The sequence below is a fragment of the Canis aureus genome, chromosome 22 (assembly GCF_053574225.1).
Source record: "Canis aureus isolate CA01 chromosome 22, VMU_Caureus_v.1.0, whole genome shotgun sequence".
NCBI lineage: Eukaryota > Metazoa > Chordata > Mammalia > Carnivora > Canidae > Canis > Canis aureus.
In genome coordinates this window covers 46,485,155-46,557,243 of record NC_135632.1, presented here as the reverse complement: position 1 = coordinate 46,557,243, position 72,089 = coordinate 46,485,155, and the positions used below count along the sequence as shown (strand labels likewise).

The window sequence follows — 72,089 nt, the reverse complement described above, 5'->3', positions numbered from 1 at the left end:
TTTTATGCTCTCCAATTTTTATGTCTTTAATACATCTTTTCACTGTTAACTGGAAAACATTTAGTCTTTAGATAAGGAGGAAGTATATTTATATAATATATAATCATAAGTGTATGATTATGTTAATACGGTATTCATTATTCCTATTTTGTGTGAGTGTGCTTGACATAAATGAATGTGGAATTTTTGTAAATAACGACGCATTTTGGGGGTTGATTATATAATTTTTTTCCTTGTACCATTAGTATGGCTATTAAAACAATTCTTCATTTCTATAATAAATTCCACTTAGCCCTATACATTGTTTTCAATGTGTTGTTAAATTAAGTTTATATAAGAAGTCTGCCTTGAGAGTACCTCTTTCTCTACTTTTTTTTTTTTTTTTTAGTTTCAGAGGTAGTTTAGTGATTCATCAATTGCATATAACACCCAATGCTCATTACATCAAGTGCCCTTCTTAACACCCATCACCCAGTTACCCCCTCCTACCACCCACTTCAAAAGGATACAAACCAATGATTCTAAGGGGCATCTAATCCCCAATGTTTATAGCAGCCATGTCCATAGTAGCCAAGATCTCTGCATTGAAATTCAATAATTATATTGGATTGTAGTTAAATATTTTGGTGCATAATTTAATTAAATTTATGTTCACTTTATAAAATAAGTTTGCAAGAATTCTTTCTATTACTGTATTTTGGAATATTTTGAGAAACAATATGATTATTTGATTTTTAAGGAACTTTTAGAATTTCACTATGAATCTATTTAGATTTGAAATAGAATTGAAAGTCCAAGACAGAAACCCATGCATCTATGGTCAATTGTTTTTGACAAAGGTGTCAGGAAAATGCGATGAAGGTAAGAATAGTGTTTTCAACAAATGGGTGCTGGTATGCCTAGATGTCACACACAAATTAATGATCCTTAACTTACATAATATACAAAAATTAACTAGAAATGAAGCAAATACCAAAATATAATAGCCCAGGTATAAAACTCTGAGAGAACAGAATGGAAGAAAATATCTTAAAATTATGTCTGATAAGGGTCTTTTATTTAGCAAAAATAAAAGACTTTTACAGCTCAATAAAAGACAACCCAGTTACACAATGAGCATAGGATCTAAGTAGATATTTTTCTGAAGAAAATACACAAATGGTGAACAAGCTCATGAAACAATATTCAAAATCATTTGTCATCAGAAAAACAAAACCACAATAAGACAATACCCAATAGGATGGCTAAAATAAAAAAGTCAGATAATTATAAGTGTTGATGAAGATGCACAGGAACTGGAACTCTCATAGTCTGAAATAACGAATTTCTTTGTAAGTGTTGTTAGGATAACTGAATAGCAATATTGAAAAGCAAGGTAGAACTGATTCCTCACATCATACATCAGGACAAATTCTAATCCTCATTCCAGTAGGAATGTAAAATGATACAGACACTGGAAAATAATCTGTAAATTCTTCAAAAAGTTAAATAGCACTATCATTTGACCCAGTAATTACACATCTAGAATTTAAAACATATGCCTATATAAAAACCTGTACATAACTGTTCATAGCATCATTATTTATAATAGCCAAAAGGTAGAAACAACTCAAACGTCTATCAAATGAAGATGGATAAACAAATGTGGTATATCCATACAATGGAATGATTCATCCACAAAAAGGAATGAAGTACTGATATATGATACAACATGGAGGAATCATGAAAACATTATGCTAGGTTAAAGAAACAAGTCACAAAAAGACAATGTATTATATGATTCCATTCATATAAAAATGTCCAGAATGAAGAAAAGTATAGAGATAAAAAAGTAGATTAGTGCTTTTTTTAGGGTGAAGGCAGAAGAGAATGTGAGAGCTGGAACATGATAGCTAAAGTGGAATTTCTTTTTGAAGTGATAAAACTGTACTACAATTGACTGCAGTGATAATTATACATCTTTAAATACACTAAAAACCATTGAATTGTATACTTTAGATGTTTGAATGGTATGGTATATGAATTATATTTCAATAAAGCTGTTATCCCCAAAATTTGCATTTTCATCATATTTATAGTTCAGACATTTTAAATTATATAATTTTCCCAAATGCTGCCATGTTATTTTAATTAAATTTAACAGATTTTTTTCTACATATTCAGAAAACTGTTACCATGTCTTATTTCATCATGCTATATGCTTAAAATGGCATGGGCCATTCCAATTCATAGGAATTTTGTTTGCATTTCTTGACCAATACAATATTCTGTGTCTGTGATCCTTATTAGCAACAGGCAGATATTCAGCTTCTGGCCTTTGTTTCATTTTCTCAAGCCCCTTTTGCTTCATTTTCTCAAGCTCTTTGTAATGACAGAATCTTCAACTTCCCTACCATACTCTCTCTCTCTCTCTCTGTCTCTCAGGGGTTATTGTGTTCAGGCTTTGTAGGTGTAAGTGATATGATAAACTCCGCGCATTCCTCTTTTTTTTTTAAGATTTTATTTATTTATTCATGAGAGACACAGGGAGAGAGAGAAGCAGAGGGAGAAGTACGCTCCGTGCAAGGAGCCCTATGTGGGATCCGATCCTGGGAGTCCAGGATCATGCCCTGGGCCAAAGGCACGCACTTAACCGCTGAGCCACCCAGGGATCCCATAGATTCCTCTTTTTAAACTTCCATGTAACTATAGAAAATGTTCCCTTAGATAAGCCTGCAGCCTGAAAAGATGAAAACATGTGTGGTCTCAGTTGGCACTGTGAATTTAACATCATTTCTTTTATTGAGGGCCACATGAAGTTCAATCACAAAAGATGGATCAAGTTTAAGGTGCCATATACACATTCCTGCAGGTTCTCCTCTATTATGAGAATAGAAATTCCTGAGAAAGTCAGAGTCTCCTTGCGTCTTTCTTTAGTCCTGCTGCAGCTGCTTGAGAATGTACGTCCTGCTGTTTGTAAGCATGAGTAGAAATAGGCAGGCTGGTAGTAAGCAGGGGAGAAACAACCAGAGAACCTATCACTATAGGATCCTAACTCATTTCTTCAACTTTATCTCTAACTTAACATTTCTACTATCCTTGCTAGAAGGTACCTGCCCCATAACCAAAAACAGCCATGATATTCAAGAAAAGTATTCTTCTCCAAATATCTCCAATACTTCTACCTCTCCCTTGATTCTCTTTGTAATATACTGATATGCTCAGAATGGTTGTAGACAGAAATGAATAGCTAGAGGAACACATGATTGTTGATATTCCAGAGAAAGTGTTAGAGGCATGGACATTATTATAAAGTGGATAAGAGGACTCTTCCATCTTATGCTTCTGTAGCCATTATCATAATTTCCAGCACAGAGAAGTGTGGTGTTTTTTTGTTTGTTTGTTTTTGTTTTTGTTTTTGTTTTTTTTTGTTTTTTTTTGTTTTTTTTGTTTTTTTTTTTTTGGTAAAATATAGCATGCTCTAGGTATATGCCAACTGTTTATGCCACAAATTGTGGCCAGGTATATAAACCATCCTTCCATAAGACAAGGTAAGAATGTAAAATCCCAAAGGTCATATTAGGCCAAATACTCACTTCCATTAAGGCAATATAGTACTTAAACTGGTGTTCTTGTATCAGGAGCATTTCAAAAACCTAACATTTATGGGTAGACTAAGGTATTCCTATCTATTACCTCTAAAAACAAAATAATGTCAGATACTATTAACTGAGAATAAAAATTTTATTATGAAATAATTTGAATTTCAAGTCTGGTGGCAACCTTGGGAATAGATAGGTAAGCAATCAGGTAATAGAGAAGTGTCTGGTTTTTTTTTTCTTGATTTACAAATTTCATACACTACTCCCCAGAGAGATATTATGGAAAACCATGAAAGCCACCTACTTGAAATTTAACACTTGCAAACAGTGTCTTATCCAGAAGGTCACCATCTGTAATTAAACATCATTTTAAAAGCCCAGAGGAAATGAAATGCTAAGTGTGACATTCTTTGGATTATGCCTCCAATTTATTAACTTGAGGGAAATAAACATTCTCATTTTCCACTCATTTTTAGTTATTTTCTTTTTAAAACTGTAAGAATAATATATTAGTGGTATTTTGTATTTTTTAGACAAATTTTTTCTTTTCTTAGTGTCTGTATTTGGAAAGTCTGAATCTGTCTCCTTCTGGCCTAGATGTACAGTGACTATGAAAGGGATTGACAAAAATGGATAAAAGAAGGATACTGAATTCATGGTATAGAAATAACTGTTCATATTGTAAAATATGAAATTATATCTCAGCTTACACCATACATAAATGTAAATATCTGAGCGGTAATAGTAAAATCTATAGCATCTTTAAATTAAAATATAAGACATTAGATTAGGATTAAATTCATTTAAAAAGGTTTCTTTAAAAAGTAGATATTAGGCCCCTGGGTGGCTCAGAGGTTGAGCATCCGCCTTTGGCTCAGGTCATGATCCTGGGGTCCTAGGGTTGAGTCCTGCATCTGGCTCCCCTCTGCTTATGTCTCTGTCTCTCTTTCTGTCTCTCATGAATAAATAAATAAAATCTTTCTAAAAATGTAGATATCAACTTGTTTTTTCTGGTTCTGGTCATGGTAAATTATCAGCCTTACAGTTTCCCCCCTTAGACTGTAAACTATTATAAAGTTTACAGTACAGAATGTATGATGCAACGGTTTGAGTGTATATTTCCTATATTGCTAATATAGGAAACAGAGATCTGACTTAGCTGTAGTGGTGGCTAGAATTTCTGGGACAGGATACAAGACAATAAAGAAGTACATAGAAAAAGCCTCATAAATCTGATGGGGACATCCTTGAGCTGTTGAGCAAATATTTGTATATGTGCAAAACAGGAGTCTGTGAAGCCTAGCAAAGAAAGTCTTCTGCAGGAGAAGTAAGTAAAAATTCCCAAAGAACACAGAGCCATATACTTTGGAGTTATAATCCAAGTATAGTAAAGATATCTAAATGAGCATTTAGTTAAGATCTCAGAAAGTCCACTCTTTAAGAGAAGAGCTCCTCTGGCCCAAAAATAGGGATAAAGAATACTCTAGACTTACTCTTATATAGCCTGAAAACAAACCTTGATAAGATCAAAGTAAAACACTAGTAAAACAATTGTCTTCCAGTCTGGAATTCAATATTCTTTAAAGGAGATAAATAATATGAAACTCTGAACAATATAGCATTGACAATGTCAAGTATACAATCATTAACTACCACACATATGAAGAGTTGGAAAATATGACCCATAACCAAAAGGAGAAAAAGTATTAAATAAAACCTAAGAATGACAGAGAAATCATAATTAGCATAGCAGGACTTTCAAATGCTGTCAAAATACTACCAAAGACTTAAGGAAAATGAAGGGGAAATGATTGAACTGAACAACAAAGAAGAAACAAATATTTTAAAAGGTTAAATATGGGCAGCCCAGGTGGCTCAGTGGTTTAGTGCTGCCTTCAGCCCAGGGCCTGATCCTGGTGACCTGGGATCGAGACCCATGTCAGGCTCCCTGCATGGAGCCTGTTTCTCCCTCCGCCTGTGTCTCTGCCTCTCTCTCTCTCTCTCTCTCTCTCTGTGTCTCTCATAAATAAATAAATAATAAAATCTTAAAATAAATAAAGGTTAAATATACTGACAAACCAGTGTGTAAAGAAACAAAAGTCAAAAATAGAAATTACCAATGTGTGGAATAAAAGAAGGAATATTATTACTACAGATGCTACAGACATTATAAAGACAACAGGAGATATTATGAAAACCTTATGCCATCAAATTTCACAACTTACAGGAAATGCCAAATTCATCATAAAATTTTATCAAAATTGACATAATGTGATATATAAAATCTATATAGCAAAATCTCTATTAAACAAATTAAATTTGACATTAATGTTTCATTAAAAATAAACTACTATTCTTGCTTTATCTACCACATATAAAGAATTTGGAAGCTGTCATTCCTGCTCTTTAAGCTTGAAAAAAGCTGAGCAAACTGAGTATCAATTACTTTTCTTGGAATTGTTGTAAAATTGAGGTCACAGAATACACCAAACCTCCCTCCCCCAAGTCTGAAGAGATGGATAAAAACAGAGAACCAAACCTAATATCAGCCTACTGGATGCAGAAGCCAGTGGAGTCATAAATTGGTAAGAAAATTTAAAAAGTGTTGACAAATGGCTGAAGATTGAGATAAGACTACTATAAAGTTAGAAACTTCTAGAAACTATGGTCTACATTTTCATTTTCCAAATGTTCAAACCACATGTTCATGGGTTTTGTCTATAGGTTCTCATAATGAAAAGGAAAGAAAAACTCTTGGTTTTTTGACAGGGAGAGGAGAAAAGTAATCATTTTGAAATATGCCCAAAGACTCCTCATAACTTGGACCAGCGCTCCAATGGAAATATTTGACTTTCCAAAAGTCTTATCTGATGTGGAAGAAGGGAAATTACCCAATGTCAGCTCCTATTAGCCTTTCAGTTTCACCTAAGGCAGGGGAGAAGGGAGAACTGAGAAGTAATCACAAAGGCCATAGCCCAGGGATACAGACTAAATAAAATATTTAGATGTAATCATAGGATTACAGAATGATTACCCTCCTCCTATACCTTACCACTTATTCACTTACCCACTTAATATATTTTCATGGGTTTTAGCAAAAATAACCCCATCAGGTACCAATCTAACAAAATAAGTACAAGATCTATATTCATAAAACTAAAAAGTATAATAAAAAATCATATAAATGAAGAAATCATCCCTCATAGATTGGAAGACTCGATAATACTAAGACATCAATTATATCAACTTGATCTATAAAGTCAGTGCAATCTCAACAAAAATTCTGGCAAATTATTTTGTGAATAACAACAAACTGATACGATGTTTATGGGAAAAGACAAAAGTCCCAGAATAGCCAAAATAATATTAAAGAACAACAAGGTTAGAGGAGGAGTGACACCATTTGACTTCAAGACTTAATACAGAGGGAGGGGCAGGATGGTGGAAGAGTAGGGTCCCCAAGTCACCTGTCCCCACCAAATTACCTAGATAACCTTCAAATCATCCTGAAAATCTACGAATTTGGCCTGAGATTTAAAGAGAGACCAGCTGGAATGCTACGGTGAGAAGAGTTCGCGCTTCTATCAAGGTAGGAAGACGGGGAAAAAGAAATAAAGGAACAAAAGGCCTCCAAGGGGGAGGGGCCCCGCGAGGAGTCGGGCTGAGGCCGGGGCGAGTGTCCCCAGGACAGGAGAGCCCCGTCCCGGAGACGCAGGAGCTGCACCGACCTTCCCGGGGGAAAGGGGCTCGCAGGGAGGTGGAGCAGGACCCGGGAGGGCGGGGATGCCCTCGGGCTCCCGGGGACACTCACAGACACCTGCGCCCCGGGAGAGTGCGCCGAGCTCCCTAAGGGCTGCAGCGCGCACTGGGGACCCGGAGCAGCTCGGGGGGCTCGGGGGCGGCTCCGCGGAGGGGGCTGCGGGGCGGGAGCGCAAATCCACTAATGCAGGCCCCGGAGCACAGGGCGCGGGGACACAGCCCAGGATCCGGCCTCCCCCGGGACAGGCAGAGGCCGGAAGGGCCCAGGACAGCAAGGACGCTCCCCAGGCAGGGGCTGAGCAGCTCCCCCAAGTGCTAACACCTGAAAATCAGCACAACAGGCCCCTCCCCCAGAAGACCAGCTAGACCAGTTCCAGGGGAAGCCAAGGGACTTACAGTATACTGAATCAGAGGATACTCCCCTGTTTGTTTGTTTGTTTGCTTTTTGATTTGTTTGATTCCCCCACCCTTTTTTTTCCTTTCTTTCTTTTTCTTTCTCTTTTTCTTCTCTCTTTTTTTTCTTTTTGTCTTCCTTTTTTCTTTTTCCTTCTTCTCTTTTCTTTCCTTATTCTCTCCTCTCTTTTTCTCCTTTTCCCAATACAACTTGTTTTTGGCCACTCTGCACTGAGCAAAATGACTAGAAGGAAAACCTCACCTAAAAAGAAAGAATCAGAAACAGTCCTCACTCCCATAGAGTTACAAAATCTGGATTACAATTCAATGTCAGAAAGCCAATTCAGAAGCACTATTATACAGCTACTGGTGGCTCTAGAAAAAAGCATAAAGGACTCAAGAGACTTCATGACTGCAGAATTTATAGCTAATCAGGCAGAAATTAGAAATCAATTGAATGAGATGCAATCCAAACTAGAAGCCCTAACAACAAGGGTTAACGAGGTGGAAGAACGAGTGAGTGACATAGAAGACAAGTTGATGGCAAAGAGGGAAACTGAGGAAAAAAGAGACAAGCAATTAAAAGACCATGAAGATAGATTAAGGGAAATAAATGACAGCCTGTGGAAGAAAAACCTACGTTTAATTGGGGTTCCCGAGGGTGCCGAAACGGACAGAGGTCCAGAATATGTATTTGAACAAATCATAACTGAGAACTTTCCTAATCTGGGAAAGAAAACAGGCATTCAGATCCAGGAAATACAGAGATCCCCTCCTAAAATCAATAAAAACCGTTCAACACCTCAACACAGCCAGGGTGTGATCCTGGAGACCCGGGATTAAGTCCCACATCAGGCTCCCTGCGTGGTGCCTGCTTCTCCCTCTGCCTATGTCTCTGCCTCTCGCTCTAGCTGAGTCTCTATGAATAAATAAATAAAATCTTAAAAAAAAAATCTTTGGGATGCAGCAAAAGCAGTCCTAAGAGGGAAATACATCGCAATACAAGCATCCATTCAAAAACTGGAAAGAACTCAAATACAAAAGCTAACCTGACACCTAAAGGAGCTAGAGAAAAAACAGCAAATAGATCCTACACCTAGCAGAAGAAGAGAGTTAATAAAGATTCGAGCAGAACTCAACGAAATCGAGACCAGAAGAACTGTGGAACAGATTAATAAAACCAGGAGTTGGTTCTTTGAAAGAATTAATAAGATAGATAAACCATTAGGCAGCCTTATTAAAAAGAAGAGAAAGAAGACTCAAATTAATAAAATCATGAATGAGAAAGGAGAGATCACTACAAACACCAAGGAAATACAAACGATTTTAAAAACATATTATGAACAGCTATACGCCAATATATTAGGCAATCTAGAAGAAATGGGCACATTCCTGGAAAGCCACAAATTACCAAAACTGGATCAGGAAGAAATAAAAAACCTGAACAGGCCAATAACCAGGGAGGAAATTGAAGCAGTCATCAAAAACCTCCCAAGACACAAAAGTCCAGGGCCAGATGGCTTCCCTGGGGAATTCTATCAAACATTCAAAGAAGAAACTATACCTGTTCTACTAAAGCTGTTTTGAAAGATAGAAGGAGATGGAGTACTTCCAAATTCATTCTATGAGGCCAGCATCACCTTAATTCCAAAACCAGACAAAGACCCCACCAAAAAGGAGAATTACAGACCAATATCCCTGATGAACATGGATGCAAAAATTCTCGACAAGATACTAGCCAATAGGATCCAACAATACATTAAGAAAATTATTCACCATGACCAAGTAGGATTTATCCCTGGGACACAAGGCTGGTTCAACCCTCGTAAAACAATCAATGTGATTCATCATATCAGCAAGAGAAAAACCAAGAACCATATGATCCTCTCATTGGATGCAGAGAAAGCATTTGACAAAATACAGCATCCATTCCTGATCAAAACTCTTCAGAGTGTAGGGATAGAGGGACCATTCCTCAACATCTTAAAAGCCATCTACGAAAAACCCACAGAAAATATAATTCTCAGTAGGGAAGCACTGGGAGCCTTTCCCCTAAGATCAGGAACAAGACAGGGATGTCCACTCTCACCACTGTATTCAACATAGTACTAGAAGTCCCAGCTACAGCCATCAGGCAACAAGAAGAAATTTAAGGCATTCAAATTGGCAAAGAAGAATTCAAATTCTCCCTCTTCGCTGATGACATGATACTGTACATAGAAAATCCAAAAGACTCCACCCCAAGATTGCTAGAACTCATACAGCAATTCGGCAGTGTGGCAGGATACAAAATCAATGCCCAGAAGTCAGTGTCATTTCTATACACCAACAATGAGACTGAAGAAAGATAAATTAAGGAGTCAATCCCATTTACAAATCACCCAAAAGCCTAAGATACCTAAGAATAAACCTAACCAAAGAGGTATAGGATCTATACCCTAAAAACTACAGAACACTTCTGAAAGAAATTGAGGAAGACACAGAGATGGAAAAACATTCCATGCTCATGGATTGGAAGAATTAATATTGTGAAAATGTCAATGCTACCCAGGGCAATTTACATGTTTAATGCAATCCCTATCAAAATACCATGGACTTTCTTCAGAGAGTTAGAGCAAATTATTTTAAGATTTGTGTGGAATCAGAAAAGACTCCGAATAGCCATGGGAATTTTAAAAAGAAAATCATAGCTGGTGGCATCACAACGCCCATTTTCAGGTTGTACTACAAAGCTGTGGTCATCAAGACAGTGTGGTACTGGCACAAAAACAGACACATAGATCAATGGAACAGAATAGAGAATCCAGAAGTCGACCCTCAACTCTATGGTCAACTAATATTCGATAAAGCAGGAAAGACTATCCACTGGAAATAGGACAGTCTCTTCAATAAATGCTGCTGGGAAAATTGGACATCCACATGCAGAAGAATGAAACTAGACCACTCTCTTGCACCATACACAAAGATAAACTCAAAATGGATGAAAGATCTAAATGTGAGACAAGATTCCATCAAAATCCTAGAGGAGAACACAGGCAACACCCTCTTTGAACTCAGCCACAGTAAATTCTTGCAAGATACATCCATGAATGCAAGAGAAACAAAAGCAAAAATGAACTATTGGGACTTCGTCAAGATAAGAAGCTTTTGCACAGCAAAGGATACAGTCAACAAAACTAAAAGACAACCTACAGAATGGGAGAAGATATTTGCAAATGACCTATCAGATAAAGGGCTAGTTTCCAAGATCTATAAAGAACTTATTAAACTCAAAACCAAAGAAACAAACAATCCAATCATGAAATGGGCAAAAGACACGAGCAGAAATCTCACAGAGGAAGACATAGACATGGCCAACATGCACATGAGAAAATGCTCTGCATCACTTGCCATCAGGGAAATACAAATCAAAACCACAATGAGATACCACCTCACACCAGTGAGAATGGGGAAAATTAACAAGGCAGGAAACCACAAATGTTGGAGAGGATGCGGAGAAAAGGGAACCCTCTTCCACTGTTGGTGGGGATGTGAACTGGTGCAACCACTCTGGAAAACTGTGTGGAGGTTCCTCAAACAGTTAAAAATAGACCTGCCCTACGACCCAGCAATTGCACTGTTGGCGATTTAACCCAAAGATACAGATGCAATGAAACGCCGGGACACCTGCACCCTGATGTTTATAGCAGCAATGTCCACAATAGCCAAACTGTGGAAGGAGCCTCGGTGTTCATCGAAAGATGAATGGATAAAGGAGATGTGGTCTATGTATACAATGGAATATTACTCAGCCATTAGAAATGACAAATACCCACTATTTGCTTCAACGTGGATGGAACTGGAGGGTATTATGCTGAGTGAAATAAGTCAATCGGAGAAGGACAAACATTATATGGTCTCATTCATTTGGGGAATATAAATAATAGTGAAAGGGAATAGAAGGGAAGGGAGAAGAAATGGGTAGGAAATATCAGAAAGGGAGACAGAACGTGAAGACTCCTAACTCTGGGAAAAGAACTAGGAATGGTGGAAGGGGAGGAGGGCAGGGGGTGGGGGTGACTGGGTGTTGGGCACTGAGGGGAGCACTTGACGGGATGAGCACTGGGTGTTATTCTGTATGTTGGCAAATTGAAAACTAATAAAAAATAAATTTATTATTAAAAAAACGTAATATAAATAAAAATAGCATGGCATTGACAAAAGAATAGACACATCAAAAATGGAAGAAAATAGAGATTCCAGTAATAGACCCACACAGATATAGTCATTTGATCTCTGATAATGAGCAAAGCCAATTTAATGGAGAAAAAAATAGCCTTCTCAATAAATGTTGCTGGAATAGTTGGGACATCCCAATGCAAAAAAATAAAAATAAAAAATCTAGACTGGCACTACAAAAATCAACTCAAAATAGATCTTAGACCTAATTGTTAAATGCAAAATTTAGAACTTATAGAATAAAACTGAGGTGACCTTAGGTTTGCCAGTGAGTTTTTAGATATAATACTAAAAGCATGATCCAAGAAATAAAAATTGATAAGATGGACTTTGTTAAAATACAAACCACTTACCCTGTGAAATACATTTTTAAGATAATGAAAAAATAATCTTTAATCCAGGAAAAATATTTGAAAAACATATATCTAAAAAATAACTTGCATTCAAAATATATAAAAAATCTTAAATTTCAACAAGAAAACACAAAAAATTTTAAACAAAATTTTTAAACAGACAAAATACATCAACAAAAACATCACTGAAGAAGATATACAGATGGCAAATGAGCATATGAAAAGATCATTGGTATTGCAAATGCAAACTGGGCAGTCATTTTGGAACACAATCTGAGAGGTCTTACAAAGCTAAATATAGTTTTGCCATGTGATCCAGCAATTATTCTCCTCAGGATTTATAATCACTTTGAAAATTCATGTCTACACAAAAACTTACACATAAATGTTTATAGCAGCATTATCCGTACTCATAAAAAAAGCTTGAAGGAACAAGATTTCTTTAATAGATTAATGACTAAATAAATGATGACATATGCATGCAACAGATTATTCTGCAATAAAATGAAATGAGCTATCATACCATGAAAAGACATGGATGCATACAGCTAAGTAAAAGAAATAATGGAAAGTGCTGCAAATTATATTACTCCAATTACATGACATTTTGAAAAAAGTAAAACTTATAGTGACAATAAAATGGTAAGTGGCTTCCAGGAATTCAGGAGAAAGCAGAAGTAAATAACTGAACTAGAGGGGATTTTTAGAGCAATAATTTTTTTCTTTTTGATATTGCAATGGTAGGTACAAGATGAAATCCATAGAACTTTACAGCACAAATAACAAACCTTATGCATAAAAATAAAATATAATGATTTTGAAAAAAAAACACAATGATTTTGGAGGTTGAGAGATCCCAGGAAAAAAATGCAGACTATGACAGAAAGAGAATCTACCTATGTTACAAAAGTATGCAACAAACTCACTGAAAAGGAATGGGAAAAAATATGCTGACCTAAGAAACTTTGTAAATAAATGAAGTGTATAATACTAAAGGCAAAGAAACTATACGTAAGTACTATACTCTAGTTGATGCGGTTGTTCCCCAGGGGAGTGCTGATTAGCCATTCTGATTCTGCTTTACATGTATTCTAGTGGAACAATTAAGTAGATGGATGGCAAAAGATAGGTGCCAGATTTCTCATTATTGAAGTGGGACTTATAGGTAAGCAAGGGGAACAGTATAGAATCATCTATTCAGTAATTAGTTAAAGTTTGAGACATCTGTATGAACTCACATTTAGCTAATAAGAATATACACAATTTGGGGTGCCTGGGTAGCTTAGTTAGTTAAGCATCTGCCTTTGGCTCAGGTCATGATCTTGGGGTTCTGAGATGGAGCCCAGTGTTGAACTCCCTGCTCAATGGGGAGTCTGCTTCTCCCTCTCACTCGCCCTCTGTGCCCTCTCTCAAATAAATAAATAAAATATTTAAAAATATATATATACAAGTTAGTATAAACACATTTAGGGTTGTTTTTTCTGCCAATTGAGTTGACTTAAAAAAAAAATCAACACGCCAGCATCAAGTAGCATACTGAGCACTGGATTTCTAACATTATTCCCTAAGGGACTAATGTTCCCTAGAGAAACAGCTGATTCTAGCCCTAGGGTAAAAAATACATAAAGATGAGCCCAGAGATCATTTTCCTATCTTAATCCACATCTTCATTTAGTTTTTTTTATTTTTAAAATATTTTTTTCAAAGTCTTTGTCTATTAAGCCCAACATCTGGACTTCCTCATATATGTTTTCTGTCCATTTGCTCCTTTGAATGGGTCAGAGATTCCTGTTTCTATGTATACCTTGTGATTTTTTTTTTTCATTGAATACTAGGCATTTTAATCTTGTGTTAATTCTGGAAATCAGCTTCTCCCCTTTCACTAGGGTTGCTGTCTTTTTTTTTCTTTTTTTAAAATTTTTATTTATTATTTATGATAGTCACACAGAGAGAGAGAGAGGCAGAGACATAGGCAGAGGGAGAAGCAGGCTCCATGCACCGGGAGCCCGACGTGGGATTCGATCCCGGGTCTCCAGGATCGCGCCCTGGGCCAAAGGCAGGCTCTAAACCGCAGCGCCACCCAGGGATCCCGGGTTGCTGTCTTTTTGATAGTTGAAGGGTACCTCTGTGCTGGGGATTAGTCTGAGGTGAAAGACTAAGGTCTTCCCAGGTCTTTTCTGAGTCTTCTCTCTTTCATGGCCATCCACAAGTAGTTTTCTAAATGCCCTCAGATATGTTGTTGCTTTAAAATGTCCTAATCCTTAAATGTCTGATCCCAAAAGGAGAAAAAAGGACAATTAAGAAAATAAATGCTCTTCTTTTAAATCCCCTGGAGGACACCTCAGCCAGTGAGAGTTGAGACAATGCCAGCCAGCCTGTGTCCTCAAACCTGAGTTGTCTACAGCAGCTCTCAGTCTTCGAAATTCAGAGGATAAGGTAGGTGTTTCTTGCCCATATTGGCTCCAACAAGCCACTCTAGAAACAGCATGGCTGCCTGCCATGAGGCTGGAGGTTGGAGGATAGGTACCACTGCTACCACATAGAAGGCTGAAATTGGTGATAATCAGCTGAAATTTACTAGTCAGGCTTTCTCCTGAAAGTTGCAGGCATACAAATAAACTCCAGATATCCATAATCGTTACTTCAGATAATTTCTTCCAGAACAATTGTTTTCTAGGTGTAGAGACAGATTCCTGGTGCTTCCTATTCTGTCATCTTCCCTGATGTCCCCCCACAAAAGATTTTATGCAGTGTTAGAATGATTTTGAGAGAGAATTATCAAAAATAAAATGAAATAGGACATTGTGATCCATGGGCTATACAGAAGGATTAAGGGGTAGCCCAATATAAAATCTCTTTTCCATCTTCCTCCACATTATTAGTGAGGAACAATTAGAACTCAATATAGTGATATTTTCTCCTACTTAATGATTTTCCTCATAATTTGAGTTGGTGTTAGCATCAAGCCCCATTACCCAGTTGTCCAATATTGAGTCTCAATTTGAAATTAATTGTCCATATACCTTAGCTTGGTATAATGCAGTTCTCTTTTTACTGTTGTGTATACATTCTGGAAAACAGATATGAGGCAGAGAGACACAAGAGATCTATGTAACAGACTGAATCAAAGCATTAAGAGAATCACTTTTATCATGTCCTTGAGCAGATAAGACAATCTGTCATCTCACTGTTTAGTAAGGATCTCATACCCCATTGTCCTCAACTGGTGGACATAAATCACAATGATAATTCTAAAGACTAAATATTATATCCTCAAAGAGTAGCCAAATGTATTCTCCTACCCAGCTGGGGAGATAATGACCATTCACATTTATCATAGAGTTTATTACTGTCTGGTCATTATAACCCAAAGGGAAATCTAAAATCTACTGGAGTGTTAAAAGGAAGCATTTAGTTCACCAACACATTTATAAGTCCAGAGAAGGTATTTTTTGCCAGGCTTGAGTTTTTATATGTGTTGTAGTTTAAAACTATGCTCTCCCTCATCCTTCCAGTTAGTACCACTTAATATGTGTATAGAAGTGAGAACCACACTGGGAAGAGGAAAAGGTCAATGATTTTAAAACTGTAAGTCACAGCTGAAATTGGTGATTTCTCAAAGAAACCTTTGTAAATGAAAGAATGAAGTGGAATGAAATAGGGTGCAGAAGAGAACAGAATAAAACAAGCAGATATCAAATGCATAAAGTACTATTTCCTAAAATTTCCTGAAATTACCTTAGATATCAAAATGTATCCTGTTTACAATGTAAAAATAATATCCTATTGTGAATCATGATCAAAAAATTTGAAATTCACTTTTTGTAAAACACCTAGATTTTGAGATCCTGTTCAGCCATTTGGGGAAGGAAAATTTGAGATGGTTACCAGGCAAATGTCAAAGTATGAGGAAGTCATTTTATAATTAGTAACATTAGAAATGACACAAATAATAATGATATGTAATGGTTTGTGCATGAAGCATACGAAAGGGCCCTGTAAATCATTAAGCACTAATGTGCATATCAACCCCCTCATTTATCTGGGAATGGTCTTCATTATTGTGTGTTGTTTTTAAAAATATTAATAATAATGCTTGGTCCTCATCCTATGGATTTGCCTATGACCATGTGTGTTTGAGAGACTACACAGGTGAATGCACAGCCAGGTTGAGACATTGGCATTATGCAAATGTGACAAATGAAATACAGAGCCAGAATAAATCTCCTTAATGTGAACATGTCCAATGGCAGCTTATATAGTTTTGCCTCCCATGAGTATAAAATGTTTGATTTTAATTTTCAGGGAAGAACTGTCTATTTCAGAGTGTGTGGTTTTAATTTGAGACTTCAGCTGATAGAAGATTTATTCAGAGCATTCAAGCCCTCACTTTGGAATAAAAGCATAGAATTTAACATGCGAAGTTACATCGGAGGACACGAGACATGTTACATGTTCTGCAGTTCCTGATTCTTACTCAGAACTGCTCCTAGCCTGAAAATGAATAGTGTTGCTTTTGTAAAGGCTGTATTTACTTGAGAATGTTTGCCCTGCTCTTTTTGGCACCAGAATATCTGAATCTGGCTTCATGTTCCAATGTCTCAGCATAGAGATATCTTGGACCTTGCCTATTTCAGGATTACACACTGATGACGCTCTCTGTAACCATACCACACTTTTCAGACGCTTCAGGGCTGCCATCTCTCTGGTATAAGATTAGGTAGTGTTCTGAGGCTTATTGACAGAGGAGATGATGTTTTAAAGTGTGTTTGGTTGGAAGAGTCTTTTTCTGCTTGGAGTTTGAAAATAAAACAGATCTTGGTTAAATTAAGTAATATGTGGATCCTATTACCCTTTTTGCTAGTTGAAGTTTTGGATAACCATACTGAAATAACCACCTTTGGGTCACTCCATGCTCAATATTTTATGAGGCCACATGACATATATGGTATTTTATTACTCATTCAAACATTGGAAGAGGTCTGGGGAATACAGAAATCATCATGGAGATGTGGGAAAGGACTAGGCAGGTGGAAGATGGGAGGAAAATGCAAATCACAACAATCCCTGGCTTTGCTTTGAACCACTATCTTAGCAGACCCAAGCTATGTACCTAAGGTACTGCTATGCACTAAAGGTGAGGCAACATAAATGAGATTGATATTTGGGATCTCTATTCAAGGAATATACATTCTACAAGAAAAGATGAGACAGATGCAAAATGCTCTAAAGAGCTAGAATAAAAATGATACACCAGTGAGCAGATCTGCCTGTTGAGTATTGGCTTCTTGCACATCACAGTTCTTACAGCTGCCAGCAATCCCAAAGAGCAAACCATTCAGTGCCCGAGAGTAGAAAATATTTTAACTATTTTAAAGTAAGACTATTTATTTCAGTTAGAAAAGAAGGGACGTGAGAGATTAGATCTATTTACGTATTCCCCATTAAGCCAACCTATTAGGAAATTAATTGAAAGAGGACAAAATGGCATCTTTTTTTTTTAATTTTTAATTATTTATGATAGTCATAGAGAGAGAGAGAGGCAGAGACATAGGCAGAGGGAGAAGCAGGCTCCATGCACCGGGAGCCCAATGTGGGATTTGATCCCGGGTCTCCAGGATCGCACCCTGGGCCAAAGGCAGGCGCCAAACCACTGCGCCACCCAGGGATCCCACAAAATGGCATCTTAAAGCACATTATTTTTGCAGGTGTCAGTTCACTACTAAGAGAGTAGAATTATCAGTCACTGGCTTTTCCTTAGCAGGGACCTTGGTCCACCTTTCAAGCCATAGTTCCTCAGAGAACAAGAACTTCCAGTAAAATAGACCTTTTAAAGCTCCCAGAATAATCAACCAGATGCCATCCTTTCACCATTTTTATGTATCAGAAGGCAGCTGATGTGACCTAAAAGTCAGGGAGTAAATATTGGACGAGAAAACTGGGGTTCTTGGCTAAGATGAGATAGAGTCAGATTCCCTAAAAGGCCCCACTGGGGCAAGCTCAGTGTTGTGAAGAAAAAAAACATGAAATTCAGGTAGTACGCTAAATGTCTACAGCATAAAATGCTGGTGATGGGGTGGTCTAGGGGAAACCACTGAGTTTCCTTTTTGAGCAATACTCAGTGGCATTTAGCTTCCATTTTGAAAGTTTCCAAAGTTATCTCTGAATAATTACACATAACTTCCTTAGACTAGAAAAGATACTCTGTAGTAGAGCAACCAAGAGTATCTCAGCTAGCTGAGAGAAGTAAGGGCCAACCAGTGAATGTATCTAGTAGACAGAGTATATATAAAAGGAAATGATTTAGGATTAAAAGCCTCTCTTCATATATGTTGATCAATAGACTGACAATACATGTGATAAATTAAGAAGAGAAACCCTATAAAACCTCATTCCTTTTTTTGGTAATGAAATGGGGAAGGGAAGAATAGAAATAGTCTAAGGTTTTTCTCCTCTTTGAGACATCTGCATAAATGGGTCCATTATGAGTCATTTCTATTAATTCATTCACAATATGCTTTGGTTTAAGTACAGTTATATTACTCTAAAGGCTATATCATAACATATGAGTTTCTCAAACTAAGTGCTAAACTTCTTCCCAACTTTGGCTGCATGGTTGTTTTTTGTTTTTTGTTTTTTTGGGGGGTTGTTTTGTTCAAAATGTAGAACTTCGGTTTTTTTCAGTTTTTATTTTAATACCAGTTAGTCAATATACAGTGCTATACTACTTTCAAGTGCACAATACAGTGATTCAACACTTCCATACATCATCCAGTGGTCCTCATAGCAAATGCACTCCTTAATTCCCACCACCTATTTTACCCATCCCCTCACCCATCTCCCCTCTGGTAATGATCAGCTTCTTCTCTACAATTAAGAGTATATTTCTTGGTCTCTCTCTCTCTCTCTCTCTCTCTCTCTCTCTCTCTCTCCCCCTTTGCTCATTTGTCTTTTTTCTTAAATTCCACATATGAGTGAAGTCATATGGTATTTGTTTCTCTGACTGACTTATTTCACTAAGCATAATACTCTCTAGCCCTATCTATTTGTTACAAATGGCAAATTTCATTCGTTTTATGACTGAGTAATACTCCATTGTGTGTATATACCACACCTTTTTTATACATTCATCTGTTGATGAACACATGGGTTGTTTCCATGTCTCAGTTATTATAAATAATGCTGCTATAAACATCAGGGTGCATGTATCCCTCTGAATTAGTATTTTTGTATTCTTTGGGTAAATACCCAGTAATGTGATTGCTGGATCATAGAGTAATTTTATTTTTAACTTTTTGAGGAATCTTCATACTGTTTTCCACCCTGGCTGTTTTAGTTTGCATTCCCACCAACAATGCACAAGTGATCCTTTTTCTCCATACCTCACCAACACTTCTAGTTGGCTACATGTTTTTTGAAGTATGATTGGAGGTGATGGTAGATGTGGGATCATATATACACATCTACATAACATTTCAGGCAATTCCAGAAGTTTCCCAGACCCTAAACACCTCTGTGAGCCCTTGAAGTATTCTTAGTGAAATTATAAAACCCTTTTCTACTGGATTCTTTTTAGATTTTTATCCATTTGATTGTTCATTAGTTTTATTTCTATATAACAGCAATTACTGCTATGTAAATTCATTTTTAATTTTAAAAAATTCTCACATTATAAGCAGAAATCCCAGTCCACTGGCATCTACCCTAAAACAGCCTGAGTAGCTGCTGATTTCACACTTAACAAAGGTTACCTTTACCCTCTTTAATATTTCCTTGAGGTAACTTGTTTATAAATTAATTCCCAATCCTAGGTGTTAGGTCCCCTTTGTTGTCCTAGCCAGGGTTATCTCATTGTTTTTGCAAGTTTGGGCAAACATTTTACACTTCATTAAACACTCTATTATTATTTTTATACATATTTTGAAATATATGAGACATATATAGATACCTATAAATATCTCGGCATAACAAAACTGAACTATACTTTCCAAATTTCAAAAGAGATGTAGCTTTATCTCATATTATGGTAGAGATTAAGTTATTTCTAAGAGCTTCTATGAGACATTCCCCCATTCTTCTTTATTTTTTATTTTTATTATTATTTTTTTAAATAAATTTATTTTTTATTGGTGTTCAATTTACCAACATACAGAACAACACCCAGTGCTCATCCCGTCAAGTGTCCCCCTAAGTGCCCATCACCCATTCACCCCCACCCCCCGCCCTCCTCCCCTTCCACCACCCCTAGTTCGTTTCCCAGAGTTAGGAGTCTTTATGTTCTGTCTCCCTTTCTGATATTTCCCACACATTTCTTCTCCCTTCCCTTCTATTCCCTTTCACTATTATTTATATTCCCCAAATGAATGAGACCATATAATGTTTGTCCTTCTCCGATTGACTTACTTCACTCAGCATAATACCCTCCAGTTCCATCCACGTTGAAGCAAATGGCGGGTATTTGTCGTTTCTAATGGTTGAGGAATATTCCATTGTATACATAGACCACATCTTCTTTATCCATTCATCTTCCGATGGACACCGTTTGGCTATTGTGGACATTGCTGCTATAAACATTGGGGTGCAGGTGTCCTGGCGTTTCATTGCATCTGTATCTTTGGGGTAAATCCCCAACAGTGCAATTGCTGGGTCGTAGGGCAGGTCTATGAGGAACTCTATGAGGAACCTCCACACAGTTTTCCAGAGTGGCTGCACCAGTTCACATTCCCACCAACAGTGTATACACTAACAATGAGACTGAAGAAAGAGAAATTAAGGAGTCAATCCCATTTACAATTGCACCCAAAAGCATAAGATACCTAGGAATAAACCTAACCAAAGAGGTAAAGGATGAATACCCTAAAAACTATAGAACACTTCTGAAAGAAATTGAGGAAGACACAAAGAGATGGAAAAATATTCTATGCTCATGGATTGGCAGAATTAATATTGTGAAAATGTCAATGTTACCCAAGGCAATGTACACGTTTAATGCAATCCCTATCAAAATACCATGGACTTTCTTCAAAGAGTTAGAACAAATTATTTTAAGATTTGTGTGGAATCAGAAAAGACCCCCATTCTCTTCATAGCAATTTCTATTTCTCTTTCTTTCTGCCACAACATCTAACAATACCAGATATCTCTAATGGGAGGAGTGTCCTTCCTCCATGCACATATCCTTGACTATATACTACACAAAACTGCATTATCATCAGATATGAAATCTCCATAGTTGCAGAGCAATTCTCCCCTACGAAGGAGCATACAAGAGACCAGGCTCATCCGAACCCCACATAAGCAAAATGGCCAGTGAAATGACTGCAGTGGCAGAGGTAGTTCATTTTGCTTGTCATGGTTATTAAAAGTGCTGCTGCTTTATTACCAGGGACAGAATCTACGGAGCATCCTGAGGTTGTGTTCAATGCTAGACCTGCACATTCACTCTGGATAAGATGGCAAGGAGGAGGGACGTGTATGTTCCACTATAATTCATGACTTAGTTGGCATCTGTTTTTATCGAATAGAACCAGCATCAGAGATGATTTCTCTGAATAAAGTTTTTTCTTTAGAAAACAAGAATTCTGACTGGATTGCTTGTTAAGGTAACAGTGGGCACAAGCCCAGACTACAATGGTAACTAACTCCATAGCTCAGTAGAAATACATCCAGAAAAGTGTGAAATGGCCTCTGCTAAGAAAGCATGAAGCAATGAGTCAGAAACTAACAGCAAACACCTAGAAAGACACAAACACAGATGTCATCTCCCCTTTCTCCTTTTCTTCCCGCTTCTCACACACCCACCAACTGAGGAGGATGGTGAGATTTTTCACAGATGCAATGTGGGTAGGAGAGACTTAGGTTGTTTGCTAGAATTTTTTGCTTTGTTTTGTTTTGCGCATTTGTTTTCTTTAATGTACTCCCGAATTTTCTCCCCAAATGATGTTTATCTACAATCTCCATTTGCTTATTATTCTTCAAAGTAATTTAAAGTGAAGAAATCAGTATGCTTATCTTGATACTGGTCACATTGTTATAATGATTTTATATAATCAAAAGAGACAGAAAAATAAAAAATGAAAGAGAAAAAAGCAAGAAGAGAATTTTTTTTTAATTTTGAGAAATGACAAAAATAAAAGTCAACAGAGGATGACATATCCTTTGGTACCTAAATTATGTTAACATTTTCTTGGCACTGTTGGACTGAGAGTAATCATTTCTATTATTTAATAAATAGCATATTATCTTCCTGTAATCCCAATATAAATCCTGCTTAGAAATCCTGGGATTTGAATTACTTAACGAACTCTTTCTATCCCCATTCCTATACATCTAAGCAAGAAGAAAGTCTATTAGCCCATTCATGCTACTCTATAATTAAGAATGATGCTACTCTATAAATTTGGCTTTGAAACTCTGAACTATATGACTATAATTGAATTGTGTCCCCCTTTCCCAAATTCATATGTTCTAACACCCAGATATATTTTATATGTATGTACATATTTTATATGTATATATGAATATATATATATTTTTTTTTCAATCAAGTTACCATAGGGTTATAGGGTGGGCTTTTATCCAATATGACTGGTGGGTGCCCTTATAAAAAGGGAAAAATTGGAGATGGACATGCGCATAGGGAGAATGAAGATGAAGACAGAGATTGAAGTGATAATTCTACAAGTTAAGAAATGCCAAAGATGGCCATCAAACCACCAGAAGCTAGGCAAGAGATATGGAATGGACTGTCTTTCAAAGCTGCGACAGACTGATCTAAAGCACCTTGACCTTGGTATCACCCAAATCTGCATGATTTTTTGTGGAACTTAGTGTGGCAAAGTAATATATTGGCCTTATTCTTTTTATGCCTACCAGGACCTGCCTATCACCAACAAAGTACTCTATGAAGTCAGAAATAAAGTAGAAATCAGGATAACCAATTTTAAGGAGATATGAAAAGGCCCCCTTTACAATGTCCCAATTTAATATCTTGATATTCCAGAGAGAAAACATTCAACCATTAGAAATGTCATCGTCTGGGAAAAAGAAAAAAAGTACATGACATCAGTTATATGAGTTACAAAATAAAACTCATAGTTTTCTTATTCTAAACCAAGGTAAACATTAAAAATTGTCATCAAGATATAAAACAAAATCAACGAAAGTCTATGAGTGCCACCTCATATAAGACCTCCTAATATAATAAAGTAAATTATGTCACAGTGTCTCCAGACCTATACTCCAACAGTTTTACAGTGATTGGTTTTAAACTATACTTGCCTTGAGACTCGAAATGAATAAATAACCAAATAACCACACGTTTTGCATGGGTAGGTAGGCAAGTAAGTATTCACTTATAAAAGGTGCTCATCTAGCTTCAAGTGGGACAATAAAACTCCTTATTTCAACAACTGTCACACAGTGCATCACAGTGCATTCTGGAAAAGTATGATTTTCATCCTTTTATAATCATAACCATCATGAAATAAACTGTCCTGCCATTAAAGAGACTTGATTGACTCTTATGATATGTTGAATGAGGTTAAAAACAATTTGATCTGATTTTCAGAAAAAAGGCCATCTTAGCATATATGAGAAATTTGATAATTATATAGTTATTCCCAAGGATAAAATAGATACCGTTTATTGAACACTCACTATGAGCAAGTCATTGGGTTTTGTATATATTATTTCATTTAATCCTCATAAAGCTAGGATTTTTTTCTCTGCTACCTAATTTTGATGTGGGAATTATACTTAAATACATGAATGTGTTAATGAGTTTTATTTTCATAATTTAAAAATAATAGTTAAGTGATGTTGTCATCTTTTTGTGCCAACCCACGTATTCATCCATGGATGTTAGGATGTCGGAGCTAGAAAATACATATGACTTTCTGATATCTGTGTGGATTCATAAGCAACCTGATTAATAGACCCAACATATCTGTTAAATATTTACATATTGGATGTTGCCCAATCTAATAATGCCAAACAGTCCAATTAAGTGATTATATCTCAAGTTTGTTTAGTTAGTTTACACAATTTCTGATTCCACCTGAGTCATAGCTACCATTTCTCCACATTCACATTAAATTAATATGGAAGTTCTGAACTATGAATGGAAATAGATTGAAGAAACAAGAACTAGCAGCAAGTATATCCAAGGATCAACCAAGAAGATATTTTAGACCCAAGGATGCACAGAAGCTGAAGTTGCGGATAGGGCAATGAGACAGTGATAGGGAAAGGGGTGGAAAGAAGGAAGAAAAGAAGGGAGGGGCTTTAAAGGAGAAATCACATTGCGGGGGTGATGGAAATGTTGATTCAATTGTGGTGGTGCTTTCATGCGTGTACACATATGTAAAAACTCATAAAATTGTACCCTGAAATATGTTCAGTTTACTGTATATCAACCATACCTCAATAAATCTTTTCTTTTAATGAGAAAAACTTATATAATTTGTTCACATATACGCAGTGGGGAACAGAGGAAAGAAAATATTATTTTTTAATCCAAAAAAGTAGTTTTATTGTTTATTCACCCTCCGAGCTATTACACAGGAGCAAGTTGGGGGAGCTATGTGGACAGCCAACACTGCCAGCAGGGGATTCTGAGGTTGCCACAGGCTACCTGCCAAGCTCACGCTGGCTGTAAGGCTATCTACTAGATTAGAGACATGAGGGAGTTTGAAGAAATTTGTCATTTTATCTGGAACAATCTGTAGGGAGGTCCTGCTGCCACGTCTTGGACTAAGCCTTGTCTTTCACCTCCAATTTGTCTAAGATGCTGTGGGTACCTACTTGGGTGGGCCCAATGGCTCCGTGCCAAAAAGAGAGCTAATGGCTCCCAGATGTCACTAACAGTGAAAGAGCTAAGGGGCAGGCTTCATTGTCTGTAGATGCCAGTAACGTGTCACCAAGGTCCAGATAAACATCTGCGGGGGTCAGATGCCAGAGTCCTCATCCTCAGAGGGAGGGCAGAAAGCAGTTGGATCCACAGCTAAGAGATGCTCTTGGCACAGAACTGTCTAGGCCCAGCTCGGGACAGGCAGTCTGTTCCCTAACTTCCAGTAAGTCAGCTCTCAGGTTTCTCAGCAACTGTTTGGAATCCCTTTTTCAGAACTGAAGAATCAAACATTCCCAGCGAAAGTACTTCATTCATGAGAGCCCATCCGAACTTTTTCAGTTTCCTTCCAGACTCTGAGGATACTGGCAGGAAATCCCCAGCCTCAACTTCCTCAGTGCATCTTGCCCACTCCTGTTTTCATTTTGCCTTTGGTGGAGGCAGGAGTGCAGCCTGCCACAGTCTGGGCTCAGGCTAGAAAGCCTCAGGCCATTGCTAGTATGTCGTCCATTCAGTTGGCAAACTGGGACAAGCCCATAGGACACCACACGGTCAGTCTCGGTCTGAAAGACTCTGCTGGTAGGGGGTAAGGGGACTGATTTCTAAGTAGAGAGGCAGCAGGTACAGGGAAGGTGGGATAAGCAAGCAGGGGGCCTTCTAAGAGTTCCCATAACTGAACTGCTCTTTTAACCATTTCATATGCTGAGGAGTCACTGATGTTTGAAAAACTCCTGCCATAGGGCACAGGTGCCAGGAAGAAATGTGTAGAATTTTAGGGAGAACAGCAACTTGTGCCTGGCGCAATGGCTTCAGTGAAGGAAAGAGAGGAAAGAAAATATTAAAATCAAAATTGAATCTATTATACCTCCTAAGAGAGATGCAAAATGCATATCTCTACTACTACCTTCTCTGTGAGAAGATAAACAGATACTTCAAAGCCTCTGCCACTGATAATCTCTTGACTCACAAAGTACATTAATAAGTATTATATATTCAAAAGTAGGGCTCAAAGTTTAGGAAGGGATGTAAAGATAACTTGCCACATGAAAATGAAATAAGCAAATTTAAGGGGATCCCTGGGTGGCTCAGTGGTTTAGTGCCTGCCTTCAGCCCAGGGCGCGATCCTGGAGACCCGGGATCAAGTCCCACATCAGGCTCCCTGCACGGAGTCTGCTTCTCCCTCTGCCTGTGTCTCTGCCTCTCTCTCTCTCTCTCCCTCTTTCTATTTCTCTCATGAATAAATGAATAAAATCTTTTTTTTTAAAAAAAAGAAATAATCAAATTTAAGTTAAATGAGAGATCCTAAGAGTTGGAAACTCTAATATTTATTAGACCATGGTTATTTGTAATATGTATTCACTCCCCTATCCTTAATTTGCTTCCTTGCCATACTGACTTTGGTCCTGTCCACGCAGATGTGAGGAGACATGGCATATGCCATATACAAGCAGAAAATGTAAATGCTTGGTATGGCTTCACTGGGGACCTCTTATACTTAATTTCTACCATGAGTTTGGCATGTCCCAGAGAGTGGCAAGTTCCTCAGCCTGGATTCCAAAATGAGAAGAGGTGAATAGTAAAGAAAACTTACAAATTACTTCCGAACTCCTCAGTGTCTCAGCTGACCATCAACTGTCAGGTAATGTGAGCAAGAAAGAAAGTTTTAGAAGCCACTAAGATTTGGGGGATGTAGTATGCAGTATAAGGAAATTATAGATGAGTACAAACCATAGAGAAACATCTCTATTCTTATTTCTGATCTTAAGTAGCATAGACTTTAAAGTAAACCAAGGAAAATAACTGTTAATAAATGTTTCTGTTCCACATAGCATCAGAAGAAAATGGGGGCATCGAGACTTTTGCAAAGAAACACTCATGGCAGAAATAGCAAGAAAAAAAAGTAAAGGAGAAATCAAACAAGAATCAATATATATTTACAGAGGACCTTCTTTAAAAAAAAAAAAAAATCAATCATAAAACCTCCTGGGAAGGAAATGGCTTACAGTGCCTATAATGTTTGACCCCTGACCAGACCTTTGGTAAACAGTCTACTAGTCTAATTGGATTTAGTTAACAGGGGAACATATCTTTAAAATGTTTTTTAGTAGTAGGTACTCAAGCATCCAGATTTGTTAAGATAAATAAACTTGGAATTTATAGAGTTGTGGGCTGTGGTTGGATGGAGAATAGGAAGCAATCAGGCAGATTTTTTTCTCTGTGTCTGACTAAGAAAGAATAAATACTGAGAAGCCCCAATCTCAGACAGATTCCCTGAGAACAATGTTTTATACTTAATGCTACTGCAAAGACAAATCTCGACCCAGGGAAAGAAACATTTTATAGACGCTATGTCTGATGGTTTCAGGTCATTCTGGAGAAGAATGTGTTTATGCTGCTTTTTTGCTTTATTCTTTCCATAGCTGGCAACAGTTTTTGTTGGATAAGTATGTAAATCACTTGAGTCCATCTTAACAATTTAACCCTTGTGATGATGTACCAATTGTAAAGAGAAAGCACTAGGTTTTACCTTGTGATGGGCTCTTTGTATAATAGAGGAGACAGGTGTTGTGGGCTGAATGTGCCCCGCCAAAATTCATAAATTGACTCCTAACTCCCAAGGTGATGGTATTAGGAAGTGGGTCTTGTGGAGTTGACTAGGTTCTGAGAGGAAGAGAGCTCCTGAGGGATATTAGGGATCTTACAAAGGAAACTGCAGATAGCTCCCTCCGCTTACCCCTTCTACTACGATGTGGGGACACAGCAAGAAGTAGGCTCATCTGAAACCTGGCACAGGGCCCTGACAGGAACTCAATCATGCTGGCACATTGATCTTGAACTTCCAGTCTCTAAAATTGTGAGATATAAATTTCTGACATTTATAACCACTTAATGTATTCTACTTATGATGCAGCAACCTGAACTAATACAACAGGGCACAGGCCATTTCAATCTTGAGTTATGAGAGAAATCAGCATAGGGTACCAAGGAAAGAAATTACTCACTTATTTCTGAATCTTTTAAATTTTTTTTAGTCATTAGTATGTCTCAGAGTCTTGTGGTTAGTGAATAGTGTAGTTAATTTATTTAACTGCATTATTTTCTTAGTTTGTAAACTCTCAGAAGGAAAGCATTTTGACTACTTACTTCTCTTTGAATACTGGTAAATTTCTAGTATATCTACCCATTTCAATTAGGTGCTAAATAAAATATTTTATAAAGAAAAGAAAAACATGATAAATATAGAAATCATTTAAATATTCAGTATGTAGGGATGTGAAGATATGTTTTTCTTCAAAATCTACTGCCTTTGGCACAAAGCAAATATTTATTTTTATAGATTTTTATGTATGCTACATATTCCTAAAATATTTCTTTCAAAATAATCCTACCTTATTGTCCTTCTGCAAGGTCCACTTTACAACATATAATTATCAAGGATGGGCCCTTTTACTACATGACAGACTACATTTTATAACTTCTAAGGGAAAAATGGTACTTAAATACAGAGTAGAGATCTTATTTTTTTTTCCACTAGAGAAATGCTGCCTATGCAATACTGTAAATATATCTTCCTCAAAAGTCCAGAGGTACAATTTAATACATTAAAAGAGCAGAGGTGATATTATTTATCAGGTTGATTGCTTTATGAGTGTTGAACCAGACTTGCATCCCAGGGATAAATCCCACTTGGTCATGGTGAATAATCTTCTCAAAAAGAGAAAAAACAAGAACCATATGGTCCTCTCAATAGATGCAGAGAAAGCATTTGACAAAATACAACATTCATTCCTGATCAAAACTCTTCAGAGTGTAGGGATAGAGGGAGCATTCCTCAGCATCTTAAAAGCCATCTCAAAAAGCCTGCAGCAAATATCATTCTCAATGGGGAAACACCAGGAGTCTTTCCCCTAAGATCAAGAACACAACAGGGATGTCCACTCTCACCACTGTTATGCACATATTATTAGAAGTCCTAGCCTCAGAAATCAGGCAACAAAAAGAAATAAAAGGCATTCAAATTGGCAAAGAAGAAGTCAAACTCTCCCTCTTCGCAGATGACATGATACTGTACGAAGAAAACCCAAAAGACTCCACCCCAAGATTGCTAGAACTCATACAGCAATTCAGCAGTGTGGCAGGATACAAAATCAATGCACAGAAATCAGTGGCATTTCTATGCACTAACAATGAGACTGAAGAAAGAGAAATTAAGGAGTTAATCTCATTTAACCAAAACCATAAGATACCTAGGAATAAACGTAACAAAAAACTACAAAACACTTCTGAAAGAAATTGAGGATGACACAAAGAGATGGAAAAATAGTCCATGCTCATGGATTGGAAGAATTAATATTGTGGAAATGTCAATGCTACACAGGGCAATTCACACATTTAATGCAATCCTTTTCAAAATACCATGGACTTTCTTCAGAGAGTTGGAACAAATCATCTTAAGATTTGTGTGGAATCCAAAAAAAAAAAAAAAGATTTGTGTGGAATCAGAAAAGACCCCAAATAGCCAGGAGAATATTGAAAACGAAAACCAGAGCTGGGGGCATCACAATGCCGGACTTCAAGTTGTACTACAAATCTGTGGTCATCAAGACAGTGTGGTACTGGCACAAAAACAGACACATAGATCAATGGAACAGAATAGAGAACCCAGAAGTGGACCCTCAACTCTATGGTCAACTAATATTCGACAAAGCAGGAAAGACTATACACTGGAAATAGGACAGTCTCTTCAATAAATGATGCTGGTAAAATTGGACATCCACATGCAGAAGAATGAAATTGGACCATTCTCTTACACCAGACACAAAGATAAACTCAAAATGGAGGAAAGATCTAAATGCGAGAGGAGAATCCATCAAAATCCTAGAGGAGAACACAGGCAACACCCTTTTTGAACTTGGCCACAGCAACTTCTTGCAAGATACATCTATGAAGGCAAGGGAAACCATAGCAAAAATGAATTATTGGACTTAATCAAGTTAAAAAGTTTCTGCACAGCAAAAGAAACAGTCAACAAAACTAAAAGACAACCTACAGAATGGGAGAAGATATTTGCAAATGACATATCAGATAAAGGGCTAGTGTCCAAGATCTATAAAGAACTTATTAAACTCAACAGCAAAGAAACAAACAATCCAATCATGAAATAGGCAAAAGACATGAACAGAAATTTCACCAAAGAAGACATACACATGGCCAACAAGCACATGAGAAAATGCTCTGCATCACTTGCCATCAGGGAAATACAAATCAAAACGACAATGAGATACCACCTCACACCGGTGAGAATGGGGAAAATTAACAAGACAGGAAAGAACAAATGTTGGAGAGGATGTGGAGAAAGGGGAACCCTCACTGCTGGTGGGAATATAAACTGGTACAGCCACTCAGGAAAACCGTGTGGAGGTTCCTCAAAGAGGTAAAAATAGATCTGCCCTATGACCCAGCAATTGCACTGCTGGGGATTTACCAGATGCAGTGAAATGCTGGAACACCTGCACCCCAATGTTTCTAGCAGCAATGTCCACAATAGCCAAACTGGAAGGAGCCTCGGTGTCCATCAAAAGTTGAATGTTTAAAGGAGATGTGGTCTATGTATACAATGGAATATTAGCCATTAGAAACGACAAATACCCACCATTTGCTTCAATGTGGATGGAACTGGACGGTATTATGCTGAGTGAAATAAGTCAATCAGAGAAGGATAAATATATGGTCTCATTCTTTTGGGGACTATAAAAAAATAGTGAAAGGGAATAAAGGGAAAGGATAGAAAATGAGTGGGAAATATCAGTGAGGGTCACAGAACATGAGAGCCACCTAACTCTGGGAAATGAACAAGGGTGGTGGAAAGGGAGGTGGGCAGGGGGTTGGGGTGACTGAGTGATGGGCACTCAGGGGGGCACTTGATGGAATGAGTACTGGGTGTTATGCTATATGTTGGCAAATCGAACTCCAATAAAAAATATACAAAAAATAAAAAATAAATCAAAGAGCAGAGGTGAACACAGACTCATATTAGTAGTAAAAGATTAGTATATTTCTGGTAAGTACTTCTTGGTCTCTAAATGAGTTCCTCTTCTGCAAAATGTTGGTAACCCAGCTGGTTGAGTTCTAGTGAGGTTTCTCTTCCTGGCTTGCAGACTGCTATTTGGGAACCTATTTTCTGTGACCATTAGTCATTTTAAGAGAAAACAAAAATTATTTCAATTTAAATTTTTTGTAAATCTACTAAAGTAGAACTGCTAAAAATGGAAGGGCACTGTGGATCACTGTTGGTATATTTATACATTTCAGGATTTGTAACTGTCTGTAATGGTGATTTAAGATGGGAATTTGTAGGGGAGACAATACAATGTTCTCTTTTAGCAAGCAGATTGTCTATCCTTTACATATTATGTGGATTTTCAACCATAACAGATAACTGAATTCAACAAGGTAAATGAACTTAAAGACTTTTATCTCCATTATTCCAGATGTATATAGAGACCTTACACATTATTTCCTATTTGACAGAGGATAAACAAGATAATAACTAAGCTAACTAACTTTTTCAAATCCTAGGCAAAACTGAATTAGGAAAGAAACAATTTAGAACGTCCAAATTCAGAATCTTAAAATATAAAATTATTCAGTGTATCTCCTCAATGCCTGGTTCTTATCTAGTAATATGTAGACTTCAAGTTCAAATCAACAATAGTAAAGTATGGGAAAATAGGTGGAGGTGCTTTGTAAATCTCTTAGAATTTTCAGGAGAACCTTGAAGTATTTCATAAACCATAAATTCAAGCAGTACGAAAAAACACACTCTTTTAGAGGTGAAATTTTTTATTTTCTACTTTAATCTCTGAATCAGCAAAATGTAGCCATAATAGGTGTGCCTTAGCTTGCTTTCTGGCGCCATTCGAGGGAAATAAACAGCTTCCAAAAAAATGAAGCTTTGTCTTCATCTCTATAGTTATCATTATTAAATTACAGATATTTTTTATCTTTGCTCATTTCCACCTACACCTCCTCTCTCCCCTCCCCTAAATTGAAGAAAAAAACCAAAACCATCTTCACAAGAATAATATTCATTTTGAATAATGGCAAGTCTGATCCAGATATGCCTGGCTGTTTCTTTGGTTTTAATATTCCACTCTACAGTTTAAGTTCTCTGTTTTCACTGATTACATGAAACATGTAAATTTATGTTGATTTTTCCATTCACATTAAATGGAAATTTGCCAATTACTATCCTAGCTCAGGTAAAATTCATATTTCTATTCTTTGTCTCTCTCTCTTTTCCTCTTTTCTCAGCAAAGTCTATATTATTTACAAATCTGCCCTCTTCTCTCTCCTCTCCTCAATAAACTTTCTGCCAGGAGGGTTGACTTGGGGTACATTTTTATTGAATTCAACCAAAAAAAATGTAGTTGTGTTACCTGAACATCATGAAATATGAATTCTTCAGAAACGTAGTTTTATTGATTTCAGTAACTTAGCAAGACAAACCGAAGGTTAGTGGAATATTTCCTGAAAGATATCTTACTGTTTTACCAACATTTAAAAAAATCTCATTTTCTTTTTTATAGTACCTTTTTTTGAAGTACTATGCACCCATTTTAAGAGTATAACTCAAGCTTCAGAAAACCCTATTTCAGGGATGAAAAACAAAATAAGGAAAACCGTATATTAAGAAGAAATGCACCGATATGGTACATATGAACAGATAATGATTTTGCATCCTCTACATGATAACAAAATTTGGAGTAGTGCCCATATAAAGCATGACTACGTCATTGAAAATATTAATTTACAGTCTTATGTATAAGTATGATGTGATATAGACAGGGAGAGAAGTATGCTAGAATAGAAAATTTGTAAGTTTTAAATGCATTTGGATAAATTTTGCTCTTACTTTGTCATTTTTGCTCATAATAGCAAAATAATAGAATTTCCCTTTCACAGAAGATAAACCCATAATAGAAGTAAAAATTGCTAAGACAATTTTCAGCCACCAATCTAATTTGGTTATGTTATTTTTCTCTTTCAGAAGGAAAAATAGTGACTTTCTATCCTGCTTTATTTGATTCTCTTTTAGATGCACACTTTCAGTCAATATACTAAGCACCACTTAAATTGCTGTCAATGCATCTGTTTTTAAAATGTTATTCCTAACAATAGGACCTTAAACTTATATCAAACTGAATAGATTTAAGTACAATATATCTAGTTATCCTCAGCATTGGTCCCATCTCTGTTCAACTCAGGTTCAGCTGAGGACATAAGGCCAGCTATGTAGACAGGACAAAGTGATCAGAAAATGAAGTGATGACTGGTGGATGTGCAGCCAGGCAATCAGTGACACCCACAGGGATCCAGCTGTAACACCAGGATGTTCTCACAACAGACAATCTAGCACAGGATAAGGAAGCCATCTGCAAAGACATAGGCAGGTGGCCCTCATCTACAGTTATTTGAGGACAGTCACACAGATATGAAACCAGGATTTTAGCACCCCAAATTACTCCATCCTGGGGGACCAAGAGAAACATTAGGACACCATTCAAAATAACTAGGTTCCTACAGCTGGGAGGAAAGGTGTCTCAGTGGGTCTGTCTCTAAGCTTCTGTCCTTCAAAACTAAACTCCTTGTGGCAGAAAGAGGGACCAATTTCAAATGCAAATTTGATGATTTGAGATCCTTCAGTGATCCCTCAGGAACATATTATGAACAGACCTTCAGTGGTCCCTCAGGAACATATTATGAACAGACCTTTACGAACTAGATTATGCCTGCCTTTCTCATTTTCCACCATAGCCCTTTATATTATAGCTCTATTTCATGTTTGGGGATCTTTTTGTTACTCACTCCATCTGCCTGGAAAACCCTTTATCTCCTTTACTGCATGGCAAAATATCTTCTGTCCTAAAATCACATGTTTTTTTTTTTTTTATTTACCTAAGAAAGATTTATTGAATACCCACAAAAAAGCACTGTGTTAGAATCTAATATAAAGATAAAGCAAAAAGGCCTTTGAATTCTGGGAATTTATAGCAAGGTGGTAACAGAGGACCTTAGAGACACAAGATGAGCCACTAGAGGAGCCATTTAATGTAATGGCTGGTATAGTTGTTAAAGTATTATTTTAAAAAAATGTATAATCATAACATTCATACAGACAGAACAAGAATATGCACCAAGGATTTAAAAATTATATTTCAAAAAAAAATAAAAAAATAAAAATTATATTTCACTCATTAATTAATGACAGAACCAGCAAGATATTATAGGTGATTCAAAGTAGAATTCAAAGATATATACATTAAATAATAATACATAAAAAATTTAAAGATAGGGATCCCTGGGTGGCGCAGCGGTTTAGCGCCTGCCTTTGGCCCAGGGCGTGATCCTGGAGACCCGGGATCGAATCCCACGTCAGGCTCCCCGTGCATGGAGCCTGCTTCTCCCTCTGCCTGTGTCTCTGCCCCTCTCTCTCTCTCTCTCTCTCTCTGACTATCATAAATAAATAAAAATTAAAAAAAAATTTAAAGATATATATATACATGCATGTGTATGTATATATAAATGCATACACACAAATATATATATATATATGAAATAAGTTTGCAAATAAATAATAGTTATATCCATAAGACAATAATCAAATGCATCCCACCACATACAACTATTTTTCATTTCTATGGACAAGAATCATTTGCATCATTAACAGCTTTCGACATTTTTCAGAGTTGTAAAATAGCTCCAAAATAATGAAAGAGGGAGATAACTGATAGGTGAGCTAGACAGGATACACAGTAATGTTTTCGTGCCCATGTCAGAGTTTTCCACAAATTCTCTGACATAGTTGAGGCATAGGAGAGGGTAGTGGTCATAGAGAGTATGCACTTAAATTTACCTAGAGTTGGAAGAATTCTGAGAAAGGCTTCAGGGGATATTTGATGTTGATTGTTATTGTGAATGGAATTTTCCCGGGTCAATGTGAGAATAAGGCATGTGAACTCTGGCAAAAGAATGAGAAAAAGGTGTTGGCAAAGACTTCAAGGTGGTAACATTCATGGGTCTCAAGATCTCCAGTTTTTTCTGGACTCTAGATACAACACTGATGCAAGAATTCCTCTGGGATGCTTTGAGACAAGAGCAGCTGATGGCCCTTCCATCTCAGCTTGGTTCTCAAAGTGTGGTCCAGGAACAACAGCATTGACAACACTTGGGAACTTGTTAAAAGTGAAAATTCATGGGCCCTAACCTACACCTATTGAATCAGAAATCTAAGGGTGTACCAGGGAATATATTCTAAAGAGCCCTCCATGTGATTCTGTAGAACTACTGTCTTAGAGAAATAGGCAGTTTACCTGAAGACCTATGGAGAGACACGGCCTTGAGGACCTCAGCTGGAGGAAGAAAATCCTTCTACAATTATATGACAAGAATATATATGGAAGAATACATGATTTCTGATTTTGGAAAACAATTTTTGAGAAACTGAGAAAGTTTTATTTTCCCCAATCCTCAAGCTGTTCATATAACCTTGCAGTAATAATCTACTTAACAGGCTCATAAGTATATTGGGATATGGAAATAATATAATGTTTATAAAAAGTGTAAAAACAATGACAATCAAAATAACATAATGACTAGTTCTTAGGAAGCTTTTATTATGTGCCAGTCATGATAAGTGTTTTATAATCTTCAAAACTGTACTGTTAACTAGGTTCTATCAACCCCATTTTACAGATGAGGAAATTGAGGCACATTGAGATTAGGTAAAACAGACACACACATACTCACTCACACACACACACACACACACACACACACACACACACACACACAGCAAATAACCAAGCAGATATTCAAATAAAACTATCAGGCTCCAAAGCAAAGTATTTTGTAGCAATTGCTTAAAATTTGTTTTTAATATAACACTCTATGTGACAAATGATGTATATAAAACAAAGCAGCAGGAGGAGAGTGGTGACTCCCCACTGCAAAGGGATTTACTGCAGGTGTCTTCACATATGATTTTATAAACCGTTGCTTGGAATGACTAGAAAAGGAGATGCTGCGGTGAAAGTGGTTTATCTGAAGGGTCTACAACTTGCAGGGAAGTGCTGTGATTATGGCATATGCGATCTGTCCAGTTATTTAAGACTGTGTCACATAACCAGCAGCCCTCAAAGCCAGCCCCCCACCCCATTCCCATGCAGTTTGCTCTCTCTGTATCTCTGAATTTCAGGAGTTTCCTCTGTACTATTATGTCTAACTTTACTTCTTATCTTCCCGTTTCTGACTTTGCCTTGCTTTTCAAACCAGAATCTTGACATGATTTTTTTTTTTTTTACCTCCTTACTCTTTTCTTACTGTGCTTCAGATTTCCTTGTTTACTTTGGTTAAAAACCGTGTCCATTCTAACACAGCCTCTGGAGCCATCAGTCTCAGCTCAGCTCCTTGGTGGGAAAGAAGGCTGTTTACTAAGTTGGCCCCTTGAATAAGATCCAGATTTGATAGAGAAATAGATTCTGATATCACACATCCTTTCTTGAAATACAGTCTGGTACCTAAGAAAATTTCGATTGAAATGCATGGGCACCAGACTCTTGACCCTCTGATGAACCTCATCCAACTGTTCTCAAAGTTTTTAACAGTGCATCTAAGTATAAGGTTTCTATTTCTCACTCTCAAAAGGTCATTCAAGTGTATAGCTCTGGCTGGAAATGTGGTGAGTGTCATGTCTATTGGTGGCCCTAGAGGACCAGTCAGTGGTGAAGTGGTAATAGGGACTGTCAAATTGATTGCCATGGCATTTCACACCCCCATTATCTCTCTTTAAGAGGAGGAACAGGCTATGAGAGAGATTTGGATATCATTTCCTTCTTGGCTTTCAATAATTTGATCAGAGGCAGCCATGACCAACAGTTGTTGAAGATCTCTCAGACATTAAAGGCATTTTATTACCTTTTCTGTTACCTTCTGTACAGTTAGGCTTGGGCAAATGAATAAATATATTTGGGGCAGTGAGAGCCTAGTTTCTCAGTGGTGGTATAAGGAGTTACAGAAAAGAATAAGGGAAGGACTAGAGTATATTCCATGGTGATACTGATTGGGATTAAAATAATCAACATGAATACAAGTTTTATAATTGATATGGATATTTGCTAGCTCGGTTGCTCAGTGGTTCCAGAAGAAATGTTACACTATTAACAATAAGTGTACCTAGAGCCAGGGCTTTGGGGGTAAAAATATGATTTCAAGGCTGGGGTAGGGAAAGTAAAGATGAGACTGGGATATATGGAATAGTATGTGCTAAAAAAATCATGGAAACATACCAAAAAGTCACAGGAGTTAGAATGAAGGGTTTCCTATAGCTAAATATGGGATAATTTGAGCATCAAAATAAGTAAAGATAGTAATGAATTATAACTCATTGTATAAGATAAGAATCCATGAGTCTGTATTGATTGGATAGATAGAAGATAGATGATAGATGATAGATAGATAGATAGATAGATAGATAGATAGATAGATGACAGATAAATTCTTTTCAGTAGACAGTTAACTAACAAATATGAATGGAATTATGGAGTTAGAAAAGCATAAATGGGTGGTAAATCTAGTAGGTGAACATTTGATGACAAACAAAATATTGATGTTCTGTCAAAGATGGAATTACTCTCCATAAATTGATGCCAAAGGGAAAAAGAGTAACTTTGCAGTGGAGAAACTCAACAAATGTTATCTCAACCCAAGGATCATAGTTAATATGTCCAATATTGGGACAAATCCACATCATGGACCCTTTGATGTGATGTACCAAGAAGTTAGGGTATCATATCTGGAATATTCCTGCCAAAAAGTCCTAGTCTAAACCTATTCATGAGAAGACATCAGCCAAACTCAAAGTAGGGGGCAGGCAAAGACATCAAGGTCAAGGACAAAGAAAGGCTGAGGAATCTCCATATTAAGGAGCATGAAAGAGACTTAAGCTTTAATGAAATTCGTTATCCTAAACTTTATCCTGATCCAGGGGGGAAAAAAAGCCAAGATACTGTTGCTATCAGTGATGAAGTTTGATTATAGACTGTAGATTAGATATTAATATTGTTATCAATGTTAAATTTCCTGATTCTGATCATTGTACTATGTAAGAGAATATACAGGTTATAGAAGGCAAAGCCCTTGTGATTAGAGAAGGCACACTGCAATATTTAGGCATAACAATGGCTATGTTTACAACCCAATTTCAAATGTTTCAGAAAACTGTTGAGAGAGGGAAAGAAAATGTGAACAATTTCTGAAACTGCATAAAGGGTATATGATTTCCTTATACTTTCCTGAAATTTTTCTGTAGCTTTGCAATTGTATCACAAACAAAGAAAACATTTCCACCACTTGAAAGGGGATAGTTCTCTGTGAAAGAAGAAAAAATAAATGTCTTTGAAGTGGGAAGAACTTAGTAATGTGAGAGCAGAAAAAGTATAAAGTGAAGTTTCTTTATTATCAATGTAACATAATATTTGCAAGGAAACTACAACCAAAAGGGTGACTGAAACGCTAGGTAAGGAGCATATCTGAAACTTCAAAACTCAGTCTTCAAATTTGTAACTTCATAAAAAAACTAGAAGCCCTTTAAAAGTAGCTGTTTTGTTCAAACTTGTAAGAGTTCCTGGTGCTAAGTATTTTCATTGAGATAAACACTAGATAAAAGCAAAGTAATCTGTGGCAGTAATAATTGGGGAAACCTTATCTTTGCCTTGCGTTAATGGGTGCACTCATTTAGCATAGCTGATGGGGCTAGTCAGCCCTGAAGTAGGTCAGTGAAGCAGTGTGATGGGGAAGGATGGTCAACAGGTCCCCTCCACAAAAGGAGCCCCAGTGCAGAATTCTTCCCTTCTTTCCTTTAGGGTCTTTAAATGTTTACAATTTGCTTTATTTTTCTTGTTAAGTAAAAAGGGGCTAAGACCACTGATAACTACCTGCTCTAGGCACACAGGAAGACACTGTTTCTTTAAACCATTAACAAGAATGCTGGGAACAAGTTATTATCATCCTATTTTACAGATAAACCAAGGTTCTGAATGGTTGAGCAAGTGTCCAGTAATCATAAATGCAGTAAATGGGGGTATACCTACCTGCAGAATGTCTGCTCCTTCCACCACATTGCCCTCCTCTGCATAAAGATGTGCCCATTCTGGAGAAGGGATTGAGTTAAATCAGCTTCAGGAACATCTTCTATGCTGAGAAGGTGCTAGGTATGTGGGCACTAGCAGGGGGTATAACTGATCATTGGAAAAAATCAAAAGTATAAGTAAAAGTTCTGTTCTGGTTTCTTTTTATCAACCACCTTAGTTTTCTTATCATCCACTTTAAATTTCTTAATCACCCATTGCTCATTGCTTTATTTTCATGCTTTGGAATACTATTATGGATCTGAGAAGCAGGATGAAAATCTTTGTTTTTAGTAAATATACATTTGGAAACTACCCAGTGAGAAGTAATCCATGAAAGTTGCTATTAGGTCAGCCCATGGTAAATGGAGTGGGGAGAGTGAGTTCCAAGTGTGTCCCTGTACACTCCATATCCACAATATCCACACAAACACACACACACACACAGTGAAAATAGCAGAAGCTGACAGAACACATACTCTAGAGTTTGACAGAAATAAATCCAAGGCCTAGTTTCTTCATTTATAACTGTCATGGCTCTCAGGAAATGACACACACTACAAGGAGTTCAGTTGGAGTCAAGAAGTGAGCGACTTGGGACATCACTGTTTCCCAGACAATATTGCCTCATGTTTCCCTTTTGTCAAAAGAGAATGAAGTATCATCCCTGTTATGTCAAGGATTGTTGTAATATCTACATTACATAATAAAGTGCTTGGGATACTATGAAGTCCTAAATAAAGTGTTGCTTTTGAAGCAATATTTTCTCTTGTCAATGAGTCACTCGATGTTGAGCAAGGATCAAACTCTACAAATATAAAATAATTCACATTAGTTCTCAAGAATATAATAATTCTCCATTAGACTAATCTGCACAGGCAAGAACCATGTTGGGCATAACCTAGGAATTCAACAAATAAGAAATATGCCTGGACACATGATGGCAATTGGAGGCCAAAGATTCTATGATATTGTGTTGGTTCCTCAAATTCTTTAAAACACCGGCCCCCAGCACAGTGTCTCTGATGGTTGATTTTATGTGTCATCTTGGCTGGGACGCAGTCCAAAGATATTTGGCCAAATGTTATACTAGATGTTTCTGTGAATGTGTTTTGTGGATGAGATTAACATTTAAGTCAACAGACTCTGAGTACAGCAGATTACCTTCCATAAAATGAGTAGGCCTCATCCAATCACTTGAAGGCTTTAAAGGAACAAATGCTTCCTTTGAGCATGAAGGAATTCTGGAACCAGATAGCCTTTGGAATCAAAATGCAACTCTTCCCTGGGTCTCTGGCCCACTAGCCTACCCTGCAGATTATGGACTAATTGAGCCTCTGCAATCACATGAGCCAGTTCCTTAAAATAAACCTCTCTTGGCAAACCAGGAAATAGACTCTTAACTATAGAGAACAAACTGATCCTAACCAGAGGGGAGGTGAGTGGGGGGATAGGTGAAATAGGTGATGTGAATTAAGGAGTGCGCTTGTGAAGAGAACCTAGTGTTGTGTGTAAGCAATGAATCATTTCATTGTATACCTGAAACTAATATTATACTATATATTAATGAATTAGAATTCAAATATAAATGTTAAAAATAACTGTTTCTCTATATACATACACATCCTATTGATTCTTTCTCTAAGAAGAACCCTGACTAATACCACTGTTTTTTTTTTAATTTTTATTGGAGTTCACTTTGCTAACATATAGCATAACACCCAGTGCTCATCCCAACAACTGCTTGCCTCAGTGCCCATCACCCAGTCACCCCAACCCCCCACTCAACTCCATTTCCACTACCCCTTGTTCCTTTCCCAGAGTTAGGTGGCTCTCATTTTCTGTAACCCTCATTGATATTTTCACTCATTTTCTCTCCTTTCCCCTTTATTCCCTTTCACTATTTTTTATATTCCCCAAATGAATGAGACCATATAATGTTGGTCCTTCTCCGATTGACTTACTTCACTCAGCATAATACCCTCCAGTTCCATCCATGACGAAGCAAATGGTGGGTATTTGTCATTTCTAATGGCTGAGTAATATTCCATTGTATACATAGACCACATCTTCTTTATCCATTCATCTTTCAAAGGACACCGAGGCTCCTTCCACAGTTTGGCTATTGTGGACATTGCTGCTAGAAACATCGGGGTGCAGGTGTTCTGGTGTTTCACTGTATCTGTATCGTTGGGGTAAATCCCCAAAGGTACAATTGCTGGGTCGTAGGGCAGATCTATTTTTAACTCTTTGAGGAACCTCCACACAGTTTTCCAGAGTGGCTGCACCAGTTCACATTCCCACCAACAGTGCAAGAGGGTTCCCTTTCTCTGCAGCCCCTCCGACATTTGTTGTTTCCTGCCTTGTTAATTTTCCCCATTCTCACTGGGGTGAGGTGGTATCTCATTGTGGTTTTGATTTGTATTTCCCTGATGGCAAGTGATGCAGAGCATTTTCTCATGTGCGTGTTGACCATGTGTATGTCTTCTTTGGTGAAATTTCTGTCCATGTCTTTTGCCCATTTCATGATTGGATTGTTTGTTTCTTTGCTGTTGAGTTTAATGAGTTCTTTATAGATCTTGGATACTAGCGCTTCATCTGATAGGTCATTTGCAAATAACTTCTCCCATTCTGTAGGTTATTTTTAGTTTTGTTGACTGTTTCTTTTGCTGTGCAGAAGCATTTTATCTTGATTAGGTCCTAATAATTCATTTTTGCTATGGTTTCCCTTGCCTTCATGGATGTATCTTGCAAGAAGTTGCTGTGGCCAAGTTCAAAAAGGGTGTTGCTTGTGTTCTCCTCTAGGATTTTGATGGATTCTTGTTTCACATTTAGAGCTTTCCTCCATTTTGAGTTTATCTTTGTGTCTGGTGTAAGAGAATGGTCCAATTTCATTCTTCTGCATGTGGCTGTCCAATTTTCCCAGCACCATTTATTGAATAGACTGTCCTATTTCCAGTGGATTGTCTTTCTTGCTTTGTCAAATATTAGTTGACCATAGAGTTGACGGTCCACTTCTTGATTCTCTATTCTGTTCCATTGATCTATGTGTCTTTTTTTTGTGCCAGTACCACACTGTCTTGTAGTACAACCTGAAATCTGGCATTGTGATGCCCCCAGTTCTGGTTTTCTTTTTCAAAATTCCCCTGGCTATATGGGGTCTTTTCTGATTCCACACAAATCTTAAAATAATTTGTTCCAACTCTTTGAAGAAAGTCTGTGGTATTTTGATAGGGATTGCATTAAATGTGTAAATTGCCCAGGGTAGCATTGACATTTTCACAATATTAATTCTTCCAATCTATGAGCATGGACTATTTTTCCATATCTTTGTGTCTTCCTCAATTTCTTTCAGAAGTGTTCTATAGTTTTTAGGGTATAGATCCTTTACCTTTTTGGTTAGGTTTATTCCTAGGGATCTTATGCTTTTGGGTGATTTGTAAATGGGATTGACTCCTTAATTTCTCTTTCTTCAGTCTCATTGTTAGTGTATAGAAATGACACTGATTTCTGGGCATTGATTTTGTATCCTGCCATGCTGCCAAATTGCTGTATGAGTTCTAGCAATCTTTGGGTGGAGTCTTTTGGGCTTTCTACGTACAGTATTATGTCATCTGCAAAGAGGGAGAGATTGACTTCTTCTTTGCCAATTTGAATGCCTTTCATTTCTTCTTGTTGCCTGATGGCCGAGGCTAAGACTTCTAATACTATGTTGAATAGCCTTGGTGAGAGTGGACATCCCTGTCTTGTTCCTAATCTTAGGGGAAAGGCTCCCAGTGTTTCCCCATTGAGAATGATATTTGCTGTGGGCTTTTCATAGATGGCTTTTAAGATGCTGAGGAATGCTCCCTCTATCCCTACATACTGGAGAGTTTTGATCAGGAATGGATGCTGTATTTTGCCAAAGCCTTTCTCTGCATCTATTGAGAGGATATATAGTCCTTGTTTGTTCTCTTGTTGATATGATCTATCATATTGGTTGCTTTACGAGTATTGAACCAGCCTTGCATCCCGGGGATAAATCCCACTTGGTCATGGTGAATAATCTTCTTAATGTGTTGTTATGATACTATGGTTAGTATCCTGGTGAGATTTTTTGCATCTGTGTTCATCAAGGATATTGGTCTATAATTCTCCTTTTTGGTGGGTCTTTGTCCGGTTTTGGAATTAAGGTGATGCTGGCTTCATAAAATGATTTTGGAAGTATTTAATCCCTTTCTATCTTTCAGAACAGCTTTAGTAAAATCTGTATTTTTTCTTCTTTAAATGTTTGATAGAATTCCCCTGGGAAGTCATCTGGCCCAAGGCTTTTGTGTCTTGAGAGGTTTTTGATGACTGCTTCAATTTCCTCCCTAGTTATTGGCCTGTTCAGGTTTTCTATTTCTTCCTGTTCCAGTTTTGGTAATTTGTGGTTTTCCAGAAATGCATCCATTTCTTCTAGATTGCCTAATTTATTGGCTTATAGATGCTCATAGTAAGTTTTAAAATTGTTTGTATTTCCTTGGTATTGGTGGTGATTCTCTCCTTTTTCATTCGTGATTTTATTAATTTGAGTCTTTTCTCTCTTCTTTTTAATAAGGCTGGTAATGGTTTATCTATTTTATTAATTCTTTCAAAGAACCAACTCCTGGTTTTGTTGATCTGTTCCACAGTTCTTCTGGTCTCTAATTCATGAGTTCTGCTCGAATGTTTATTAAGTCTCTTCTGCTGCTGGATGTAGGTTTTATTTGCTGTTCCTTATCCAGCTCTTTTAGGTGAAAGGTTAGCTTGTGTATTTGAGTTCTTTCCAGTTTTTGGATGAATGCTTATATTGCAATGTATTTTCCCCTCAGGACTGCTTTTGCTGTATCCCAAAGATTTTGAACGGTTGTATCTTCATTCTCATTAGTTTCCATGAATCTTTTGAATGCTTCTCTAAATTCCTGGTTGACCCTTTCGTCTTTTAGCAGGATGGTCCTTAACCTTCACGTGTTTGAATTTTTCCAAATTTCTTCTTGTGATTTAGTTCTAGTTTCAAAGCATTATTGTCTGAAAATATGCAGGGGACAATCCCAATCTTTTGGTATCAGTTAAGACTTGATTTGTGACCCAGTATGTGGTCTTTTCTGGAGAAAATTCCATGTGCACTTGAGAAGAATGTGTATTCAATTGCATTTGGATGTAAAGTTCTGTAGATATCTGTGAAATCCATCTGGTCCAGTTTATCATTTAAAGCTCTTGTTTCTTTGGAGATGTTGTGCTTAGAAGATCTGTCAATTACAGAAAGCACCATGTTCAAGTCTCCTAGTATGAGTGTACTATTATCTAAGTGTGTCTTAACTTTGGTTATTAATTGATGGATATACTTGGTAGCTCCCACATGAGGGGCATAAATATCGATGATTGCTAGGTTCTCTTGTGGATAGTTCCTTTAAGTATGATATAGTGTCCCTCTTCATCTCTTACTATAGTTTTTGGGATAAACTTTTAATTTAGCTGATATGAGGATGGCTGCCTCTGCTTTCTTTTGAGGACCATTTGAATGGTAAATGGTACTTCAACCTTTTATTTTCATGCTGCAGGTGTCCTTAGGTCTAAAATGAATCTCTTGTAGAGCAAATAAATGGGTCTTGTTTTTTTATTCAGTCTGCAACCCTGTGTTTTTTGATGGGATCAGTAAGCCCATTCTCATTCAGAGTTACTATTGAAAGATATGAATTTAGTGTCATCATGTTACCTATTCAGTCCCTGTTTTTGTGGATTGTTTCCTTGTACTTCCTCTTTCTTTTAGAGTCCCCCTTAATATTTCTTGCAGAGCTTGTTTGGTGGTCACATATTCTTTCAGTTTCTGCCTACCTTGGAAGCTCTTTATCTCTCCTTCTGTTCTGAATGAGAGCTTTGCTGGATAAAGTATTCTTGGCTCATGTTCTTATTTAGGACCCTGAATATATCCTGCCAGTCCTTTCTGGCCTGCCAGGTCTCTGTGGAGAGGTCTGCTGTTAACCTAATAGTTCTCCCCCATAAAGGTTAGGGATTTCTTGTCTCTTGCTGCTTTAAGGATCTTCTCTTTATCTTTGGAATTTGCAAGTTTCACTATTAAACGTTTAGGTGTTGAACGACTTGTATTGATTTTAGGTGGGTGGTGGTGCATCTCTATCTCCTGGATCTGAATGCCTGTTGCCCTCCCCAAGTCAGGGGAAGCTCTCAGCTATGATTTGTTCAAATACACTTTCTGGTCCTCTGTCCCTTTTGGTGCCCTCTGGAACCCCAATTAAATGTAGATTTTTCCTTCTGAGGCTTTCATTTATTTCCCTTAACCTTTCCTCATGATCTTTTCATTGTTTTTCTCTTTTTTTCCTCAGCTTCCTTCCTTGCATCAACTTGTCTTCTATGTCACTCACTCGTTCTTCTACCTCATTAACCCTGTTGTTAGGACCTCTAGTTTGGATTGCATCTCATTTAATTGATTTTTAATTTCGGCCTGATTAGATCTAAATTCTGCAGTCATGAAGTCTCTTGAATCCTTTATGCTTTTTTCCAAAATCACCAGTAGCTTTATAATTGTGCTTCTGTATTGGCTTTCTGACATTGAGCTGTTGAGTATTTTATTGAAACACGATGCCCTGCTGTCCCATCAGCATCCAGCCATCTCCCCCACGTGCCAAGTGTGGCTGGGTCCCGATCCAGCGATGTGGTTGAGTTCAGACCCAATGGTGTCAGGCAGGACTCCAGACTGAGAAACTGGTTATCAAAGCAGGAAACCAGATGAGAGTCCTTAGTTGACAAATATTTAAGTGGTAAAAGGCTCTTAAAGAATGTAGGATGAGAAGTTCTGAATGGAAGTGCTGGTGGCCCTCCTCGGAGTTGAGTGCTGGGATGGGCTGTGCCAAGGAGCCGGGAAGGGCCCATGTGGCCAGCTGTGGGAGTGACTGAAGTCACCCGTGTGGACTGACCGTGTGGAACGCATCGGTGAGGCTGTCCTGGTAGACAGGGCAGGAAACCCCAAGAGGGAAGTCAGGCTGCTCTGCTCAGAACAATTCCCTTTTCTATCCTGGGCTGCCAAGTACAGACCCAAATGCCACATTTTAGATACTTGAGATATTTGTACTTTCTCACTCTCCAGGAAGAGTGCAACGAAACCACAATGCAGCCTGTGGAGGGAAGATGCGGGAGGAACCACGCCCTGGGTGACACCCATGGGAGCCACAGGGACTAGAGGAGAGCAGGTCCTCCAAGCAGCTCTCAGGAGCGCGATATCTTGTCTGGAGGCATGAACCCTGTGTCCCCGAGGGTCCTGAGCGCCACTCGGCCATCTGGCCGTGCCACCAGGTGGGTTATGCTGCCATTGTTGAGAGACAGGCGGAGCCGGCCTTCAGGAGGGAACTGCAGTGCCCGGCACACGATGTAGCGGATGACATTGGCATGGCAGATGAAGATCTCCTAACTGTCCTCCTGCTGCTTGACATCTGCAGGATGGACGTAGTTCCAGAAGGCGGCCTCGATCCGGGCTCCGTCTTCATAATACACAGCCTCTGGCTTCCAGTGGGACACAGGAGGGTCGGGCTCAATGGGGGCGCCCTCCCTCGGCAGGTCTGTGCTGACCTTGCAGACACCTGGCAGGTGCTTGTTGATGATGTCAGTGGTTTCTATGGCTCGGGTCATGGACGAATGGACAATTTCATTAAACTTCAACCCCAAGCTTGCAAGTCGGGGCCCAGTTAGTTCAGCCTGTTCACGACCCAGGGGTGTTAGCGGTGCTTTTCCAGGGAGGCATCCACGTGGTACGGGGAGTGCCTGATGAGGAAGATGTGTCGTGTGGCCTTTGCTTTGCAGTGGTCCAGCCTGGACGCCAGTTCTTCTTCTCCAGAGTCTAGGTTCCTCTTCCACAGGTTGACCAAGGATAGTGGTTCTCGCCTGTCCCAGGTGGGGTTCCAGAAGCTGGCCCGGGATGCGCGGTCCCCGCCCACGCCCGCGCCAGACCACCCGCGGCTCCGTGTCCCCGCCCACGCGGGGCTTCCCCAGAGCCACCGGGGAGAAGAGCGCGGAGGTCGAGCCCGGCCAGGCCGCAGGCCACCAACTGCAGCGCCTGTCGGAGTGCCCTGCCCCCCGGCCCCTGCAATCCAAACTGCTACTCTGCGGGAGAGAGGACTGTTTCTGAATCTTTTTTTTTTTTTTTTTTTTTATTTTTGTTTCTGAATCTTTTGTGCTGAGTTCATCCTTCTAGTCATTTTGCTCAGTGCAGAGTGGCTAAAAACAAGTGGTACTGGGAAAAGGAAGGAAAAAGAGAGGGAAAAAGGGAAACAAACAAAAAACAAGGAGGGGTACCCTCTGGTTCTATATACTGTAAATCCCTCGACTTCCCCTTTCCAGCTGGTCGGTCAAGAACTTGCTCTTCCCCTGTCCTTGCAGCTGGTCTTCTGGGGGAGGGGCCTGCTGTGCTGACTCGCAGGTGTGTGCACCTGGGGGAGCTGCCCCGCCCCCTGCCAGGTGCCGGGCTCAGCGGGAGCTGTTTACCCCGTGAGGCCCCTGTTCCCTGGTGGCCCCGCTCCGTCCCAGGCACAGGGTGACACGCGGAGGAACCACCACAGTGGCGGCGGCAGCTCCCCAGCCCTGGAGTCAGCTCCCCCAGTAACTCCCGCAGCTCCCAGTCCGCACGGGCCTGGATGCTCCCCGGGGTGGGGGCGCCGACCTGCACAGCTTGGGGGCGCCCCAGGGCAGGAGCGTCCTCGCTGTCCTGTGTCCTCCCCGCCTCCGCCTGTCCCGGGGGGATCGCAGGATCCCGGGCTGTGTCCGTCGACCTCCTGGGATCCAGGGCCTGCGCCACTGGGATCGCGCTCCGGGACCCGGGAGCCGCGCAGCCCCCTCCGCGCGGAGCCGCCGCCCGAGCCGCCTGCCGAGCTGCTCCCGGTGGCGCCGGGCACGCGCTCCAGCCCTTTAGGGAGCTTGTTCCGAGGTGTGTGGCGCTCTCCCCTGGGGCGCAGGTCCTCTGTTAGTGACCCGGGAACCTGGGGGCTCCCCTGCCCTTCCTGGGATCCTGCCTGAGTCCCTGCGAGCGCCTTTCCGCCCGGGAAGGTTGGTGCAGCTCCTGCGTCTCCGGGCCTGGGCTCTCCTGTCCTGGGGGCTCTTGCTGCTGCGCCTTAGCCCTGCTCCTGGGGGGCCCCTCCCCGTTGGTCCTTTTTTATTTACTTATTTTTTCCCCTCTTCCTATCTTGATAGAAGAGTGAACTCCTCACTGTAGCATTCCAGCTGTTCTCTCTTTAAATCTCAGGCCAAATTGGTAGGTTTTCAGGATGATTTGTAAGTTATCTAGGTAAGTTGGGGTCAGGTGACTTGGGGACCCTACTCTTCCATTGTCTTGCCCCGCCCCCCTAATACCACTGTTAATGCTTAATAAATATCATGGTTTTTTAATCCCAAAATGAAATATTCTTTAGCCCTCACAATACTTCACTCTAAAAGAATCTTTTTGCTTTCCAAATAAAAATTACTTCAAAAGTGTTTCTATATTTAATTGTTCATTCCTTCCCAAATATTTATTGACTCCTCATTTAATCATCTACTAGTAAACATAATGGAAGAAAAGCTCTGGGTAAAGCAAATGGAGGGCCATACCCAAATTTAGCAATGGTGACAGTCTAAAATATTGACAGATTACAAATTTAAAAGTTACACAAAATGAATATAATTGTGTGGAACTCTCCTTATTTTTTTTAAAGATTTTATTTATTTATTCATGAGAGAGAGAGAGAGAGAGGCAGAGACACAGGCAGAGGGAGAAGCAGTCTCCATGCAGGGAGCCCGACATGGGACTCAATCGCAGGCTGCCCTCCCTATTGAAACTAATTTTACTTGTGGAATAAAGCAACCGTAAGGAAACTTTCTCTCTATCAAAATACTTGACTTAGAAAATGGAGCTGAAGTTGAATTCATTTAATTCTGCATCTAACGTAGAAAAATGGCACTGAAATTTTGAAAGGAACATGAAATTGTTGTACTTTCTAAGTCTCTATGAATAAAGTAGGTGAGGAGAAGGAGAAAAATTCAATTTAACACTGAGAGTAATTTTCACCTTTTCTTCCTTAAAAAACATATGTGAAATGCCATGTGTTGTCATGGAAACGGTAAAATAAGAAATCTGTTTCTGAATGCTTAAAGTTAGGTGCAAGATTGTCAAATACAGGCTGTTTGTATTGTCTCTTACAAAAGAGAAAAAGACATAATGATTTGGTACATAACCATCCTTGTATTTATTCTAACTCTTCTCTTTAGTCTGTGTTTTGTGTGTGGGCGACTTCCCAAAGTTATTTCCGTTTATTTTCCTTCCCGGAGCTTACTGCAGCTACCTTTTCTGGACCTTATTTATAATACCATTGGGTTAAAATATAAAGCATAGATTTTAAAGCTGAAAGGTCACTTAAAGGAATTTAATAAAAAGCAAGGACCTATTCAAATTCATGTAACCATGCTCACAACACAAAATACTTGAAGCAATAGTTGTAATGTAGTTTTTTTAGAGTAAGGTATACCCCTGAGTTTGAGTACTAATTCTTTCCTTTAGTTACTCTGTGACCTTGAGCAACATACTTAATTCCTCTCTAATCTGTTTTCTAATCTGTAAAATGAAACTAATCGACTTACTTTTTTTAGAATTATTGGATAAATATTAAATAATATACCCAAGGCACAAATATTAGTCATTATTATCTCATTTCAATAACTCACATTAGTGGATTGGACCAAAGCTTAAATAACAGAAACTGACCTATAATCTTCACATCCCTTCGCTTTTGAGCCTGTGGTTGGATACATACATGCCATTCTTTTTTTTTTTTTTAAGATTTTATTAATTCCATGAGAGAGAGAGAGGCAGAGACACAGGCAAAGGGAGAAGCAGGCTCTATGCAGGGAACCCGACGCGGGACTCCATCCCGGGTCTCCAGGATCAGGCCCTGGGCTGAAAGCGGCGCTGAACTGCTGAGCCACTCCGACTGCCCCATACATGCCATTCTTGATCATTGACAATGATTCCTACCAAAGGCTAGAATCTTTCTCTTAACCTTCAAGGTCCATCTCCCAATCTTGACCTGCATGCTACCAATCAACCCAGAGCCACTGAGCATTCAGCTGGAAGAGACTCAAGTACTTTTATTTCATGGGTGGAAATGCAATCTCCAGGAACAGTGTTTGGTTGAAGATCCCACTCTCTGAGGAAGAGGTAGGGCCTGATCTTCCAGCTTCCAATTCAGAGCTCCAGATTTTGTGTCCCATAAATACTGACCCAAGAAGAGCAAGAATATACTTACGCTATGCTAATTTCCATTGTTCTATCTTTGCCTTAGAAAGAGTAGTTTTCTTCAAATGTGGATACCAATGTGAGCACATGAAATCATCCTAAGGGCTATAGGAGCAGAAATAATCTAAAGGAATCAATTTCTAGCTCTTCAACATTCCTGGATTTTTCCTAAAACTTATCTTTCTGAGAACCTATCTTCCTTCCATTTTACAACAAATTTTCTCCCTTTCATCCATCCCACTACTTCCTATGATGCATTATCTCAGAGAGAAAGAAAGCCTCCAAAGTGGAAGCCTCCTGTATTATTAGTTAAGCTACCCCAAACCCTTTCCTGTCTTAAGCATATTTACAGTAATAGTGGAGGTGTTAAAAAGGGACAGCAGCTAATGTCAGAATGTTCTAAAATCAAATACATGATAAATAAAGGGTGAAAGGAATGATGATTTAATGACATTACTTCTTCCATTCCCCAACCAGTATCCAAAAATTACTTTTCTTTGAGGGAGAACCCCATGAAAAGAAAATAGAGTATGGGTAGGAAAGGCTGAATGCTATGAATTTTGGATTTCATATTAAATACATGAAAATTTTACAGCTATTTTTTGATACATATCATTGGAGTATGCATTTAACTGAAAAGAAAGAGATCTTTAAATAGTCAAAGTCATATAATATCTGTGCTTCTTTTAAACGCAATTCTGATGTTTTCAGAACTACCATGTATAAAAGAATATATGAAGGAAGTGTGAAAAATTTGCTAATTGATGAATATGGATGGTGAGTAAGTGGGGATTTGTTTTATTATTCTATTCGTATACATGCTTGAAACTTTGCATAATATCACCATATTATTAATTAACCTTGGAAGAGAACAAAAATTACCAAAGAACACTCCCTATGCCTGTTCAGCTATCCATGGATTGAGAGGTAATGTACTTCAAACTCTCCAAACCAGTTTTCAAATGTAACAATCAGTGCCAGAAAGCCCCCTCTCCAGCACTCTCCAATCAAAAAAAGTGATTTAATTTGGAAACACTGCAATGATAGGAAATTCTGCCAGTCAATGGGATTCTTTCCTGATGGGTTTCACTGTAGTGTCATCTGGTTAGGTCATTTTGGTGGGAAACCATGTTTTTAGTAACCTGATATATTTTATTTTGGGCAGGTTAGATTCCTAGTGGAAAATCCTTCCAGTGCCTTGTCTGCAGACCTATAAACTTTGGTGCAAGCATTCTGGACCTGAGTGGGACAAAAGGGCCTGGGAGTATTTAAACTTTAGCTATACACACATATGTGTGTTGTTTGAAGTACTTCAAAATGTTTGATGATACTGCTTTTTTTGCTTACTATATAGAATGGATGCATGTCCATTTTTTTTTCCTTTTCCTAAATTTCTGGAAGCTTTCAATTTTTTCCTGATCTGAACTTTCACCTAAATACATGTAGGAGTGTGTCTTTTATTCCTTAATCTTTTATTTTAATTATCTCTTAATTATCCATAGTATAAACCTCCGTGCTGTTTTCTCATGTCCTTAACTATTTATTTGAATATCCCAACCTCCCCATTATCTCTCTTTTGTATAAACTCTTACCACATGGACACAGAGACCCTAAATCTATCTTCTATGTTTTATAACTTTCTTTTCACATTCTTTCTTTTCTTTTTTAAAGAGATTTTCTTTATTCATGAGAGACACACAGAGAGAGAGAGAGTCAGAGACACAGGCAGAGGGAGAAGCAGGTTCCATGCAGGGAGCCTAACGTGGGACTCGATCCCGGGTCTCCAGGATCAGGCCCTGGGCTGAAGGCAGCGCTAAACCGCTGAGCCACCTGGGCTGCCCTATTACTTTCTTTTATATTTGCCCCATTTGATCATTTTTTGGCTTAATAATCCAAAATCATAATTCATTTCTTATAACAATTATACTCACAATATTCTGGTTTTTGTTATCTACTGAACTCATTTGTATTTAAGAATCATATTATTTTTAAGATTTTATTGAGTTATTATTTGTGAACGATTAATTCACTTTTAGTCATTCTAAGGATATAACTACATTTTAAGTCTTATTTATGTTAAACTAATTCTGCTCATTGAAAAATAATATCCTATTTTTTAGTGTAGTATCTATTTTTCTTGGGCTTGATATCTTCAACTGTTAGTGACTCTTGTAATTAAACTTATCTTTTAGTCTGAGACTTCTTCATTCCCCTTATATGGATGCTATTATTGTTTTCTATAGCTACCTATTCTCCATACACAAAAATTTCCATGATTTCTAATAAAATTGATTAGTTTATAAATCATCAAAATTCTGAACAAAGAAAGCCTATTTGGTATCTCATATCCTTCTCCTCCCCACACTTCCAGACTATAACTGATTAATTCACCAGCTACTGTTTTTCTATATAGCAAACTACACAGTGCAAGAAGTAAATCACTTTTACAGGTAATCCTCTGTTATACAGGCAACTATGTTGTATAGTGCAATAAGTGCATCACTTTTCAGTTTCAGCTGCCATATAGACAGGCTTTACTGACTCTTTTTAAAAATGGTTCCCATTTGTTAATAATGGGAGGAAGGATAGTTGCCAAAAGGCTGCCTCCAGCATAATCCCAGAAGTAACAGACGCCACACTCAAGCTTCAGATTTTGGCTAATGTGAAATAGCAGGGCCCAGATTTATCCTTCTGCCTGAAAAATCTAAAACATTGATAAAATATATGATACAATAATTTTCAAGATACTGGACATCAGGCAAAGAAGGGCAGTAACCCCTGAGAAATGGAAAACAATTGAGATGGACCCTACAATTGCCTAGCTTATTGCTTTAAAAGGATTTCCCAGCCATGGTACAGAGGAAAACTCAAGACTGAGCATGGTGGATTTCTGGAGCTGAGATTCTGAGGTTGACAAGTCTGCTACAGTTTGTAGAATGGAGCACAGGGAGATCTGGAGAGAGGATAAAAAAGATAAGCCACAGACAGGAAGAAAATATTAAAAATTATACATTTCTATAAGGATTTGTATCCAGAATATACAAATAATCCTCAAAAATCAATAACGAGAAAATAAACAAAAAAGTAAAACTAAACACCAATAAAACTAGACCAGAAGTTTGAACAGAAACTTTGTTGCCAAAGATACACAGATCGTAAATAAGAATATCAAAATTTAGTCAACGTTAATCATCAGATAAATGGGAATTAAAACCACAATAGGAAACAAACACCCCAAGTAGAATGGTTAAAATTAAAGACTTCTCATACCAGGTGTTAGTAAGGATGCAGTGGTCCTTATGCAACCACTTTGGAAAATAATCTGAGAGTTTCTTTTAAAATAAAACCTATAGCTCTATTATTTATACTGCCCTGGGAATTTACGCAAGAGGAATGAAAGCATATGTCCACACAAAGACTTGTACACAAATGTTCACAACAACCTTATTTGTAACAAATAAGAACTGGAAACAAATCAAATATCCATCAACCACTGAATGGATAAACAAATTGTAAAATATGACATGCAATGGAATAGTATTCATCAATTTAAAAAATGAACCACTGATATATGCAAGAAGTTGTATGAATCTCAGAATAATTATGTCAAGTGGAAAAAAAACAGACCAAACAGTGAACATATTATGTGATTCCTTTTATAGAAAATTCTAGAAAATGCAAACTAACTGTAGTAACAGAAAATAGATTAGTGATTGTCTGGAACTACAGTGGGGGTGGCAGCTAGGGTCAGGAGAAAGAGGTTACAAAATATCATGAGGATACTTTTTGGGGGCTGATGGTTTTACAGGTATACATATATTTCAAAACTTATTAGAATACTATATTTTAAATATATATATTTTACTGTATGTCAATTAGACCTTTACAGAGTTATTTTTTAAAGGGGCAGAAGCAGATGCTGGTGTTAAATGCCCACACCCAATAGCTTTTAGCATCTCTTGGGGGAAGGATGAGTCTCTCTCTGCCCTTTCCAACTCTGAGCCTCCCTCCTTTCTACTTTGGGCCCCTGTTTTTCAACTCTTCAGAACACACTTCCTGCTACTGTCATAGCTGACCAACAAACACTTCCATAGCATACAGTCTAGGTATAACTTCTTTTTCCACATCTTTTGGGAGCAGGGCTTTGAAATGTATGTCCCAGGGTCATGTTCTTCGTCCCCAACACAAACAAGGTGTTGTCTCTCTCACCTCCCACCTCTTAATCCTAGAATCCTTGCTCACCTCTGCATTTTGACTGCAGCTAGAACCTGAACTGGAGGAATGGCTAGAAGCATAAACAAGCAAAACCAAAACCGAAACCAAACCAAAACCAAAACAAAACAAAAAAAAAAACCACAATTGTATTTGAAGGCAGTCAGTGGGGAATGGTCTGTGAATAGCAAAAAGAAATTGTCATTGGACATTTAGACCTTGAGGAGAAAGATTTAGAGATCACTATTCACACAGGCATTTAACTCTTGAGGGCTCTTTCTCTTTGAAGGCTAGTTTATGGTCAACATTGGGAATATAACTACACTGTCCATACCACAGTATTATGGTTTGAAGTACAGCTGTGTTCTACTTCAGTCCTCACCAACTGCTAACAACTCGGGGTCTGTGGGGGGAGGTGGGAAACTATACAGAAAACCCGCACATTGTGCAATCCTGTAACAAAAATGGATGTACAGGACAGGAAAGTGCTCAGAAGTTCCAGGCTAGGAGGTTCTAGTTCAAGAAGGCAATGTAGAAGCCTCCTGAACTTACCTCTTCAGACAGAGACTGAATTTACAGATACACACAGGACAATTTCCTCTGAAAACGATCTAGAAACTAGCTGAATGACTCCTACACATAGGGCAAATGAGAAAATCCCACATAAAAATAGGTAGAAAAATCTGATACATAATCTCACCATAAGCCCTACCCTTCATGTAGTGACCCACACTCAAGAGAGAACTCACAACTCAGAGTTTCTGAAGAGTGAAGGGTTTAAATCCCACATCTGGCACCTTAACTTTAAGACCTACTTCTAAGAGACAGGCCCTCAAAACGTCTAGGTTTGAAAGCCAGTGAGGCTTGTGTCCATGAGACCCACAGAGCACAGAACTGAGAAATGGCTCTTCAAGGGCTTTTGCAGACTCACTTGGCTACACCCCAGGGCCCAGCACAGGAGCAGCTAACTGAAACATGCCCAGTCTTTTGGGAAAAGGCTTATTTGCTTATCTTAAAAGCTTCAGCCTGAGGAGCAGATATCTAATTAAATACATATCTAGAAGCCAACTTAAAAACTCTCCAAAGATCATGGATCTTTGGCACCATCCTCATACCCTCGCTCTGTCTAAAGGAACTTGTATACACATCTAACATGACCCAGTTTTTGTGGTTGCTGCCCAGAAGACACTGCTTGATCTCCTGCCTCTAGTAAGATTTAATCTAAGCTACATCCTAGACTTTGACTAAGCCTAGTCTACATTAAGATCTAGTCTAGAATGACACAGTCATCGTGCCTATCAAGAAAATATTTAATATTTAAAACCTATGTGTAAGTAATAAGGAATAAGGAATTAACCTACTATAAAAACCTCTATAGTTTGTTATATATGCATGCATAGCAAACTCTATGTGTTCATCACTAAAATAGACAACTATTAACATGTCTTATTGCTGCCTTCCATAAATTCTCATGTTAAAATTATTATTGTATTTGGCAATCTTGGCTCTGGGGTTCCAAGAGCCAAGTTCTTTAGTGACTGGACACTAAAGTCAAGAGTCTGCTTCCCAGAATGAGCAAACAGGGAATAAAGCATCTCTTTTAAAAAGTATGTTTTGGTGAGGCACCTGGGGGGTAGTTAAGGAGTGAAGCATCGCCCTTCAGCTCAGGTCATGACGCCAGGACTCTGCCTGTCACTCCCCTCGCTTGTGATGCTTGCTCTCTTTCTCTCTCTGTCAAATAAATAAATAAAATATTTTTTTAAAAGATGTGTTTTGGTGAAATTCAAGTAACATCACTAAAAATTTTAGTCTTTCTTTTTCTTCTTGATTATCTTCCATCATTTAGATTCTAAAGTTGTATTTCATTTCAATAACATTATCTCACCAAAACCCTTCACATCAACTGTGACCCCACTGATGCTCTGTGTTAATTTCAGACCTGTCGGAAATTCCCTTTATGATGTCTCCTAGGATTTATTGGACATTTACATCCTTTACACTCCAGTCTATCCTATACAAGGATACCATCCTGCCTCACTGTGTGGTACATATTTCCTTTATCTCATGCTTATCCATGTTGAAATTTCACTCTCCTGTATCATAGTTGATGGTCAGAATAAGCTACCAGGTTTTTCTTTAAAATACCTTATTTAAAAAAATACCTTATTTATTCATGAGAGACACATACAGAGAAAGACAGAGATACAGGCAGAGGGAGAAGCAGGCTCCATGCAGGGAGCCCGATGTGGGACTCAATCCCAGGACCCTGGGATCACGCCCTGAGCGGAAGGCAGACGCTCAACCGCTGAGCCACCCAGGTGTCCCAGCTATCAGTTTTTATATCTGAATTTGTTAATTTGGTCTTTAGAGTGAAATATATTCTTCCAAAATGCTATTGTACCATTTTGTTCCTAGATTGCTATTCCATTCCATATATTTAGACAGTGTATATACCTGGAGGAAGCATTTTCAATGGCGTGCTCCCAGTGATCACTACAAAATGCTCTCCTGTACTATAACAGTAAAAACAGTTGTTTTATCCTTAAAACTTTTTTCTTAGAAATAAAATAATAATTCCCAGTTTGAATATTACTGGGCAGATCCTGAATCCTTGAAACATATTTTCATGTTTAGCCTTAATAAAAAATATTTCCATAACCCTGAAGCCATTGAATTTTTTTAAAAAAATACATTGTAAATAGTGCAGGCATATTTCACTCTATAATAAAAGGGAAAGGCATCTCATCTCCAGGTAAGAGTAACATTGGAATTCCTATACATTAAAGAATAACCAATATGACACTGAGGATTAATGACTGAGATCAGACTCATCCCTATTCTTTTGGGGATGATGGATAAATATGAATATAAGTCATCTCAAAAAAGCCAAAAGCATAGATCCTAACAACATAGAAAAGAGAGACCACAGATGTTAAAGCTTTGTTTCACTAACATCATGATTTTCCTTCTCATTAAATTTTCGTTGAAATCGTATGTATAGACGTCCTTAACATTTTTTGTACAATAGAAAAATTTCTCAGTCTACTTAAGCCTACTGACTCCTTTTTCAAAATAAAGTTTTTTAATACATAAGGTAAAATACATAGGATTGCCAAGGAAAATAATTACATTGAAATATAGTTATCAGAATACTTAAAAAAATGATGAAGAAGTAATGTAGTCTTTTTATTGATGAGTTAAATAATAAGATGCACTGGCAGATCTAATAAATAACATAATTACAAATGATGTTGAGCATAAACAATATGTTGACACATCTTTAATGGCTTCAATAAGATGTGGAAGTATCTGTCATTTCTATTGATGACAAGGTTATAGGTAATGGTAATACTATTATGGTTTGTTACTTATATTTATAAATTAAAGAAATGACAAATATCAGTTAGAACATAGTGAAAATAAAGATACATTCTTTCCTATCTTAATCCATGGATCTCCTGAATTCTATTTCATGTAGGGAGTTCCTTTGTCCCGTATGGTTTAGCAAAAACATTTTTACACATGTATCTCTAGTTGGGGTTTTTGTTATTCAATGGAGTATTCTTGAGGGCATACTAATCATCTTAAACTAAGTCAGAGTCTCAGAGTTGCAAGGCAAACAATGTGATACCATCTGAAAGAGGCTTACAGTCTAGCAGAGTAAAAAATTTTCATAAATTACTGCAATGAAACGTTAGAAATATTATGAGGAAAAAAATTATATATCCAGTAGAGAGAAAGCACAAATGAGGGAAAGATCAAATAGGCCCAACTTCTAAAAACATAGGGGGTATCAACAGGAAAAAGTGATAGACAGCAAAGAACTATCCAGGCAGATGAAACTTTATGATCGAAAATACTGAGATATAAAATAATTCTACCAAAGTTGATCATTTAATATGACTGGATACCTACAGCAAGGATCTCTTGCCAAAATTACTTTGTATTCCCTGTCTATGGAGATGCTTAAATATAGCCAACTTTATTATAGAAATGCTTTATTCCAAAAGAATTAAGTATTCATCTATTCCACTCAAGTGTGTTAACTTTTGTATATTTGTTAAATGAGTGAATGAATGAATGGATGAATGAATGAATTTTGAACCCAATAGTGGCTCCAGTAATACCTAACAGTTCTCATAAGAGCCATCAGGTGGCAGATATTTAATCCAAGAATGACTGTTAACTGAGCAAAACTCAGATGATGAAATGCATAATAGCTTTTTTTTTCTTAATTCTTACTGTCTGAGTTTATTAAAATCAAAAGGATTTCATGAGGAGACAAACTAGGGAATATTTTTAGCCCTTTTGGCCTAGAGAAATAACTGCTTATTGAATTGGTTTGTGAAATTGAATTTGAAAAAGACAGTAACACTCTTCTTTCGGCAAAGAAATAATAATAAAAAGGAATTTTCAAGCAAGTCATCTATCTATAGAGATTTCTATTCCTTACTCTCTAAAATCAGTAAAAGAAGGACTGCAACCATGAAAGTCATTATATTGTTACATATTATTTGAAGAAACAAAGTGGGTAAGTGATGTCTTTCTCTTTTTGCCACATGGAAACTAAACCTCAGGTCACCATATACATGTAGAGACAGACAGATAGATAAACATATTGATAAATAGGTATAAATAGATCATAATCATATACAGCAGAAAGGAGGTATCTGAAACATAACACCCCAAACCACATAGACGATGAATCTATAGGCCCTCAGTACCCTTGGTTGCATTTAATTCTGGTGTGATGCCTTAAGTGGGACATTGAGAAAAAGAGAGAGGTCATCAAAAAGAGATTTTCCAGAATAGAAATCAGGTCATATGGGGAACAGCTTCAGGAAATGAAGGTTCTCAGCTGGGACACATGACATAGGAACCATTGAGGGCTCGCGTGGGGAAGACAGACAAGCTACTTTTGCTCTGAATTAGGACAACTGGGTTACAAAGAGATGGGATTCTGCTTTAAAAAGGGGAGGATTTTTTCATAATTAGGGCAGACCACCTAGGGAAACTCTGAGGTTTACTTCAACAGACTGTTCAAGTAGAAGCTCAAGTGTAATAATGTGTATAAAAACCCAATCTATTTCTTGGGACCATACTCTCAGAAATATAAGGCAACACATGAAAATACATTGCACAATGCCTCGATCACAACACACGTTCAATAAGCCATACTTTTTTGTTTGTACTTTTTGTTACTAACTTAAATCTGTCATGTACTCATTTTTGCTACAGAAAATAAATAGTGAAAGGGATTATAGAGGAAAGGAGAGAAAAATGAGTGGGAAAAATCAGAGAGGTTGACAAAACATGAGAGACTCCTAAATCTGGGAAACAACAAGGGGTAATGAAAGTGGAGGTGGGCAGGGAGATGGGGTGACGGGCACTGAGGAGGGCACTTGATGGGATGAGCACTGAGTGTTATAGTATATGTTGGCAAATTAAACTCCAATAAAAAATATACATAATAAAAGAAAATAAATCTAACTTATTTGCCCATATAACTTCATACATGCTTATAATAAAAACTTTAATATGTAATATACACATATTGCTTTTCAATCTGTCAAACACACTTGTACATATTTATCTCATTTATTTAATACAGTGACCAGAGCATAATTTTTGATACATAATTACTTATCAAGTCCTTGTGAGTCATCTATTTTCCTTCTGTTATACAATAGTCTTATTGTGTAATTGTCCTCTGTTTATAAGTTGCAGAAATAGAAGTTTAATTTATACTTTATTTTTTTCCTATGTTCTTTTTTTACAATGATATCTCAGTCTATGTAAGAATGATACCTCAATATAGATACAAAAAAAATCCAAAAGCATATATGTGTATGCATGAGTGTGTATGTGTGTGTGTATGAGAGAGAGAGAGGCAGACAGACATAAAGAGAAGGAGACAGAATGAGAGAGAAAGACAGGTCCAGGAAAATCCAAACATATACAGCTTTTGATTTTGTATTAAGAAAGTTTTGCTACTCATCAGAGAATACCAGTTTAGTTTCATAGAAGAGTCCTGTTGCTTCTGTCAAATATATCCACATTACACATGGGTTTACTAAGTGATGACTCATGACATGCATGTGCGTTTTATATGTAAACATATGTTTTCCATCTATACATGCACATATACAGATATTGCCCAATTAGTAAGCTACTAAACAATGATGAACTCTCTCAACATTGGCTAGGACTAATGTGATACACCGCAAAAACTCTACAAAGATATGCAGAGCAGCATTAAAGTTAACCACTAGAGTAAGGTTAATTAAAGCTATTTTTGGAAATGTCGAGCGATCAGCAAGAAGAGGATTAAATTGGGGTCACTGGGAGTTCCCCCTGCACTCAGCATGCTGAGTATCCCATTATATTGTTCCTAATAATCTGTGCCAGCCTGTAATGGCTTATATATTTATAGGTTATCCAATGAAGTTTACAAATTCAAGTGTTAATTCAAACACAGCCTTTTCTTTGTTTGATGAATTTACTTGGAGCATTTGTTATGGACCAGGCATCATATAAAGAGGTTTACATGTGTGGATTTCACTTATTAACTCAATGAATATCTAATTATAAAATACATTTACAAAAAAATAAAATAAAAATAAAATAAAATACATTTACAGTTTTGCAAACTGAGTTCTAGAAAGAATAAATAGCTGGCACTGGGTTACATAGGTGAGCCAGCTTTTGAATCCAGGCACTAATGTCTGAATCATCTAATCTTGCCCACTTAGACTAAGAACCATGGAGAGGTAATAATAATAGGAAGTACTGCCCAGGGAATGCATAAGTCTTGGGGTTTGACAAGCCAGCCCAGCTGTGAAAGAAGGAAATGGGTTCCATACATATAATGGTACCTGGGAGCATTTCAGGTCTGGGAGTAGCACAATCAAACGCTGGGGATGAGGGTTAGTTTTTTAACCAATATGATTCCAGGGAGAGATGTATAAGTTGACATCAAGAACCACAAACCTGAATAAGATAGGCCCCCTGAGGAGGGGCATATCCCCAGAAGACAATGCCTAAGATAAACAAAAACCTGTTCCTCACCTGTCCATGAAGGCTCCCCTGCTCCTGGCCCTGGCATTCAGCTCACTTAAGCTCCCTGAAAGACAGTATTGTCCATAGTCAAAGGCAAGTACATAGCAAAGGTTATAATTTAGCATGTAAGACTTCAAGAAAATCTTTAATGGATGTATAGATTTCATTACCAATGAAGACAATATATTCATGTTTCCGTCCTTTCTCCTCCCTCCCTCTCTTCCCACCCCTCTCTCCCCAGCCTCACACACACTATTCCCCACCCACATATTCGTACCACCCTGATTATGACATTTCCCAATTAGTAAGCTACTAAACAATGTGACATGGGATGAATGCCCATGACAGTAAGGTAGCATGCTGAGAGACTGCCACTGATGTAAGGCCAAAATTAAAATATTGATTCAGCCAGGGAAACTCTGAGGTAGCATATAAATGAAATTGACTTACAAATGTGCTTTTTAAGGAATGTACTGAAGCAAGCTCAGACGCTGGCCATTACCTTGTAGTATGCTTCCATTGCATGAGTTTTTGTGCTCCATGAAGTGTACCTCTGGAGTCCTATTGAGAATTTCAGGAGTCTTAAACACCTGATGGCTGTCCATTGAGTCACTTTCTTTAGGAAAATAATGCATTTTTATTCATTTTATTTACTTTTAAGTTAAGTATTTTGCCAGGGTCTTGAAAGGAGTGAAGGCAGCTAAATGTGAACTATACATCAGAAAGCATAGTTATTTTTAAGGTCATTGGTGCAAATTCTTGTCATAGCAATACTCCGTATCCAACGGTGCTCAGATATTCCAGTAAAGTATCTTCCTTTAGAAAATACAAATTAAGGGTGAGCAAAAATAGAGCACTCAGTTCAAAGCTGCATGATGGCAAGTGTGATTTTCCCTGCACACATCTAGTTGGGGATCTGGGACCCAGGATAACTCTATCCCTGATGAGTCCATTTTTCATGCTGCCTGATATTCCTTTGGCACGTGTGATTGAGTCACTCCTTTGTGTCAGGCACTTACTCTGGGGCTAAAGATATAGCAGAATATCTCACTCTTGTGGATCTTATCTTCTAGTAGAGATAAAGGTAATATATATTAAGCAAAGAAATACTTTCATTTTAGATGGCGGTAAGTTCTATTATGAAAATACAAGAAGGTATGTGGGTTCTTAGCCACTTCAGATACTGTGATTGGTGGAAATCTCCTAAAGAAAGGTAGTTTTGGATTAAGTGCTAAATATATTAAATATTTGACTATGTATAGACATGGGGGTGGGAACATGCTTATCATGTTCCAGAAGCAACAAGAGGACCAGTGTGGGGAGAATGCCATGAGAAGGAGCATAGCAAAAATAGGAAATTTGATGGAGCCAGATCATGTAGGAACTTCTAGACCCTGGCAAGATGTTTTGGACCAACTTGTTAAAAAACATTTGGAGGATTTTAAGTGGAAAAGTGATATCTGATTTCTCCTATGAAAAGTGTACCCTGGCACCATGCTGAAAATGGATGGTCAGAGAAAAAATAAGGTAGAAAATCCCATTATAATGTCATTCTTGAAATATCAAGTCATCAGCATGTAATATTAAATTGAGATCACAGGGAGTTTCTGATATATTCAGCATACTGAATGACCCATTATGATATTCATATTTTTTCTAAAAACCAAGTATCTAAAAGTTTATGCATTCCAAGGGTATTCCAATAAGGCTTACTGATGCTATTCCTAAATCAAATATTTTTCTTGTTTTTTTTTTTTTCTATTATTGTTGTCATTGGGTCTTTGCCCTAATTCCCCTTATGTTGACAGACAGATTTTCCAATGGTAGAAAATCAGAAGGCAAGTATTTAACTCAGCTCAACCACCATTTGTCAAGAGACCTTGAGCATTCTCTGAGCCATTTTGGGCCAGGGTCTTTTTATCTAAGAATGAGTGGGGTCAGCACAAGTTCCTCTGGCTCTGACATTATATCATCATTAAGATCATATAATTAATTAGAGATGGCCTCAATTAACTTTGTCATTTATTATTTAGAAGGGGAAATTAATTGACCATGAGCTCAGTGACCTAAATATCAGTTATACATGTGTGCTGGCTTCAAATAATAGTTTCATTTTCTTTGTTGCACTTATACTCTCTAAAACCATCAAGCTTCTTTGTTTTTACTCCTCCTGTTATCATATATGTTTCATGAGTGCAAGGATACTGTCCACTTTTTTCAAACTTATATGTCCTGCCTTTAAAAAGAGTACTTAGAATATAGCAAATGCTCAATAAATACTTGTTAAATGAATTAGTAAATGAATAATTCATTACCACGGTGAGAATTCCTAGGCACTAGGAGGCATAGCAAAAACCAAATATTATGAATTGCCATAGAGAAGTATTTTTATAATTTTTAAAGTTATGAAATATTTTATTTAATTAAATTCTTGCATAAAAGGATATGAAAGTATATGAAAACCTGGCTCTGGGGTAAGAAGGGATGGAAAGACCAGAGTTTTGTCCAAACACCTTTGTTTCCCCAATTCCTTCACAAGCAACCACTGAAGGACCTCCAAAAGTGGTTAGAAAACTACTAGACCCTTTGACTCCAAAATCTTTCCAATTCCATAGAAGCAAGGGTTAATGAAACATCGGTCACTTGTTAGCCTAATTGTATGCCTACCACCTCATTCAACACCTGAGTCTTTGACTACCATCTTCACGGAAAGGAATTCATAACCTCTAATGTATGAATATCTCTGTTAGCAAATACTGCTTGTATCTAGCTAAAATCTGTCTCCCTCAGCTGCACTCAACCCTCATGAATCTCAGACAATCAGTTGGTTCTCTTTTCCACAGGACAAACAGGGGAGTCCCCTGTCTCCTCTGTGTAGGATGAACATTCCCCATTTCTTTTTATTTAATATTGATTCAATGGCCTGATGGTCTACCAGACTTTCACCATCAAAACTTTTCATCCCCTGCTTGGCCACAGTTTGACAATGCACTATGGAAGAATTGGTGCCCAGATTAAAATACAATTATCCCAGCAAGACCTTCTTCCACTCAGAGGAAACAAAACCATCTTCTTCTTTTTTTTTTTTTTTTCTGTTCACAATAATATCATTAAAACAAAATAATACTCATTGACTTTGGGGCATGTATCTCATACCAGGATTTGCCCAGAAGCTTTCTTTTTTTTTTTTTAATTTTTTTTTCAGAAGCTTTCTTCATTCTAGTTGCCACCACCTAGTCTAGGATTTCTTTCCCTCTAGCATAGGCTACAGTGTTCAGGAAACTGCCCCACATTTGTTGTCTCTGACACAATAGAGCATGTTAGAATAGTCATTACTATTCAGGAAAGGACATGTAAATGCAACAATCAGGGTAGTAATAAAGATTCCAAAAATATCAAAAAATCTTTGAAGGAGTTGTCTCTGGACTAGGGTGAAGTGTGGAACCCCATCCCTCTCAGCATATCTCCTACTCTCCTTTTCTACATAGATGTTCTGAGCATATATCTTCCTAAAGAGCATGGGCTTTGGGGGAACATAAACAGGGATTTAAATGTTGGCTGTATCACAAAATCAGCCACAGATGCTGGCAAATAACATCATTGTCAGAGTCATTACCGCCTCTTGCATAATATGAAAATACCATGTCATGTGATCTTTGAGAACAATGGTTTCTGTGACGGTTTAGCATAAATTAAGCTGAGGGGTTTCTCTCTTTTTCAATCTTTTTCTGTGGATTTCCATTTTGAATCTAGTTCATGGGCAAAAAAATCTTTCATTGGTTTGTACAGAAAAAAAGCTGTGGAGAATGGTAACAGTTAATGGACAGAAAGGCTTATTAGTCTACCATGAAATGATTAAGGGCAATACCCTGACTCAAACATCTCAGTACTAAGGTATACTTTCCCCTTTGCTCCAGATCCTCCCAGGACAACACCACATTGTTATGAAAATTAGACCAAAGACTTGGATATTTTGGAATATGCTGTTGTGGTTTTTTATTCACTCGAGTTCTGCAGGAGAAACAAGAGCAGCAGCCAGTGGACATCCTACTGCTTCTCCTGAGCTTTTAACATATCAGGAGTATTATCTATTCCCTTGTGTAAATGACCCCAACCCAAAGTCCATCCCTTTCCAACTTCTGTACCTTCCTAGGAATTTTGGGAGGATCAGATGTTCTATGGCTAGTATTAGAAAAGAGAGTTGAGTGTATATTTTGGAAGCAGGAGGCATCACACTGAATAAGGTAAGATATGTGTCTGAAAGGAGATCCACATACACATTTGAAAAGAAAAGGAATTATAAAAGAAATAACAGAAGTGGGACATTGAAGATTTTTCTTTTTAGTTGAGACTTCGACTTTCAGAAGAGGTGACATAAATTCCTGTTGATTATGAAAAGCTGATTTCATCATCACTTGTCATAATTGTCCCCTGTGCTCACGGCCTAAGTTCTCTTCCCTCATCTGGCAAACTCTGATTCATATTTCTGCAATGAGCTGCATTTTCACATTTTCTGTAAATCCATGGGAGGCATTCGCCCTCTTCTCTGAATTCCCACATACTCTATTCATGCATCCCGCACATGACTTCTGCTGCTATATTTAGAATCTACAACCCCCTGCCTCTCTGCTCATTAGGCCACAAGACCTTCAAAGGCAAGAACTGTGTCCCATTCTTCTTTATCGTTCCAATCCTACCTCTATCTTTATGGCAGATGTCCAGTACGTATTCTCGGGGTAAAGGGTGGAAAAAAGTAAGCACTTCTGTCCGGATTTCTTGGCATTTCACTTCTTCCAGAGTTGCTTTTCAATTTGGATCTTGCTTGGGGTGTTTAAGGTAATTTTTAGGAGCCCCAGGAACTACTGGGGTCCTTTCTTTTAGTTTTAATGATATGCTTTTCCCTATATCTTTCTAGATGTCATCCACCTGCTCCCTAGAATCATATTATGTTTTCCCATGTATCCAAACTCCAAAATACCTAATGTCACCCAAAGCCAGTCATGACAAGTCAGCAGCAAAATTCCACAGTGAATTGCTAAAGCCCAGACAATAGTTTTCTCTTCCAGGAATCCTCTTAAACGTTTTCTTAAATATTCCTTTTTATGGCCTTTTTTGATCATCAAGAGGACATACTATAAGTACACTTTTCTTGGCCTGGATTTATTAAACTATAATTTGGGCAGCATTCCCCTGTGCTAGTCTATAAAAAGGTCAAATGAAGGAATTCTGTCTACATCCCATATCTGTGTCCAGTTTGCTCAGTTCCAAGTACAGCAATCTGCACCTGAAGGACCTTAAAGACAGAGAATTTGCATAATTAAACTAGCACATTCTACTTGTCTCCTGACCTATTTGTCCATCTTCACATAAATCTTCTAAAATAAAGTCTCCACTCTGACGCCTGACTCAAATTTTCCAGGGTGATAGTTTGTAATTTTGAACCAAGCCACTTAAACACTAGCCTGAATTGGTTCCATAAATCCTTTTACACAATTTTGACTCATCTATAATTAATCATAATAATAAAATTGTTAAATTCCATTTATTTCTAAAACCATAAATCTTTCACACCAGATAATTTGTAGTATGGCATGATTAGCAGAGTAGCATAATTAGCACATTCCAGAAACCTAGAGCATGACCTTGGATTGAATTGTGTTAGTTCTTCTTATCTCATTATCAGTAACTTCAATGGAAGATTATAAAGTCTGTTGCTCACACATAAGCCCTTTCCTGTTTTTTTGTTTGTTTGTTTGTTTGTTTGTTTTTGTCCTGTGAGCTGTATTGCACCAGGGAGTGTCTCTCCTATGAGGCAGTCCAATGTTCCCTGTTTTTTGACTGTCAGGTTTAAGTGCAATTAAGTAAAATGGTAGTTGAATTAATTTAAATGCATACAACATTCACAAAAATGTTTTTTATATAAATCTAGTACATATGATAACACTTAGTACATATATTAACCCCATATAAAAGCCCATTTTACAGTCAATGCAAACTTTTAGAAGCAAGGCCTAGAGCCAACACACTGTCACTTCCAAATAATTCTATTGGTCAAAGGTATATTACCTCTGCAGTAATACAAAGCTCCTTGCTTAGAAAAAGGCTCTGAGCTTAGTTTAATGCTCTGTTATTGCAATCTTGATATTTTTAGTAATTTTTATGCAAGGGAACCCACATCTTCATTTTGCACTGGGATCCTCAAATTATGGATCTGGTCCTAGTCAAAAGAAGTTACAAGGCCAGCCCAGATTCTAAAGAAGGGGAGAGAGGGGATAGAATGTTTCTTATTGGGTAGAGAGCATGTATGTTTATGGTGAGAAAGAATTGATAGGGATCTTCTTTGGAGACTACCATATCCGTGGCCTATTAATGAAGAAACTGGGGTGGAAAGAGAGGAAGCAACTTTCACCAAATCACATGGAGCTGGCTCTCCATTTCCCAGATACAGCTCTGGTACCTACTAGGCACCCACTATGCTTAGTCCAGAGCACACTGGGAATACAATCCTTAACTTGTTAGAGAATCCATTCTTATACAGTCACTAAAGAGGGCCATTACCAAGAGAATTGATTGGAACACAGTGTATTTCCTTTCAATATCTTAGCATCCCATTTAGTTGTGTTAGTTATGGAGCCTCCTGTCAATTCTGATTCTGCAGACTTCAATGCCTAAGACCAGCCATTTATATTTTATCTTACTTGGGCCAGTTCCTGAGCTTTTGAAACCATGCCCGGTAGGGTTAATACGGTTGAAACTAGCAAAAAGTTTAAAGCTTGTCTTTCAGAGAACTGTTTCTCCCTTTCAGATCCCACTAATAAACTCACTTGCTGTCTCTTCAGAAGCCTGAACTCAAGGAAATGGTTCCAGCCTAGGAACAAGCAAGGCCCCACATTCCATATCCAAGAAAATGAGCCCAAAACCCCATTCAGGTTATATTAGCTTTCAGAGCATGCCCTAACCCATTTCCCTTGCCTAATATAACCTCCTGATATTAGAGTCTGAATTTCATCTCATTTTGAGGTTAAGTCTCCACCCTAAGTGAACAGGGGATGTATATTACATATATGTTTGCTCAATGTGCATGCTTCATCTTTCCTCATGAATAATCATGTTTCTCTGCCCTTTTCCATCAATATATGTAATCTCAACTCCCATGATTATCAAAAACTTGTTCTTTCTTTCTTCTAGGAGGCAGATTTGAGGCCTGCCCATGTCTCGGTGATTGGCTTTGCTGTACATCAGGCAGATAGACTTGGGTTTGAGTACATTTTCTCCTTTCCCAACTAAGAACCAGTAACATAGGAGAGAAAAGCTGTGTACTAGGGCCAGGTCCAGGAAGATATAACACAAGGTAGGGGAGGCCCAGAGACTAGGAAAGAAAGGAAAGTCAATAGATAAGTCCTCTCACTCAGGGGACTGAGAAGTGAGATTCAATAAAATGAGGAAATAAAAGAGGATGGGATCAGGAGTTGGAGCTTCTGGATATGAAATCTTAGAAAGGCAATAATTTAGGGAGATTTATTACTAGGTAACCTAATGATCTGATAGGCTGAGGAATCATAAAGGTGGGTATTAGTAGGATTAAAAAGCTCATTTTTATAGAGAACTATAAGATATGATGTTTTAAACCATATTACATTGTTTTTAGCATTTGCTATATGATTATGAGTTATATTAATAATAAAACCATATCTTCTCCAGCTTTGTGTTTTGGTGCATCTTGCTCTTCTAGTATTACTTTGTAAATAATATTTGATGTAAAGATGCTATGTTAGATATGATTCAATGTTCAGGATAAAATTCAAAATCAGTGTCTAAAATAATTGGAATTCTTTAATGTTCCTATATGTCAAGTATTATAAACTTTATATATGTATTTGTTTGTGTGTGGTTTGTTTATGAGACAGCACACAGAGGGAGAGGGAGAGGAGGAAGCAGACTCCCTGATGAGCAGGGAGCCAGATGTTGGGCTTGATTCCAGGACCCTGGGATCATGACCTCATCTAAAGCAGATGCTTAACCAACTGAGCCACCCAACTGCCCTAGATACATATGTATTCTCACTTAATTCTACCCTTTGTGGTGGATGATGATATCATCAATATTATACAGAAAAGAGAGTTAACATGAGATAAAACTCTTAACAGAGTACATAAGTAAGCAGGATGGTAATCTACAAAACCTAATTGATTAATCTCACCCTATGTATCTGTTTCAGGTTTTTGTGGTACTAGGAGGCAAACTATTGCAAAACGTAGTGTCTTAAGACAACATTTATTTATTCACAGTTCTGTGGGTTGACTATTTGTCTGGGCTCAGCTGAGCAGTTCCTCTGCTAGTCTCCACTGGGATTACACTGATGGTGGGTACAGACATCTGGTGGCCCAAAATGGAGCTGAATGGGTCCAGATGGTCTCACTGCCATGTCCAAAGATTGGTGCTGGTTTATAGCCAGCCTCTCTCTGCATACATTCTTTCAACCACATGGGTACTATAGCTTAAGCTTCTTTATAAAGCATCTGGGTCCTAAGAAGGGAAAATGAAGTACTTCAAGGCTCTTAGGGTTTAACCTTGTGACTCACAATATCACTTGCCCTGAGTTCTATTTGTCAAAACAAATCACAAGGCTGACCCAGATTTAAGGAATGCCGAGTAGACTCAAAATCTTAAGGGGAGAGGCTGCAGAGTGTTTGTTGTCCATTTCAATGTATCACAATTTCCACACTTGCTAGAGGGAGAAGTTTGATGCAAGGATATCATCCAGGGCTACTACTTTGGGCCTCTGAGCCACTTCTGCTGAGCTGAGGCTCTTCTGCACCCATGCATACAGCTGAGAGGAGAAAATAGGCTAAAGTTCAGCTCCCAGTTGCATTTTGGTGCTACACCATCTGCACAAGCATATACAACAGCCCTAAATACACCTGATTTTTCCCTTGACTCAAAAAACCTTTTTCATTTATTGTTTGGTTGGTTTAGAAAATGTTTTCAGTATTTTATTCCAAAATAAATTATTTGTGAGCATTATATAAAGAAACATTTGCAAAAGCCTGAAATAGCAGGCATTCTACATGTTTTTATAAATTTCTTTTTCTAAGTATAACTTCTCATGAATGAAAATGTAGTCACAAAACCAGTGGCAGGCAGGTCCTGTCTGCCTGCGTGTGCGTAGTCACACTTATCCTGCTGCAATCATGCCTTGATTTAGCAGTCTGCCTACAAATGCTGAGGCACATCCATGCTTGTTCATACTTTATTATAAGTTAAAGGATTCTTTTGAGGGCAATTTATACACTAATAATAACTGCAGAACAAGCATCTAACTAGTTAAAATGCCACCATTTTCAGAGCAGAGTGCTCTTGGGTCACAACCAGTGCCTTGTTTGTGTTGATCATGGAATCTGGACCTAAAAAATGCCATGATAAATGACCACTACTAAATCTGATTCCCATTTGCCAAATGGGGATATGGGGACCATGAACATTTGCTGATCTCCCACTGTTATTCTGCATGGATGTTGCACCAAGATACCCAAGATTCAGAAATAGTCCCTGCCTCCATCCTTCCCCTGCAAGCTGTAAATCCCTACAGGCAGAGACTGGGTTCACCATCCTTCCCCTGCAAGCTGTAAATCCCTACAGGCAGAGACTGGGTTACAGATGTGCATTGGAGGTAATCATCTTCAGCTTCAAGGCCATTGGGTCACAGCCTCTGATCTCAAGCATCTCCTTCTCAGTGTGCCTTAAACATATCATTATTTTTTATTATTATTTTTTTATGGATCCTATGAAATGAGAAAGCAGTTGGGAAACACTGATTTAGGGTTTCCTTACTGACATACAAATATAGTTGCTTGGGTCAATTTTAAGCAATAAAATCTGCTCATGGCCATACTTGAAAAAAAAAATCCTCAATGTCCTGAACTCAAACTTGTCTATGCATAAACACATGTATATTGTGTATATATATATAGTACATATATATAGTACATGTATACATACACATATATGTATATATACTAGTTGATTACACTGAACACATTTGCTTTCACTTTTGTCCTTAATATGTCTTGGATGACTGTCCATATCAGTATATGTATAAGACATGTATGTATAAGTATATGTAAATCTTCCCCATTCCTTTAGCTACTATAGTACTCCATTGTTTACAGAGCCATACTTTGTTTTTCAATTAGTTTCTTATGAATAACA

At 37.9% G+C, this 72,089-nt stretch overlaps 1 long non-coding RNA gene and 1 pseudogene across 1 annotated transcript; both read right to left on the bottom strand.

The window, feature by feature from the left end:
• Window positions 1-24,856: 24,856 nt before the first annotated feature.
• Window positions 24,857-62,139, bottom strand: LOC144294386 (uncharacterized). Its single transcript, XR_013361785.1, has 5 exons — window positions 62,051-62,139; window positions 61,890-61,944; window positions 39,302-39,448; window positions 26,743-26,783; window positions 24,857-25,958 (listed from the first exon to the last, which is right to left on the bottom strand). It is a non-coding gene; the product is annotated as an uncharacterized LOC144294386 (long non-coding RNA).
• LOC144293593 (serine/threonine-protein phosphatase PGAM5, mitochondrial pseudogene) lies at window positions 46,301-50,406 on the bottom strand (annotated as a pseudogene).
• Window positions 62,140-72,089: the final 9,950 nt, after the last annotated feature.